The sequence below is a fragment of the Bos taurus genome, chromosome 29, assembly GCF_002263795.3.
Source record: "Bos taurus isolate L1 Dominette 01449 registration number 42190680 breed Hereford chromosome 29, ARS-UCD2.0, whole genome shotgun sequence".
Classification (NCBI taxonomy): Eukaryota; Metazoa; Chordata; class Mammalia; order Artiodactyla; family Bovidae; genus Bos; species Bos taurus.
The window spans coordinates 31,131,752-31,203,840 of NC_037356.1; positions in this window are offsets into that span (position 1 = coordinate 31,131,752).

Genomic DNA, 72,089 nt, shown 5'->3' on the forward strand with positions numbered 1-72,089 from the left:
TTCCATGTCCCACTCTCTGCGACCCCATGAACCGTAGCCCACCAGGCTCCTCTGTCCATGGAATTCTCCAGGCAAGAATACTGGAGTGGGTTGCCATGCCCTTCTCCAAGGGATATTGGAGGGATCTCCAAGGGATCTTCTTGACCCAGGAACTGAACCCTCATCTCTTTTTCTTCTACATTGCCGAAGCGCTACCTGGGAAGCCCCTGCTTGTCAGAATGCCTATAGTTAATTCTGAAATATTTAAGCATAAAAAATAAAATAATTAAAATGATTTGAAAGCTGATGTTTTTTCTCTAGGGAATTGTTTTCTACATTTGCATTGACTAACATCATCCCATCCTAGAATTTCAAACACTTCTTATTCTTCCCGCTCTGTCTTTTCCTCCCCGCCTCTGTTCCTCCTATTCTCTTGAATTCTTTTTAGACTTTGAAGATCTTACATGGAGCCCACTATATCTCTTAAATTTTATTTCATAATTGCCATCTTCTTTTTACTTTGAGATCTCAAAAACTACTTTCTGAAGTTTTTTTTTTCTTTCAGTTTCAAACCTTTTACTGACTTTTTTTGTTTTTAATTTAAATGATCATAGTTTACATTTTAAACACTTTGTTATTTTTCATCAATGTTCCTTTTACATAGTAGCCTTTTCTTGTTTTATGGGAACCGTAAATTTCTGTAAATATCTCTGAAGTATATAGATAAATATATATATTTGCCTAAGATAGGTTCTGCTCCGGACTTCATTGCTCCATGAATGTGAGCAGACTGTTCACTAGTGTGTTTGAGCTTGCGGGTGGATAAAAATAGATTTTGTCCCACCTCCACTTCAAACACCAATATAAGGAGAGTTTTATTCTGCATTGCTAACTTTTATATAGGAATTATTTTTCATTGAATTTACCGTTGTTATTATTATTATAAATAATATACATTTTCTCTGTAAAAAAAAATTGAAAATTACAAATTCATATAAGGTATAAATTAAATTTATTTTTCTCTAACATTTATCAACCTCATTTCATAGACATCATCATTGTTTTATACTGTATTATATGTCAATTCAAGCTTTCCTAGTGGCTCAGTCAGTAAAGAATCTGCCTGCCATGCAAGAGACCTGGGTTCAATCTCTGGGTCAGGAAGATCTCCTGGAGAAGGAAATGGCAACCCACTCCTGAATTCTTGCCTGGGAAATCCCATGGACAGAGGAGCCTGGCAGGCTACAGTCCACAAGGTCACAAAGAGTCAGACAGTACTTAGTGACTAAACCACCATATGTCAATTCTGGCATTTTCTATTCAGATACCCATATCATGTATCTCAACAAAAAACTGAATATTGTTTCTGACTTGCTTTTAAGAATTTGATAATACTATGAAGCTTCCTCTTAGCACTACCATTTCTGAATCCCACAGGTTTTAGGTTGCCATGTTTTCATTTTCATTTGTCTCTATGCATATTTTGATTTCCTTTTTTATTTCTTCTATGATTTCTTGGTTATTCAGAAGCATGTTGTTTAGCCTCCATATGTTTGTATTTTTAATAGTTTTTTTTTTTTTTTTCCTGTAGTTGATGTCTAATCTTACCACATTGTGATCAGAAAAGATGCTTGAAATGATTTCAATTTTTTTTTTTTTTTTTTTTTAGTTTACCAAGGCTATATTTATGGCCCAGGATGTGATCTATCCTGGAGAATGTTCTGTGTGCACTTGAGAAAAAGGTGAAATTCATTGTTTGGGGGTGAACTATCCTATAGATATCAATTAGGTCTAACTGGTCCATTGTATCATTTAAAGCTTGTGTTTCCTTGCTAATTTTCTATTTGGTTGATCTATCCATAGATGTGAGTGGGGTTAAAGTCTCCCACTATTATTGTGTTACTGCTAATTTCCCCTTTCATACTTGTTAGCATTTGCCTTATGTATTGAGGTACAAAGTTAGTAGAAGGAAAGAAATAATAAAAATCAAGCAAAAATAAATGAAAAAGAAACAAAGGAGACTATAGCAAAAAATCAACAAAACTAAAAGCTGGTTCTTTGACAAGATAAATACAATAGACAAACCATTAGCCAGACTGATCAAGTAAAAAGGAAGAAGAATCAAATCAACAAAATTAAAAATGAAAATGGAGAAATCACAGTAGACAACACAAAAATACAAAGGATCATAAGAGAATACTATCAGTAACTATATGCCTATCAAATGGACAACTTGGAAGAAATGGACGAATTCTTAGAAAAGTATAACCTTCCAAGATTGAACCAGAAAGAAATAGAAAATCTTAACAGATGCATCACAAGTATGGAAATTAAAACTGTAATAAAAAATCTTCCAACAAACAGAAGCCCAGGACCAGATGGCTTCACAGGTGAATTTTACCAAAAATTTAGAGAAGCGCAAACACCTATTCTACTCAAACTCTTCCAGAAAATTGCTGAGGAAGGTTAACTCCCAAACTCATTCTATATGAGGCCACCATCACCCTAATACTGAAACCAGACAAAGATGCCACAAAAAAAGAAAACTACAGGCCAATATCACTGATGAACATACATGCAAAAATCCTCAACAAAATTCTAGCAAACAGAATCCAACAACATATTAAAAAGATCATACATCATGACCAAGTGGGGTTTATACTAGGGATGCAAGGATTCTTCAGTATTCACAAATCAATCAATGCGTTACACCACATTAAGAAATTGAAAGATAAAAACCATGTGATTATCTCAATAGATGCAGAGAAAGCCTTTGACAAAATTCAACACCCATTTATGAAAAAGCTCTCCATGAAGCAGGCATAGAAAGAACATACCTCAACATAATAAAAGCCATATATGATAAACCCACAACAAACATTATACTCAATGGCAAATAATTGATAATATTTCCCCTAAAGTCAGGAATAAGACAAGGTTGCCCACTCTCACCACTACTATTCAACATGGTTTTAGAAGTTTTAGCCACAGCAATCAGAGAAGATAAAGAAATAAAAGGAATCCAGGTTGTAAAAGAAGATGTAAGTAAAACTTTCACTGTTTGCAGATGACATGATCCTCTACATGGAAAACCATAAAGACACCACCAGAAAATTACTAGAGCTAATCAATGAATATAGTAAAGCTGCAGGATATAAAATTAATACATAGAAATCCCTTGTATTCCTATATACTAGCAATGAGAAAACAGAGAAATTAAGGAAACAATCCCATTCACCATTGCAATGAAAAGAATAAAATACTTAGGAATAAATTTACCTAAAGAAACAAAAGACCTATATATAGAAAACTATAAAACACTAATGAAAGAAATCAAAGATGACACAAACATATGGAGAAATATACCATGTTCATGGATTGGAAGAATCAATATAGTGAAAATGAGTATACTATCCAAAGCAATGTATAGATTCAAAGCAATCCCTATCAAGCTACCAATGGTATTTTTCACAGAACTAGAACAAATAATTTCACAGTTTGTATGGAAACACAAAACATCTCGAATAGCCAAAGCAATCTTGAGAAAGAAGAATGGAACTGGAGGAATCAACCTGCCTTACTGCAGACTATACTACAAAGCTGCAGTCATCAAGATAGTATGGTACTGGCACAAGGACCTAAATATAGATCAGTGGAACAAAATAGAAAACCCAAAGATAAATCCACACACTTATGGACAGCTTTTCTTTGACAAAGGAAGCAAAAATATACAATGGAGAAAAGACAATCTCTTTAACAAGTATTGCTGGGAAAACCGGTCAACCACTTGTAAAAGAATGAAACTAGAACACTTTTTAACACCATGTGAGTGAGTGAGTGAAAGTTGTTCAGTTGTGTCCAACTATTTGCAACCCCGTGGACTATACAGTCCATGGAATTCTCCAGGCCAGAATACTGGAGTGTTTAACACCATGCTCAAAAATAAATTCAAAATGGATTAAAGATCTAATTGTGAGACCAAAAACTATAAAACTTCCAGAGGAAAACATAGACAGAACACCCTCTCACATAAAATACAGCAAGATCCTATATGACCCACCTTCCAGAGTAATGGGAATAAAAGCAAAAATAAATGAACGGGACCTAATTAAACTTAAAAGCTTTTGCACAATGAAGGAAACTATAAGCAAGGTGAAAACACAGCCTTCAGAATGGGAGAAAATAATAGAAAATGAAGCAACTGACAAAGAATTAATCTCAAAAATATACAAGCAGCTCATGCAGCTCAATACGAGAAAAATAAACAACCCAATCAAAAAATGGGCCAAAGAACTAAACAGGCATCTCTTCAAAGAAGCCATACAGATGGCTTACAAACACATTAAAAGATGCTCAACATCACTCATTATCAGAGACATGCAAATCAAAACCACAATGAGGTACCATTCTGATGCTGGTCAGAATGGCTGCTATCAAAAAGTCTACAAACAATAAATGCTGGAGAGGGTGCAGAGAAAAGGGACCCCTCTTACACTGTTGGTGGGAATGCAAGCTAGTACAGTCACTATGGAGAACAGTGTGGAGATTCCTTTAAAAACTGGAAATAGAACTGCCATACAACCCAGCAATCCCACTACTGGGGATACACTCCAAGGAAACCAGAATTGAAAGAGACACATGCACCACGATGTTCATCACAGCACTGTTTACAGTAGCTGGGACATGGAAGCAACCTAGATGTCCATCGGCAGACAAATGGATAAGAAAACTGTGGCACATATGCACAATGGAATATTATTCAGCTATTAAAAAGAACACATTTGAGTCAGTTCTAATGAAGTGGATGAAACTGGAGCCTATTATACAGAGCGAAGTAAGTCAGAAAGAAAAATACCAATACAGTATATTAACATGTATTTATGGAATTTAGAAAGATGGTAACAATGACCCTATATGCAAAAGAGACAAAGATATAAAGAACAGTCTTTTGGATTCTATGGGAGAAGGCGAGGGTGGGATGATTTGAGAGAATAGCATTGAAACGTGTATATTACCATATGTGAAATAGATGACCAGTCCAAATTCAATGCATGAAACAGAGCACTCAAAGCCAGTACACTGGGACAACCCAGAGGGATGGGATGGGGAGGGAGGTTAGAGAGGATTTCAGGACAGGGGACACATGTACACCCATGGCTGATCCATGTCAATGTATGGCAAAAACCACCACAATATTGTAAAGTAATTAGCCTCCAATTAAAATAAATTAATTAATTTAGAAAATTTAATACTACCCTTTCAATATTTTTGTTTCTGTGTTAGACTATACAGATGTGTACCATTTTTACTTAATTTTTGCCTTTCTATTTTAAAATTGAAAAATTAATTTCAAGCTCTTATAAAAGTTGTGAGAATGGAACAAAGATTGCCTATATACTCTCTATATATTATGAGTCTGAAAGTGCTGCTATAACAAATTATCACAAATGGCTGGCAAAACATTAGAAACTTGTTTTCTCATAGTTGTAGAGATGAAAATTTAAGATCAAGGTGTCAGTAGGTTTGATTTCTTCTGAATCTTTTCTCCTTGGTTTGAAGATTTCCACCTTCCAACGATGTCCTTACATAATCTTTCCTCTATCAAATACCACCCTGGTGAATTTTTATAATTTCCTCTTCTTATAAGAACACCAGTCAAATTTGATAAGGACCCACCCATATGACCTTGTGTAATCTTAATCGCTTTTTTAAAGGACCTGTCTCCATATAGCTGTCACATTCTGAGGTACCGGAGCTTCCGATTTCAACATTTCCTTTTCAGAGGTGCACAGCTCCGTCTTTAATACCCAGGTTCACCAGTGTTAATATGTCAGCATTTGTTTTATTACTTTATTTATTTTTACATATTTCTATTATGTCTGACCATTTGAGAACAAGTTACAGACATGAGTTCTCATTATCTCTCAGTACTTTAGTGTTTATTCCTAAAACTCTGCTCAATATTCTCTAATAATCTAAATGGGAAAAGAAACTTGAAAAATAATAGATACGTATATATGTATAACCACTTAGCTGTACATTGAAACTAACACATTGTTAATCAACTGTACTCCCATATAAAATAAACATTTTAAAAGAAAAAAAAAAAGGATACACCTCTAGAAAGCCACAATATAACTTTCAAAATCAGAACATCAACACTGAGATAATATTACCTTCTAAATCAAAGGCCCATTCAAAGTTCATTGCTTATTCCCAAAATATTCTTTATAGATTGATGATTCCTTCTAAAATCCCATGTAGCATTTAGTCATCAAAGGTCTTGAATACACTTCAACTTAGAAAATACTTTGTCTTTTCCTTTTTTCAATGACCTTGCTATTGAAAAATATAGAGAAGTTATTTGGCAGAACATCTCTCAGTTAAACTTGTGAGGTTCCCCATGACCAGCTTCTGGGTATAGAACTTTGGCAGGACTACCACAACAGCGATGCTGGTTCCTCTCATCGGAAGATGCTTAACGACTACTCATTTTGGTACTGGTGACACTATGTCTTATCAAATGTTCAAGATGGTGTCTGCAAGGGTTTTATGCTCTAATGTTAATTAGTATTTACATTTACCAACTGACATTACTTGACACTTTACACTGTGGTAGGCTTTTCCTTTCTCATTTATTTATTTGTTTATTTGTATCAGTATGGGCTCACGGGTTCCTAACAATCTGTTTCAGTAATGATTTATTTTGATGCTCAACTTATCCTGTATTTGGCTTTTTAATAAGTCCCCACATGCTTTTGATATATCTGCTTTATTCTTCAGGGCAAGTGGATTGTTGTTTATCTCACTGCATGAACAGAAATTATACAAGAAGGAGAAGAGAAGACATGTGGCCCAAATATTTCATATAGTGGAATCTTTATAATTAATCTTTTTCTGACCCAGAGCCCAGTCATGCTCCCCACACCTGCCATGTAGATGTTGGAGCATTCCTGGAACTCTGCTTGGAAGAATAGCTTTCACCTCTGTAGCCATCTGTTTTTATTTACTGCTGAAATTCCTTCCCTCCACTCTGATTTTGTCCTTCAGTGAGAATCTTTTTATCTTTATCTTTCAAAAATATTCCTGGTTTTCTCCTGAAGATGTTTTCTACCCTGCTTTTCATTGAAAGTAAAAATAAGTTACTTTGGGGATATAGTTCTCATTAGGATTGGTATACAATAAATATTGCATCATGACTTTTTATTTTCATAGCATGTTGCACAGTTGATAAGGGGAAATGTTTTAATTTGTCTATATTCTGAAGAAGGAAGGATAAGAATCAATGCCACTAGTTTTTCTAAATGAATATTTTTTATATTAAATGGATGTATGATATTTCCTAGTTATAAAATAATCAAATGATACAGCTGGTGGTAAAAACCCATAAGCTCTCCAGGCTTTGGTTTATTTGTTGGAAGGTAAGGTTGGGAAATGCACTCATCTCACATGCTAGTAAAATAATGCTCAAAATTCTCCAAGCCAGGCTTCAGCAATATGTGAACTGTGAACTGCCTGATGTTCAAGCTGGTTTTAGAAACGGCAGAGGAACCAGAGATCAAATTGCCAACATCCGCTGGATCATGGAAAAAGCAAGAGAGTTCCAGAAAAACATCTATTTCTGCTTTATTGACTATGCCAAAGCCTTTGACTGTGCAGATCACAATAAACTGTGGAAAATTCTGAAAGAGATGGGAATACCAGACCACCTGACCTGCCTCTTGAGAAATCTGTATGCAGGTCAGGAAGCAACAGTTAGAACTGTGCACGGAACAACAGACTGGTTCCAAATAGGAAAAGGAGTACATCAAGGCTGTATATTATCACCCTGCTTATTTAACTTCTATGCAGAGTACATCATGAGAAACGCTGGACTGGAAGAAACACAAGCTGGAATCAAGATTGCCGGGACAAATATCATAACCTCAGATATGCAGATGACACCACCCTTATGGCAGAAAGTAAAGAGGAACTAAAAAGCCTTTTGATGAAAGTGAGTGAAAAAGTTGTCTTAAAGCTCAACATTCAGAAGATGAATATCATGGCATCCAGTCCCATCACTTCATGGGAAATAGATGGGGAAACAGTGGAAACAGTGTCAGACTTTATTTTTTTGGGCTCCAAAATCACTGCAGATGGTGACTGCGGCCATGAAATTAAAAGATGCTTACTCCTTGGAAGGAAAGTTATGACCAACCTAGATAGCATATTCAAAAGCAGAGACATTACTTTGCCAACAAAGGTCCGTCTAGTCAAAGCTATGGTTTTTCCTATGGTCATGTATGGATGCGAGAGTTGGACTGTGAAGAAGGCTGAGCACCAAAGAATTGATGCTTTTGAACTGTGGTGTTGGAGAAGACTCTTGAGAGTCCCTTGGACTGCAAGGAGATCCAACCAGTCCATTCTGAAGGAGATCAGCCCTGGGATTTCTTTGGAGGGAATGATGCTAAAGCTGAAACTCCAGTACTTTGGCCACCTCATGCGAAGAGTTGACTCATTGGAAAAGACTCTGATGCTGGGAGGGATTGGGGGCAAGAGGAGAAGGGGACGACAGAGGATGAGATGGCTGGATGGCATCACTGACTCGATGGATGTGAGTCTGAGTGAACTCCAGGAGTTGGTGATGAACAGGGAGGCCTGGCATGCTGCGATTCATGGGGTCACGAAGAGTCGGACACGACTGAGTAACTGAACTGAACTGAACTGAACTGAACTGAAGTTTGGGAAGACCTCCTGGACAAGGGAGTGGCTACCCACTCCAGTATTTTTTCCTGGAGAATATCATGGACAGAGGAGCCTGGTGGGCTATAGTTCGTGGGGTCTCAAAGGGTCAGACATGACTTAGCAACTAACACATCACTTTACTTCAAAGTTACTGTATGATCCCCACTAGGAAATTTTATGTGAATGAGTTCTTACAGTTTTCACCCACGTTAGGCATTCTTACCCTCATTTTTTCATAAAGAAGCTCAAGATTATTAAATGTCCTTGCTAAGACATATAAATTATCATCCAAATATCGTATGCTTAGTGTGGAATGATGCCATTTCACTACTCTGAATGTGAAACTTCAAATCAAGATATTTGTAAGGATAAAACGATCCATGGTCAGTGATCTTTTTTTTTGTCATTTTCTGTATAGGAGAAAAGATGATAGAAATACCTGTGTACCTTCTGAGAATGGCCTTGACATTCACTAATATTTGTAAAGTGCTTCAAAGAAACAAAGGGCTGACTTAATGGTAGGGAAGATTGGGTAAATATGAAAAGTATTCTACTGTATAGCAATATTCTCCTAAATGACACATCAGAGAAGAGTTGTATATCCTAGCTCGATTATTAAAGAACCAAATGGCCCCATGTTCAAACGTTTGCAGCCACAATCAATGGCGATGGGAGTTTAGTCTGAACCAGTTGAGATCAGCTAGATGGTTCACAAACATGTATTACTATAACACAAGCAGAATGCAATCAAGTTTTTGTTTTTTGTTTTTTTAAAAACATTGAAAACAATTTTACCAAATAGAGAAAAGCAGCCCTGGTGTGGCTGGACTTTGGGTGTTAAAAATATTGTCCAAGTTTAAATGATGATGTTTATTATCAATGATGATGCCACTGGTGCATTTGGGGAGGGGAAGATGAAAGTGGTTTTTATCTCATTAGCATGTCTTCACTGGTAACTGTTTGTAACATTAGTTCCCTTTGATCTTCCTTTTTGATTATAGTGTGCAAAGCTGATATAATCTGCTATTATTTCCATTAATAACTAAGTATCTCTTGTGGTTGACAAGGCAATTTGTCATTATCAGGCTGCCTTTGTGCAGAGCCAAGAGGTTTACACCCGCTCCCCCACCCAGTCTGTGTAAAACAACAGGCATTTATCTGTCCTCAGCAGCCTGGAAATGCTACCCTCTTTGAAGGGGCTCGGTGAGCATGGCCCAGCAAAGACAGGAAGCACCGTGGCAGTGAGATGGAGAATCTGGGATGGAGATCTTAATCTGGACACAATTTCTACCTTGAAGGCTTCAGCAAATTGGACAATCTAACCCCAAGCACATTCTGCTGACCCTGCTTTGTTTTCTGGAGGATTAAGTTGAACAAGGGAAGAGGTGGGGGGTTAAGGATGTGAAGGAGACAGTGCTGGTGAAGCTGATTTTCTTTTGCAGCCAGAAGTGTGTTCTCATTGTCATGGCCTCAGTATTTCAGGCTTCCAAAATTTGAGTTTTGGCAGATTAGGAAGGTGAAAGATTTGCAACTCAAGAGGCTTTATTGTCAGGTTTCTATATTTGTCTTGAATTAATGGGTGTCTGCCATCCTCATTCCCAGAGACTCTGAGATACTTGACAAACTTTGACACATACAAGGATAAATTTCCTCCCCTTCCCAAATGACTCCACCTCCAAGAATAATACAGGGATTGATTCATTAAGGGAGAAAAGACAGAGTGGAGTTGAGTTCAAGATATGACTTCATATCTTTTAAGTAGAAAAGGAAGATTGCAAAACACAAACTTCTTCTGAAAATGGATGGAATTGACACCTTGACTCTGACATCTACTAGCAGAAATTTCTTTCTTTTTTTAAATTTTCTACATCTACTGGTTTACAGGGCAGATTACATTCTTGGAAGCCTCACCTATCCTACGACTTCAACCAAACTGCCTCTATCAACAGCGCAAAGAAGGTGGAGAGCTATTTAAAGTGGCAAAGTCAGTTGGAGCAGTCATTGACATCTATGGCATTCCCCAAGGCAAGGTCTCCTCTTTGGGTTTATGTTCTACTGCATAAATAGACACTGAAGATATTCGCATATGGTCATGAACAGCCACATGTCACTATGCATTTGGATCTGTGAGAAAGAATAGCAAGGAGAGAATGAATTAGGTAAAGCAGAGCGTCCTGTCAGATCCTTTTGGGCCAGTGTCTCCTGGGGAGATAGTTAAGGTGTTTTTAGATGCTCTTGATTTACTGAGTTCATGGTAGGGCCCCTCCCCCACTCAGTGGACACAATGATAAATGCAGTTTCAGCAAGTCAACCCCACAAATGCCAGCTCTTTAAAATGATTCATCCAGTTGGTAGTGGATCTGCTGGGCTGGGTTAAAGCAAGCTAAATTCCCTTCCTGCTAAGGAATGGCACTGTGATAGCCCCTTTTAAGAATGGTTGGTTGTTTAGATGGTTCCTGGCTGTGCGGAGGGTCACTCAGTGCATCTTAGTAAATAACCAAGGTGTAGAAAGCATCTAGGAACTTTCCTGGTGGTCTGGTGGCCTGGTGGCTAAGACTCTGCGTTCCCAAGACAAGGGGCCAGGTTTGGATCCCTGGTCAGAGAACTAGACCCGAGGTGCTGCAATTAATGCCCAGTGAAGTCAAATAAATATTGGCTTCCCAGGTGGATCAGTGGTAAAGAACCTGCCTGCCAGTGCAGGAGACACAGGAGATATGCATTCAGTCCCTAGGTAGGGAAGATCCCTGGGAGTAGAAAATGGCAACCCACTCCAATATTCTTGCCTGGAGAATCCCATGGACAGAGGAGCCTAGTGGGCTACAGTCCATGGAGTTGCAAAGAGTCAGGCATGACTAAGCCACTGAGCATGCAGTAAGCATCTAACTTTCCCTTAATGTACAATTATGGACTTTCATTGAGCTAGGAACTTCACACATGTCTTCTGTTCTCAGTGTATGCTATGATTTGAGAGGAGTCTTGTATGCTTGCTATTTTAAAATAAGCAAGACAGGCATTTCAGGACTCAGAATCAAGACAAGCCAAAGTCTTTTTCTTGGGGTCCTGTGTTATCTACACAAAATAGGATTAAATAATATTTAGATTTTACCCACACTGATTTCAACCACTCTGCTTGTGAGATTTGTTCTTTTTCAAATATGTAAGCAGTTCCAGACCACCCTTTGAGATGAAGGGGGTGTGGCACAGAAATTTGTCCACACCAGATGACTGAGACAGACTGACTTCTATTATTCTCTGCCTGGACACAGAAATGACTGGTGGTCTTGAGGAGTCCATCCTGACCCCTTTAGAGTCAGACACGACTGAGTGACTTCACTTTCACTTTTCACTTTCATGCATTGGAGAAGGCTATGGCAACCCACTCCAGTGTTCTTGCCTGGAGAATCCCAGGGACGGGGGAGCCTGGTGGGCTGCCGTCTTTGGGGTCGCACAGAGTCGGACATGACTGAAGTGACTTAGCAGCAGCAGCAGCAGCAGCAGGGAAGTCAGTCAGCAGACTCCCTGGTTGCTAAGTAGCAACATTGAACACTAAGGAGGGACTGCATATTCCAATTGTTACAGAGTGTGGAATTTATCTTCCAGGAAAAGCTGCACACAGTCCTTGGTGCGACTCACTTTAATATAATAGAAATCAGTCACGATTTGTTAATTTCATTTGTCCCTTCACAAGAAGGGAAAAATTGTTAATTGTGTGATGTTGGCAGAGGGTTTTCAGTCCATAAATGGTTTAACCAGTGCTGTTCCAGAATCCAGCCCTAGGAATTAGATGCCATCATTCACACTAACTTTAAAAATAAAGGAACCATGATCAGAGAAATTGAGTAACTTCCTCAAAATTAAACCATTTCTGAAGGTAGGAACACCTTTGGAAACCAAAGCTTCTTCACACTAGCATATAATTTTCCCCTATTAATTTCTTTCTTGAAAGAGAAGGAGAAGAAAAAGCTATAAAACTTGGAGTGAGCCTACTCAGGGTGATTTTAGAAGTAATGGGCTTTTTGACATGAAATATCTGACTTTTATTGGGTTGAATCATAGCCTCTGTAGGAGGCATCAGAGAGACTGAGCAAGACTGAGGCTAATTATTAAATGCAATTTTGTTGAGCTTCTATTATTATAACTACATGTTAGAGCACAGTATTTAAAATCTGTTGTAGTATATAATTTATATAAACTGATTGATATGACTTTGTTTATCCATATGAAAACACTCATTTTTAGTTTTGAGAAATCACACTTTCAGCTTCAGAAACCTGAAGGATATAGGCTCTTAGAAACCACCTCCTCTTGGAAATGTTTGCATTGGAGCACCCCAGCCTCGTTTTATCATTACTGTTCATGGACACTTTGAGGAGCAGCCTGACTGCTCTTGAAATGTACTACGTACCACCTGGCCTGAGCGCATTGGACTTGAAGTCAGATATAGGTTTAAAAACATGACCTTGGACAATTCACACCCCCTCTCAAAAGTTCCAGTTTCCTCAGCAACCAAACCTCAAAGGAATATTAGAAGGATTAAATGGCATATGTATGTGAAAGAGTCTAACATTTCCCATAAATAGTAGAGACCCGTAATTATTAGTTGAAACTAAATCTATTTACAAAACAAAATTGGGTTATGGGAATACTTTCTCTCTCTTTCCTTTTTTTTGGGAGGGAGGGGGTTAACTGATTAGGAAAGCTTTTTTTTTTTTTTGGCTTTTCTTTACTCAGCAGCCAGATAACATTGGTTAGAGTGCAACTGCCTTGAGGTTTAAGAAAAGCACAAAAGCTTCATGCATTTATGTGACAACCCAGTTCCTAAAGGACAGATGTGAAACTGTAAAACACTGAAGAATAATGTATTCTGGCTAAGCTAGACCTATATAGCTTTCCAGGAGCTCCTGTTATTAGCCAAGCTTGTCAAGAACTAATCACTAGCTTTCAAGTTTTGTAAAGCTACTCTGAAGGTTTACTTTAACCTTACCATACACAAAAATGTTTGTATTGCTACCCACTGATAAGAAAACTATTAGCATTCATTAAGTACAGCCATAAATCTCTCCCTCTTGGAAGAGCAATAATGCAGCCTTCCAGCTGCCATAATGAATGCAGTGTTTAATCTCTCCTTGGGAGAGTGTCCTAACTTCAGACCTCGGCTATAGTTAGACACTCTGGGAAGAGCGTGGCATTCTGGGAATGAGACTGATGACAAAGGATTTATACTCTTGCTTGATTTTAAATCCAGAGAGTCTCCAAGTTATAATTAAAGCAGAAGTTTTCATTTTAAAAAGAAAAGGGAAAGAAAAGTGACTTATCCAGGAAGGCAAAGAGTTAACAGTTACTTAGAACCTACTGCCAATGGCACAGTCTGTAGAAGGGCCTTTTTTATCAATAGCTCATTTTCTTCATGTAACTACTGCCCAATTTTTGCTCTACAAATGTTACAAAGGAGAAGAGAGACACTCGTATGTGATTTAGCAGCCCAAGAGCAGAGATGGAATATAGCATGAGCATGGTGGAATTTGAATTTTGTTATCTCTGTCCCTAAAGCCAAGAACATATATGCTGCCAGTTACTGTTCCTAAGTGCATCCATGCTAAATTGCATCTGACTCTTTGGGACCCTATGGACTGTAGCCCCCAAGGTTCCTTGACAGAAATTCTGAAATACTGCAGTGGGTTGCTCTGACCTCCTCCAGGTTATCTTCCTGACCCAGGTATCGAACTCACGTCCCTTATATCTCCTGCACTGGCAGGCAGATTCTTTACCACTAGTGCCACCTAAGAGCAGTACTTTACTTTATTTCTTTTAGGAAATCAGACTTGTTTGAGGGGGAAATGTATGGCCTCCATGGTAGAATATGTAAGGCTGGGACCTCAGTTCTATTTGAGCAGACATTTGTAGCATTTAATATGAAGCCATCACTTTGCTCAGCATTGTCTTGGGGCTTTCATGGAGAAACAGCATCCCAGGGTTTCATCTTTCTCTGTGAGCTCTGCCTTCTATGTCCAAATCCATGAGTGGGAGGCATCTGGCGTCCCAGGTGATCTGTTACAGCTGCACAGCTGAACTAGGAGCATCAGCACCAATGCCCCAAGGACAAGGAAAACGGTATCTTTCTTTCTCTATGGACAATAAAAAAAGAGGCCCTCTGACGCTAAACTATGGCAGGTGAACTGGCTCCTTGTCTTTCCCCTCCATAAGTTTCTTCTTTGGGAATCTAGATTTCCAACATTTTAAAACCCCTGAGTTTCTTGAGCAGCTGGCAATGAATGATCTTCATTACCGAGGGGACCTGAAAGAAAAGAAAAGGAAAGAAATAACTCGCCCAACTCTGAAAACATAACCTTCCCATAAGCTGGCGTGTAGGGACCACCCTCATGATGACCTTCTACAAGTCTTCACCCATGGACAAAGAGGACATAGAAAGGTTAATATACTAGAATTGTTGAATATCACAGAATGCTGCTTTGTTTCTTCTGAAAAATTGAAGGTCACCTTAAACATAAGCTGCAGAGCCTAGAACAGCATAGGGTACAAAGAAAAAAGGGGAACATTTTCCTTTTTGTTCAATAAAAGGGAAGTACAAACAAAATAAAAATAATCAAATAAAATGGTTTGATATTTCAGAGACTGCCATTGAAATTCAATTCAATTGAGTTGCTCAGTCGTGTCCAAGTCTTTGCGACCCCATGGACTACAGCACACCAGGCTTCCCTGTCCAACATCAATTCCTGGAACCTACTCAAATTCATGTCCATCTCATCATTGATGCCATCCAACCATCTCCTCCTCTGTCATTCTCTTCTCCTCCTACCTTCAATCTTTCCCAGCATCGGGGTATTTTCTAATGAATCGATTCTTTGCATCAGGTGGCCACAGTATTGGAGTTTCAGCTTCAGCATCAATCCTTCCAATGAATATTCAGAACTGATTTCCTTTAGGATAGATTGGTTTGATCTCCTTGGAGTCCAAAGGACTCTCAAGAGTCTTCTCCAACACCACAGTTCAAAAGCATCAATTCTTCAGCCATCAGCCTGCTTTATCGCCCAAATCTCATATCCATACACAACTACTAGAGAAACCATAGCTTTGGCTAGAAGGACCTCTGTCTGTAAAGTAATGTCTCTGCTTTTTAATGTGCTGTCTAGATTGGTCATAGCTTTTCTTCCAAAGAGCAAGCCTCTTGTAATTTCATGGCTGCAGTAGCTATCTGCAGTGATGTGGGAGCCCCCAAAAATAAAGTCTCTCACTGTTTCTGTTGTTGCCCCATCTATTTGCCATGATATGATGGGACCAGATACCATGATCTTTGTTTTCTGAATGTTGAGTTTTAAGCCAACTTTTTCACTCTCCTCATTCCACTTTCATCAAGAGTCTCTTTAGTTCTTCGCTTTCTGCCATAAGGGTGGTGTCATCTGCATATATGAAGTTATCGGTATTTTCTCCTGGCAATCTTGATTCCAGCTTGTGCTTCATCCAGCCTGGCATTTCACTTGATGTTCTCTACATATAAGTTAAATAAGCAGGGTGACCATATATAGCCTTGACTTACTTCTTTCCCAATTTGGAACCAGTCTGTTGTTCCATGTCCAGTTCTAACTGTTGCTTCTTGACCTGCATACAGATTTCTCAGGAGGCAAGTCAGGTGGTTTGATATTCCCATATCTTTAAGAATTTTCCACAGTTTTTTGTGATCCACACAGTCAAAGGTTTTGGTGTAGTCAATAAAGCCAAAGTAAATGGAACTCTCTTTTCTGAAACTCTCTTGCTTTTTTGATGATCTAACGGATGTTGGCAATTTGATCTCTGGTTCCTCTGCCATTTCTAAACCCAGCTTGAACATCTGGAAGTTCATGGTTCACATACTGTTGAAGCCTGCCTTGGAGAATTTTGAGCATTATTTTGCTAGCGTGTGAGATGAGTGCAATTGTGCGGTAGTTTGAGCATTCTTTGGCATTGCCTTTCTTTGGCATTGGAATGAAAACTGACCTTTTCCAGTCCTGTGGCCACTGCTGAGTTTTCCAAATTTGTTGGCATATTGAGTGCAGCACTTTCACAATATCATCTATTAAGATTTGAAATAGCTCAACTGGAATTCCATCACCTCCACTAGCTTTGTTTGTAGTGATGCTTCCTAAGGTCCACTTGACTTCACATTCCACGATGTCTGGCTCTAGGTGAGTGATCACACCATCATGATTATCTGGGTCATGAAGATCTTTTTTGTATAGTTCTTCCATGTATTCTTGCCACCTCTTCTTAATATCTTCTGCTTCTATTAGGTCCATACCACTTCTGTCCTTTATTGTGCTCATCTTTGCATGAAATGTTCCTTTGGTATCTCTAATTATCTTGAAGAGACCTCTAGTCTTTCCCATTCTGTTGTTTTCCTCTATTTCTTTGCACTGATTGCTGAGGAAGGCTTTCTTATCTCTTCTTGCTATTCTTTGGAACTCTGCATTCAAATGGGTATATCTTTCCTTTTCCCCTTTAGCCTCTCTTCTTTTCTCAAGTACTTGTAAGACCTCATCAGACAACCATTTTGCCTTTTTGCATTTCTTTTTCTTGAGGATGGTCTTGATCATTGCCTCCCATACAATGTCATGAACCTCCGTCCATAGTTCTTCAGGCACCCTGTCTATCAGATCTAATCCCTGAAATTGGCACCTGCTAAACTTACAGATAAATCACATTAGAAAATGGAGGTTGTCTCTAAGGTAGAGAGGTGGTGGTGCATGTTTGGGGCCGTCTTCCAAGCTCAATGACATTTCCGTACATGGTGAAGCACATTCCACCAGCACAATTTTGTTGCACTGGCTGTTCATTTCCATCTGAATCAATTTGTAAATGTTATACTGAAATATTAGCTTTAAACAAGTTTCATTTGTGATCACTAGACTTGTTTTATCACTTTATTTAAGCTTTACATGTTTAGCTTAAATTCACTTTCATGAGCCTTGTATTCTGTAAGGGGCAGCCCAGTTGAAAGAAACTGTTCTTATAACTATTTCATTATCTTCATTTTATATGTCTCTAACTTGGCTGTGAGTCATAGTTTTACTATTTCACTCCCCTAAGAAATAAATAATAGGGATATTTGTGCATTAGAAAGGAAAAATGTGGGAGTGGGGTGGGGTTAGACTCTCTTCAAAGGAATTGAGAGTAAAATCTGTATGATATTATCATACTTAAAAAACTATGGAAATGGTATTTTAGCCTCAGTAGGAGTTTAACCATTTGCAAGTATTTTCAGTTTCCCTAAGACACTAAAAAAACCAAATAAAAAAAAGAAGATTATTAGTTTTCCTTCTAGGAGAGAACCGGTCAGATTCCACATTTTCAGGATGAAAGATCTCTGAAAGATCAGTGACTGAAAAGGGGCCAGAAAGAGGCTTAAGTTACTTTTTAGGTCTGATGCCCAGTTCAGGGAGGGGCTTTCTATTCTGTGAATTGTATTCCTGCTTCTTTATTAATATGAAGCATGTAGAAGAAAAAAAAAAAAAGGCACCTCCTGTGTCCTGCATTCTTCACCCTTGGAAGTGACCATGTTTCCATAAACCTGGACAAAAATACATTCTCCCTACTAACTTCTATTATACAAATAGAGGTTTTTGTTGAGATTTTGAGGGTTGAAAGAGTATAAGAATGTTGACAACAGAGAAAGATTTTTCCAATCGACCGAGTCCACCCAAGGTGTGAAGTACTGTGGATTAGAGCAGTGAGCCCCATGAAGTGCTAGGAGGTACTCCAAATAGAATGAGGCTACAAGTTGATATTCATAAAGTATTCATAACAGCAGTCCTCTGATACGGTATACTTAGACCTCAAAATGCCTCTAATTTGGTGTTTATTTTTATTTTATCCATCCAATTCATTATAAATTCTGAATATAATCTTTTTGGTGAATTTACACATAGAGCAAAGGAAGCGTGTATAGTCAAACACTGATTTGTTTGGGTTCACTCACAATAGTGTCTAAATTTACTGATGTGTTATTCTCAAATCAACCAGCTAGATTTTCCTTATTTATTCTAAGTTAATCTAATGAATAAATGATATGGAAGTTGAAAGAAAAACTTGTCCCTTGAGTATTTTTTCACATTTTCTGTGTAATTAAATGTGGAAAATGAGATCAATGAATCAGTGTGGTGGCTTGATAATGGAAACAAGAAAAATGTGGGATTAGAAGCAAGTTCCATTTTTCCCCAGCATCCCTTTACTCTGCCCCCAAATTTTACTGAACAGCTTAAAATTAGTATTAAAGGTTATTAAAAAGACCATTAAAGATGATAAAAAATTATGTGCCATGGTCTCTGTTTCTTTGTATCAGTCATAAAACTGATACTTCAATTTATGGCCATTCAGAGATACTTATTCAGTTGCCTGAGTCTACTTGGTACAAAATATTCCCAGCCTGAAATCCTAATAAACCCATATATTTATGATTGTTGTTTTCCTTTTTCTTTTAAAGCAACTTTATTGGGCTTCCCTGGTGGTTCATTAAGTAAAGAATCTGCCCGCATTGCAGGAGACCTGGGTTCAATCCCTGGATTAGGAGTATCCTCTGGAGGAGGGCATGGCAACCCACTCTAGTATTCTTGCCTAGAGAATACCCACAGACAGAGGAGCCTGGCAGGCTGCAGTCCAACTCTTCGCAACCTGTTATTTCAATGTGCTGTGTACTTAGTCATTCAGTTGTGTCCGACTCTGCGACGGATGACTGACCTCAAAGAGTTGGACATGACTGAGCAACTAAACACACAGCACATTGAAATATAATTGATACGTAAAAAATATTCAGGCTTAAATTGTACAGTTTGATAAGTTGGAGCAAACATATACAAACTCCCTTGAAACCATCATCATTTTCAAGATAAGGAGATACTCATCATCCCTTGAGGTTTCCTTGACTCCCTCTGTAATCTTTCTTTCCTGTCCTTCCTCGTAACTCCACATCTCCAGACAGTGACTAATCTGCTTTCTGTGACTATAGATTTGTTTGTTGTGGTGGCGGTTTAGTCACTAAATCACGTATGACTCTTTGTGACCCCATGGTCTGTAGCCCACCAGGTTCCTCTGTCCATGGGATTCTCCAGGCAAGAATCGACAGAGGATGAGATGGTTGGATGGCATCACTGACTCAATGGACATGAGTTTTAGTAAACTCCAGGAGTTGGTGATGGACAGGGAGGCCTGGTGTGATGCAGTCCATAGGGTCACAAAGAGTCGGACATGACTGAGCAACTGAACTGATTGACTGACTGAGGCAAGAATACTAGAGTGGGTTACCATTTCCTTTTCCAGGATCTTCTCAACCCAGGGACTAAACCTGGCTCTCCTGCCTTGCAGCTGGATTCTTTACTATTGAGACACCAGGGAAGCCCTTATAAGTTTGTTTACATTTTCTATTATTTTACATGAATGAAATTACCCATTGTGTACTCTTCCTGTTCATTTTTTAAGTCTGTTATAACTTTAATGTCTAAACAGTGACCAGGCTAAGACAATATAATTTGCAAATATATTGGTTAACATTATAATTTTTAATATTCTGGGAATAATTTTTTGTCTTATTTAACATTGCTCCAGTGAGTTATTAGCTTTTTTCCTTAATTTTTTTCTTTTCTAAATTATCAAAGATTATAATTGTACAATATTGAGAAACATATGACAAAATACAATTATTGGAGGACAGTTGCTCTACAATATTGTGTTGTGGTACATATATACAATGGAATATTACTCAGGTGAAAAAGAACACATTTGAGTCAGTCCTAATGAGGAGGATGAACCTAGAGCCTATTACACAAAATGAAGTAAGTTAGAGAGAGAAAGACAGAAACTATATTAACACATGTGTATGGAATCTAGATAAAAGGTACTGATAAACATACTTGCAGGGCATCAACGGAGATGCAGACATAGAGAACAGACTTACGGACACAGTTGGGGAAGAAGAGAGTGGGACAAATTGAGAGAATAGCAGGGAAGCATATACATTACATTATCCCTGGGATCTTCTCCATCCAGCAATAGATCTGGTCACCCACATAGCAGGCAGATTCTTTACCATCTTATCCACAGGGAAAGCCCTGAGTATATTTACACATACTAATTTATAATCTACATATCTTCTGTAATGTGTCTCTTCAAATACTCTGCTATTTGTATTGAGTATTCTCATTATTGAATTTTAAGAAATAGTTACATAATTTGGATCAATGCATTTATTGTTTGTACGAATGCAAATATTTTCTTCCAAGCTGTAGTTTTTCTCTTTTTATTCTCATATCCTTTGTGATTCAAAGAGAAGAATTCTTAATTTTGACAAAATCCAATGTATAAATTCCTTTATGAACTATACTTTTGATATTTATGTAAGAATTCTTTGGCTACCTTAAAGTCATAATGATTTTCTTCTTTTTTTCGAGAAGCTTAAGAGTTGTAGGCTTTGCATTTAGATCTATAATCTGTTTTGAGTTAATTTTTATAGATGGTGTGAGATATGAATCAAACCTCATAATCTGCATATGGATATATAATTACCCTAGCACCTTCTGTTGAAAAGGCTGCTCTTTCTTATCTGAATTAAGTTTGCATCTTGTCAAAGATTAATTGATTGTATATGTGTGGGTCTATTTCTGAGCATTGAATTCTATGCTGTTGATACACCAGTATCATGGTATCTTGAAGTCAGGTAGTGTAAGTTCTCCAACTTTGTTATTTTTCAAAGTTGTTTCTTTTTTTTTCTGGTGTTTATACCTTTTTTTTTTTTTTTTGCTTTATTGCATTATCCAAGATAATACTTAATAGAAGTATGGAAGCATACTTGCTGTTTTTCTTCTTAATCTTAGCTAGAAATTATTTAATCATTCACCACTAATGTACAATATTAGCTAAAAGCTTATCAGAGTAATTCTCAGTCTGAGAATGTTCTTTCCCATTCTTTGCTGAAAGTTCACGTAGGTGTTGAATTTTATCAAGTGACTTTTCATCATCTATCAATATGATTATTTAATTTCTCTTTTTGTTATGTTAATATAGTGAACTAGATTTATTTTTGATGTTCTCCATTCCTAGAATAAACTTCTCTTCAGAAAGTTTCCAAGTTATCAGTGAGCCACCCTGAAAGCCCCAGTCATGTCACTTGCTACAAATTTTGTTTTCTGCTCCCTCACCTCTTAAGAGCAGAATGATTCATTCCAGCTCACTTTGCTATTGTTTCAAAACAGCTTAAGTAGAATCATTGTAAACATGAGGCTCAACTCATGAATTTCATTTTTCTCAAGGATTATATTTATTTGTGTTGTCAAATAAGCTTTGTGCTGTCAAATAATTTTAAATAGTCCTCATATATTTTGTCCAGTTTATAATTTTATATTTGTTTACAATAGGGAAACCAACTTTGTGCCAACCAATTTTTACTCCACCATATCAAGCACAGAAATTCATCTTTTACTACTGAAAGATATTCTTCCTTGATGTAGACTTGTAGGTCAACCATTATTAGCTTTTCATACTGCCAGTATATGTTTATGACTTATTTCTGGTCAAATGGTAACTATGGTCCTATATGTTTTATCTGTCTTTGGTATTTGTCAACCTAACAACAAAATGCCTAGGTGTGGTTTTATTTGTAGTTTTTTTTTGTATATGAAATCTATAGAGTTCCTTAAAATAGGTTTTTATTCTTTTATAAGTTTTGGAAAATTGTCAGTCACCATTTCTTCAAATATTGTATCTTTTTGCCTTTTGGTGTTTCAATTACATACATGTTAAACTTTTGTGTCTCATATCTTCATCTGCCTCATGTGCTTTTGTCCAAATATTTTCTATTAATCCTTTATATCTTCCACTTTAACAGTGTTCTTTTTTATATTGTCTAACATACTGGTTTATTCATCTATTAAAGTATTATTTTAGTAACTATATTTTTGTTTCTAATTTGAATTTCATTATACCATTCTATAAATGGTTCCCTGGAGGAATTCTGTATCTTTTCATTAGTTTGAATATTTTAAAAGTAGTTACTTTAAACTCTGTGTCAAATATATCCTGTGATCAAGAATTCTGATGATTCTCTTCAAATATTACTTTTTTTCTATTTCTACTTCTTATCAGTTGCTTATTTCTGTATCCTAGAATTCCTGATAATTTTTATTTGAATAATGAAAATTATGTATGGAAAACTGTATAGTCTTTGTGTGATTTGTCTTCCTCCCGGGAAAATTTTGTTTTCTTCTAACCAGCAGTTTGAGAAGGAACACATCAAGTTTATTTACCAAGGGACTGAGATGATAAAATGATGAATTTCAGACTTTTGATGGTGGACTTATTTATAATTTGCTTTTAATTCTGAGCATTAATTTTAATGCTTCACACTTCTAAAATCAAAGCTAGAGATATTTCCAAAGACCATCTTCCCTTCAAAGGATCCTGAATGACAAGTTTAGATTGCTTGCTCTGTTACATTGCCAGAACCTCTGTTAGCTGTTATATTCTTGGTAACCACTTTCTTTTTAGTTTTCTCTTGATCCTGTGTAACACAGGATACAGCAAAGTTTTGAGAACAAGTCAGGTAGAATGTTTATCTCACATCTTTCTTGTGTCCTTTTTGGCATGTTCTTGGCCTCCCAAACCTTGGCTAATTTGTTGGCCATAATCCTTAACAGTTTGTTTTTTCTCTCCCATGCTGTTTCCAAAAGGCTTTGTCTACCGTGTCCTATTTTCCCTCTATGTCCCATGCTATGCATTGGAAAACCCCAAGTAGGAGTGAAGAATTTTTTTCTTAGTACCATGTCCCTCTCTCTAGTCCTTCAAATCCAACTTTTAAAACATTGTTCTCTACTGAAGGGTTTACCTGATACAACTATTCCACCATACCCCAAAGGAGAAATGTGTTGTCTTTTCTTTGTATTATTTGCTCTTCTCAGCTTTTCTGGAAAAAAAAAAAAAGTATTATCTGGTTTTTATTTGATTGATGTGATGAGTTATGCCAGGACCTTGAACTTCTGACTCTAGATTCAGCTTATTGCTTTGGGACCTAAAGATGATACATTCAGAAACAAGCTGTTCCCAAACCGCAAAACCTCTGGCCTCATAAGTTCAAGGCATGTCTGAGTAGTCTTATAAAAACCCGCTTTTCCCTATTCCTCATCCTGATTGTTCCTTGACTTTCTCAGCAGAGAGAGATCTACCCAAGATACGGGCACTTAAAAAAAAAATCAGCTGCAAGGAATTAGAGAGATTAATCAGAAAGGGTGCTGCTGCTGCTGCTACTGCTAAGTCACTTCAGTCGTGTCCGACTCTGTGCGACCCCATAGATGGAAGCCCTCCAGGCTCCCCTGTCCCTGGGATTCTCCAGGCAAGAACACTGGAGTGGGTTGCCATTTCCTTCTCCAGTGCATGCAAGTGAAAAGTGAAAGGGAAGTCGCTCAGTCGTGTCCGACTCATAGCGACCCCACAGACTGCAGCCTACCAGGCTCCTCTGTCCATGGGATTTTCCAGGCAAGAGTACTGGAGTGGGGTGCCATTGCCTTCTCTGCAGAAAGGGTGACTCATTGGTAAAGAATCTGCCTGCAATACAAGAGATGCAGGAGATGCAGGTTTGATCCCTGGCTTGGGAAGATACCTTGGAAGAGGGCATGGCAATGCACTCCAGTATTTTTGCCTGGAGAATCCCATGGACAGAGGAGCCTGGGGTCACAAAGGGTCAAACATGACTGAAGTGACTGAGCGCACGCACACACACAAGGGTTCTAATAAAGAGAAAACAATAGGAACACATGTAATTCTCATTTTTTAATTTTAAAGCCATTAAGCTTTTAATCACATGGAATTTCTCCAGTGGATTAAACTAAAAAGTGCCTTGAATTACATGACTATCAGAAATTTTCTTCTCCTGCCCCCTATTCCTTTGCTTTCTTTCTTATACTATCATTGAATTCTCTTTATTAGGAATCCAAATGCATGTGGCTGTCTAAATATAATACAGGATAACATTCCTACTCTTTGGTAGCATGCGATCTGAAAGAAAATGTGAGATTGTGGATAAGGACTAATTCACATGTACAGGAAATGAAACAATTAGAGAGAAGATGCAACAGCAAGATCCAAGCTTGTGATTAAATGAAATAATTCATTGTACTGGTAATAAGTTCAGTGCTCTGGCTTCTTGCTGAGACAGTGAGTAGGGACTAGATGGGGAAGTAAATTTTCTCACTGGGGAAGGCATCCTACTGCTCAAGACATAGGCGTGAGTCAGCCTTGAACATGTTTTTCAAGACTCAGATGGTATCTTCACAATTCTCTCTATTGTCAATCCATCAGTAGAGCCCTCTGCTTGTCTCCATTTTAAACCACAAACATTCTCCCCATTGTATAATTATGTTATTAAGTGTAAAGAACCATTTAATATTAGAACAGGAAGAAAGCATATATATCATATCATCCAGGATGAAAGCTGGGTTTTATCTCACACACCAGTGCCAATCAATCAAATACGATTATATGGAAACTTGAGCTGAGAAGGTTGCAATCTTATGTTCAAAGTCAGTAGAAGAGTGGATAATGATTTATAGCAAGAACATAGACTAAATTAGCATCATGTTTGCTGTGCAACTGTCTTCCCAGATTTAATCCAGCTCTCTCATTTCAAATTAGAACAATGGAGCTCAAAGGGTCAAGTGCCTTCCCCAAGTCATACAGTTCTGAATGGTAATGTTAAACTCAAATCCACGTCCTCTTTATCTCGGTTTCTTGGTGCAATGCTTGTTCTCCTCTGATTTACCTCCTGTTAAAATACTAGAATAAAAGTAGTAAACTGGTTTTTCAAAAGTCTGTCCTTTTGTGTGTAGAGTGTTGGTCCTTAAAACCAATGGAAATCTGACTATTCAAGACTCAGTTCCAGATCTGACACCTTCTTAAGTAAAAATAACAGAATTTTTTAATGTATAAACAAAGCTTATTGTATGAATAAAATCTGAAGTACTTGCACCAACACCTGTAGAGGGTGCTCAGAAATATTTAGCCACGATTATTAGTTTTGGTCAAAGCTATGGTTTTTCCAGTAGTCATGTACAGATGTGAGAGCTGAACCATAAAGAAAGCTAAGTGCCAAAGAATTGGTGCTTTTGAATTGTGATGCTGGAGAAGACTCTTGAGAGTCCCTTGGACTGCAAGGAGATCAAATCAGTCAATCCTAAAGGAAAGCAATCTTGAATATTCACTGGAAGGACTGATGCTAAAGATGAAGCTCCAGTACTTTGGTCACCTGATGTGAAGAGCTGACTTATTCGAAAAGACCTTATTTTGGGGAAAGATTGAAAGCAACAGGAGAAGGGGACAGCAGAGGATGAGAAGATGGACAGCATCACTGATTCAATGGACAGGAATCTGAGCAAACTACGGGAGAGAGTGAAAGACAGAGGAGCCTGGTGCACTGCAGTTCATGGGATGCAAAGAGTTGGATGAGACCTAGCGACGGAACAGCAACAACAATTAGTTTTGTGCCTGCAATAGTGTATTTAATCAAAGTTATCTTTTCAAAGTGAATTGAGTCCAAAATCAATTGCAATATCAGCTATTCTTCCTTTGTGTGTTGCATGCCAAGTCACTTCCGTTGTGTCCAGCTCTTTGCAATTATATGGTCCGTAGACCTCTAGGCTCCTTTGTCCATGGTATTCTCCAGACAAGAATACTGGAGTGGGTTGCCATGCCCTCCTCCAGGGGATCTTCTCAACCCAGAGATTGAACCCGGGTCTCTTAAGTCTCCTGCACTGGCAGGAGGGTTCTTTACCTCTAAGGCCACATGGGAAGCCCATTCTTCCCTAACAGAGGGCCTTTAATCTATATACCCTCACAGAAAAAAACAAACCCATTAGGCTCACTAAAATTGTAACAGGAAAATGGTATCAATAATAGCATGGAAACGAGAGAAAGTGTCCAAATCTAGCTTATAGTTGAATTTATTCAGTTGTTTTACCCACTCTGAGTACATGCTGTCCCTGGGAGCCTTGTGTACTTTACTTTCAAAGAAAAGACTTCTCATTAACTAGAAATTTTTAGCTCTATTAATTTTTCATAACTTGTTCTTACACAGTTCAGGGGAACTTAACACGAAAGAGAAAATATACATGTATATATCAGAATCACAGAGTCCGTTCATAAGATAGCCAAAGCTTCAGACCAGGAGTGGTGCATGACAATTTCACTTTCAAATATTAATAGTATGAGAATTCTTTTGCTGCCAGAATTATGGAAGCTTCTAGAAGATCCTCCAGGCCGTTGGTTGTTTTCAAGGGCACTCAAACCTGTGCAAGTTGTTGACGTGGGCCCTCTCTGAATCCCACCTCTCCTATTGAGATACTCTGTGCTGTAGGGAGCACAGCTGCTGTAGAGAGACCTGCAATGTCAAAGCAGAGGAAACACAGGACCCCACCTGGAGAGGACTTTGCTTCACTGATGTCTCAGTGCCAGGAATGCTGAGCACTGTCGGCCACTATCATTGGAACTCTGCCTGTGTATTTTTTGAAGAGGAAGTCCCATCTGGGGATGGGCAAACTGCAAGTATTTGCCAGGGCTTTGAAAACAGAAATCCCAGACATTCAATGTAAGATAACATTGCCATACTGTGGCAATTGCTTTAAATTTGTTAAAAAAAAAAAAAGAGAGAGAGAGAGAGAGAAAGGTTGAACTGTCTCATTGGGGATGATATGAAGTCATATCATCTACTTAACATCCTCAATACTTATTTCTAAATTAAATGCAACACCCTAAGCATTGCGGCTTATTGTGTTACAGACCTATCATACATCTTTATTCTGAATATTGAATAATTTATTGATGTTGCATGTTTAATAATCATGTGAATTTCATGACTTCATAGAGTACAATTTCTAAGCAAGATCTTCTTGAAGTTGTTTAAGAGATATAGAAGAAGGTGGTCCATTTTCCTTGATTACAAGCATCTTTATCTGGTGCTCTTAAAAATTTAATCAGTATCTGTGACATATGTATTAATTACAGAGCAGTGATTCTCAAAATTGTGTATTCCAAGAGTCATTTTAAAGATAGTTATTTTTCACAAACCTCAAGAATACAGCCACAGATTTCAGTGTGAGAAACATGGACTTAAAAAAATAAAAACTTACACTTTGAAAATGTCTTTTGATAGAAAATTAACATTGCAAAGTAGTTTTGTTGGGTAAAAGTAAATTTTTCAAATTCTATAAAAGTAAATTTTTCAAGATTATTATTGAAATAAACAAAATTCAGAGTGGGTCCTTGAATGTGTGCCCATGAACCTCAGTTTGAGAAATCTTGTTCTGGTGTTTTAAGTTTTGCTAAGAATATATCATCTCATTTTATTTTTGTATCAATCCTGTGTAACATGTAATACTGTTTTACCAGATCACCTGCATGATCACTGGTAGTGCTGGCATTTTAGCTCTGATCTTAAAACTTCAAGCAGGGGCTGGACGGCATCATGAACTCAATGGACACAAGTTTGCACAAACCTTTGCTTCCCTGGTGGCTCAGACGGTAAAACGTCTGCCTGCAATGTGGGAGACCCGGGTTCGATTCCTGGGTCAGGGAGATCCCCTTGAGAAGGAAATGGCAATCCACTCCAGCACTCTTGCCTGGAAAAGCTCATGGACGGAGGAGCCTGATAGGCTACAGTCCATGGGGTCGCAGAGTCGGACACGACTGAGCGACTTCACTTTCACTTTCAGGAGATAGTAAAGGACAGGGAAGCCTGGCGTGCCTCAGTCCTTGGGATGGTAAAGAGTCGGACATGACTTAGCAACTGAACACCAAAAAGACTAATATCATATTACCTTTCTAAGAATAAGTAATATTCTCTTGTTTAAAAATGGATAAATCTCTTTTATATAATCCATTACATGTGGACTTAATAACAATCTCCAAGATAATAGGCTGAATATTATTTCTATGAGCAAAGTAATGGTAGGGTTTATGTTGTCTTTTTTTTCTTTTCTAGACCTAGTGCCTCATTTCATTAGGAAGAATATCTTTTACACTGTCATTCATTTTCAGCTATTTAATTTTTATTTTTTAACAAGGTGCAGTATCATTCTAAATAAATAAATCAGCAGATGTTTAGTAAGTCCTATCATATGTTAGATTCTGAATAATACTCAGTGATATAAAATACTATTTTCTAGAGTAAAATCTCAGAAAATTAGTCATTCTGCCTTGCAGAGAGAGAGATAGAGAAAGAAGCTGGTTTGAAACAAAACTATACACACTACTATATATAAAATAGACAACTGAAAGGACCTGCCTTATAACACAGGAAACTACTCAATGTTCTGTAATGACGTATATGGGAAAATAATCTACAAAAGAGTGGATATATGTATATATATAACCGACTCACTTTGCTGTACACCTAAAACTAACAGAACATTGGAAATCAACTTTGTGCTGTCCTGTGCTTAGTCACTCAGTCCTGCCCAACTCTTTGTGACCTCATGGACTGCCGCCCGCCAGGTTCCTCTGTCCATGGGGACTCTGCAGGCAAGAATACGGGAATGGGTTGCCATCCCTCCTCCAGGATATCTTCCCAACCCAGGGATAGAGCCCAGGTCTCCCTCATTGCAGGTGGATTCTTTACCAACTACCCACCCAGAATACTGGAGTGGGTAGTCTACCCCTTCTCCAAGGGATCTTCTTGACCCAGGAGTTGAACTGGGGTCTCCTGCATTGCAGACAGATTCCCTACCATCTTAGCTACCAGAGAAGCCCAAAATCAACTACCCTCCAATAAATATTAATTTTTTTTCAAAAAAGAAAAGAATAAAGTTAATTGTCAACTTTTTGAAGATTCACAATACTACCTGAAAAGCTATGAGAAGTTCTGCAGTATAAGTCTGTTTATCTTACCCAGTATTTCTTAAACTTATTTACTCCCTTGTGTGTGTGTATATATATTTTCAGTCTAGAAGTATATGTCATTTCTCTGGAGCTCATGACTGATTTATAATAACTGAAGGACACTCTACGTGAAAGTTGGTGCTACCTCATATTTCAGAGCATCTTTCTACAGACTCACACAGCCCAAACTCTTCCATTATCTGAGATGTGTCTCTTCCCAATTTCAGTGTCTCTCATTCACTGAGGCTGAGAAACTGAAATGTCTCACAGTGATCTTTCTTCCAATAAGGGCAACCTAGACAAAATGTGTGTTCCTCCATTTAATGCAACATAGCATCATCATGTGTATTCACCTCATTAAAGGGCAAAGTCAGTGCTATTCCATAGAGAATATAACAACCAGATATTTTGAGCAAACCAATGGACCATCCAACACTGCAGAACATTGCAGGAGAGGCTTAAACACCATAAGTGCTAAACAGATCTTATCCATTGTTATTATTATTATCTATATTATTATAGTTGTTGTTGTTATTCGGTAAAGATAGAATTTTATGCAATGCAGGAGTTTTGTATGTTTGAATGCATATTATGTGTTCACAAATGAAATACGTTTAAAGACTGTAGTTGGATGCCTAAAGCAATCATGGCTAATACTTTTACAAAATTAGAATTGATTATTATTTTCAGTATGACTATGCTATAATCCCACACTAGTTAAATATATATTTTCCTGTTTACTTTGGGTAGTATGGAAAACAGGGGTATAACAGGATTATGACAGGGTATCCTGTCATAATGTGTATGAAAAAGAATCAGTGGATAGGGATTTTTATCAGAGTCCAGTGGCTAAGACGGAGAAGGCAATGGCACCCCACTCCCGTACTCTTGCCTGGAAAATCCTATGGAAGGAGGAGCCTGGTAGGCTGCAGTCCATGGAGTCGCGAAGAGTCGGAAACGACTGAGCGACTTCACTTTCACTTTTCACTTTCCTGCATTGGAGAAGGAAATGGCAACCCACTCCAGTGTTCTTGCCTGGAGAATCCCAGGGACGGCGGAGCCTGGTGGGCTACCGTCTATGGGGTCGCACAGAGTCGGACATGACTGAAGTGACTTAGCAGTGGCTAAGACTTCATTTTGTAACGCAAAGAATGCAAGTTTGATCCCTGGTTGGGGAGCTGAGATACCACATGCCTCGTGGCCCAAAAAAAAAAACAAACAAAATAAATAAATAAAACAACCAATATTGAATTTGTTACAATATTGCTTTAGGAAATTCTTCCTGAAATTCTATAGCATGTTTTATTATTGGGACATTTATTCAGAGAAATATGCTCAACGTCATATGGTCTGAATATCCATTCTCTGGGCTTTGCAAAGGTTTTTACATGCTTGTTATACACCGATGACATTTTCATCCTGGAAATGTATTGTCTCCATAACTGAACACCTGCCACAAGGCACAGCATTAGACTCAGAACATGCATTCAAATATAGGATCAATACATTAGAAGTTACCAGAACATATTGCTCAAAAACAGAAAAATTAATCAAAATGTCCAATTTTAGCTTTGCTAGCAACAGCAGGGCACAACAGACTGAAGCACTGATTGGTTACTTATTAAATAACAACAATGGTGACAGAGTTTTTAAAACGTCAAATGAGCCTAACAGAGCTCCCAGCACATGGAGAAACCTAACCACGAGTTGGGCTATAGACACAGCAGGGAGTTGTCTATGAAATGTGGTGATGACAAAGGTTCTTGCTGATAATGTTGCTCTTGTAAAACTTTACATTCCTGGCCTTGAAGAGTTACTCTGATAGGTTATACTTTCTGTGATCTTCTTTCTTGGACAAATTTTCCCACTTGCTCTGGGATGATACCAGGGAAATCAAGGACACTCAAGGCCTGGTCATAAATATATTTCCCCATCTGGCACAGACTTGGATATCAAACCTGACCATGAGCAGCATCACCACATGATATTTGTAGCCTATTTATACTGAATAAGTAAATGAAAGTTTTAAATAAAAGTGATCACACATCCTATTGATGTCAAACATATGCCACTACTCACCAGGACTGGAAAAGGTCAGTTTTAATTCCATTCCCAAAGAAAGGCAATGCCAAAGAATGTTCAAACTACAGCACAATTGCACCCATCTCACACGGTAGCAAAGTAATGCTCAAAATTCTCCAAGGCAGGCTTCAGCAATATGTGAACTGTGAATTTCCAGATGTTCAAGCTGGATTTAGAAAAGGCAGAGAAACCAGAGATCAAATTGCCAGCATACGTTGGATCATCACAAAAGCAAGAGAGTTCCAGAAAAACATCTCCTGCTTTACTGATTACGCCAAAGCCTTTGACTGTGTGGATCACAGCAAATTGTGGAAAATTCTTCAAGAGATGGGAATACCAAACCACCTGACCTGCCTCCTGAGAAACCTGTATGCAGGTCAAGAGGCAACAGTTAGAACTGGACATGGAACAACAGACTGGTTCTAAACTGGGAAGGGAGTACGTCAAGGCTGCATAGTATCACCTGTTTATTTAACTTATATGCAGAGTACATCATGTGAAATGCCAGGCTGGATGAAACACAAGCTGGAATCAAGATTGCTGGGAGAAATATCAATAACCTCAGATACACAGATGACACCACCCTTATGGCAGAAAGTGAAGAAGAACTAAAGAGCCTCTTGATGAAGGTGAAAGTGGAGAGTGAAAAAGTTGGCTTAAAGCTCAACATTCAGAAAACAAAGATCATGGCATCTGGTCCCATCACTTCATGGCAAATAGATAGGGGAAACAATGGAAACAGTGAGAGGCTTTATTTCTGGGGCTCCCAAATCACTACAGATGGTGACTGCAGCCATGAAATTATAAGACACTTGCTCCTTGGAAGAAAAGCTATGACCAGCCTAGACAGCACATTAAAAAGCAAACACATTACTCTACCAGCAAAAGTCCATCTAGTCAAAGCTATGGTTTTTCCAGTGGTCATGTATGATTGTGAGAGTTGGACTATAAAGAAAGCTGAGCGCTGAAGATTTGATGCTTTTGAAATGTGGTGTTGGAGAAGACTCTTGAAAGTCCTTTGGACTGCAAGGAGATCCAACTAGTCAATCCTAAAGGAAATCGGTTCTGGGTGTTCATTGGAAGGACTGATGCTGAAGCTGAAACCCCCATACTTTGGCCACCTGATGTGACAAACTGACTGGTTGGAAAAGACCCTGAGGCTGGGAAATATTGAAGGCAGGAGAAGAGGATGACAGAGGAGGAGATGGTTGGATGGCATCATCGACTGGATGGACATGAGTTTGAGCAAGTTTGGGAGCTGGTTATGGACAGGGAGGCCTGGCGTGCTGCAGTCCATGGTGTCACAAAGGTAAGACACAACTGAGTGGCTGAACTGAAATGAACTCACCACTAATGGAAACTAGCCATCTGACAAAGTGGATCAAAGTTTCCAAAAGTTAGATCGCATGAACTACGGATCTGTGCAGCTAGCTGCCTTCTGTGAGACGAGAATTCACATATGTGGGACGTTGCCTGTGAACTCTGGAATGTTGTTGTTTAATCGCTCAGTCAAGTCTGACTCTTTGTGACCCCATGTACTGTATAGCCCACCAGTCTCCTCTGTCCATGGGATTTCTCAGGGAAGAATACCGGAATGGGTTGCCATTTCCTCCATCAAGGAATCTTCCTTGGAGATCGAACACAGATGGAACCGGGATCAAACACAGATCACTTGCACTGGTGGCAGATTCTTTGCTGTGAAGCCACCAGGGAAGCCTGAATTCTGGATACCGGTGTCCAGTTTTAAAAAGCAATTGTTGAAGTAGTAGTGTGCACAACTTCCTCCAGAACTTATCATCATTCCAGTGTTGGGGCTAAATATATTCTAACTGTTTCATGCCTTTCCTTTTATCATGCACGGCTTCCTTTTGGAGCACTAGGGAAAATTAACACCTGTCTTTTGCCACCAAGTTGAATCTGACAAAGCAAGTAAAGGGGGAAAAAAAAATCCCAGCAGCAAAAGAGTTAAAGAGAGAGTGTCACACCCCTATGTTCCCTCTATGTTGATAATTCCTCTATATGACACCTCAGTTCATGAAGACCTCATTGCCAGTTTCCCTCATGCCCTTGAAGAGGGTAGATATCTTTCCAAAGCCTTTCACCTACGTAAGGTGTTCATTATGAATCTGGGTCCGGTAAATGAAGGCTGTTTATATCTCAAATTACCTCCTAGTCAAGCTCTTCTCCACAACTAATTGGCATGACCTTGGGTGTATCTCCTCCTGAATATCCTTGACACCCATCTGCTATGAAGATGAATTAGTTCTTCAGGTAGCAATCAGCTTTCCTGGTTTAGCCAAAGTGCATCCATTTCTCTCCAGGCCTATGAAGCTGGGAATGAATGTTCAAGCTAATGTATAGTGCAGTCACTACCACTTTGGAGATGTCAGACAACTAAATATTGTGTATTCACTAACAAAAAAATAAATTAATAAAAAGAAAACTTCATTCTAAAATAGAGAAATAGAAAGAAGAAAGGTGGAGGGATGAAGAGGGGAAAGTCAATAAAAGCTTAGAGATTCAATTAAGAGTTTAGGTATCTGTCAACTTTTATTAGCTCCAACTTTGACTTATACGGCTGAGGTCAGCAAGTGGTCAGTGTGGAGGGATGGAGGGCGGGCAGAGGAATTGCATCAGGGTCTTGGGTATAGCGAGCACCGACTCTCCTAGATGGGTAACAAGAGATGATTTGCTCTAATGACTAGAAAACATAGTTTATTCCAGGGGAAGAATAAATTTCTCTGCAGCCTTCTAGCCAGCATGAGGGCCTCTCTCATTGCTTCGTGGCATATTATCAGTAAAATCTTTATGAATGATGACTGCTTCTCCTCATCTGCACATATACTCAGTCCTCAAAGAGAGAAAAAGTTTGCTGTCCATGTCTGACTTAAACAAAATCTCAAGTATTTGGAATTTGTATTTAGTAGTATCAAATTTTTGAATGAAATCTTCCATTCATTAGGAAAGGAAAAAGTATTTTAAGACTCAATATTAGACTCAGAAGTACATTCAAATATCTGAGGGTTATGTTAGAAGTTATCAGAACATATTGCTCAAATGGAATTTGGCAATTCATTAAATTTGTATGCATTCACAAATTCCAATTAGGCACCAGAATTTGTATATATTCAGTGACATAGTTTATTTCAGAATGTCCACAGAAGAACAATTACATTCAAAAATTTTGACACTATTTCATACTTCAAATGGTGAATATCTTTGGGCAAATATCACAGTCATTGCTTTAGAGGTAAAAAAAAAAAAAAATGAGGCTACGTGGGATGGGTACCTTGCTTGAAGTAACCCAGCTGTTTTTACTCTATATCCAAGTCTCCTGGTTTTACAGTGTACTCCTGGCACTACATAGCCATACACAAAAAAAATGGACATTTATTGAGCACCCACCATATGGCTCAGCTGTTAAAGAGTCCTCCTGAAATGCTGGAGACCTGGGTTCGATCCCTGGATTGGGAAGATCTCCTGGAGAAGGGAAAGGCTACCCACTCCAGTATTCTGGCCTGGAGAATTCCATGGACTGTGTAGTCCATGGGGTCGCAAAGAGTCAGACAGGACTGAGCAACTTTCACTTTCACTACTGTATGGCAGTCAATGTTCTTGATCAGGGGATCCAATAGTGAATAAAACAAATGTCTGTGATTCCTCAGATCTAACATTCTACAGCGTTTCTCGTGTCCTGCTCATTTTTCTTCTTAAGACTTGAGGACAGTATTTATGGTGACATTTACTGGTTTGCTAGGTTGTTTTTTCATTACATCAAAATTTCTTCTTGATTAATTTGGGTCACATTATGCTCAAGAGAGTCATGCTGATTTAGCTTCATCCAGTTATTAATTTTAAAATATCTGTTATGTGTTAGTGACTAGACCAGGCACTGAAGATCCATAAATAAAACTATGACCATGAGAGGTGGGAAGAGGATGCCTCACAGAGATTTTAGGAAAATTATAGGGGTTCTGATTTAACCTAGAGGATTGAACAAGTGTTTGCCGTATCTCCTCTTAAAACATCATTATTGGAACTTCCCTGGTGATCCAGTGGTTAAGACTTTGTGCTTCCAATGCAGAGGCCACAGATCCTTAGTCAGGGAACGAGATTCCAGAAGCTGCATGGCATACCAAGAAAAAAAATATGAAAAATATTTACAGTTTTTTAAAGATGTTTTATAAAAAGTGTAAAGTCGCAAGAACAAAGTTACTAAGATAGAAAGGAATAGAAGGCAAAAACAGGATTGTGCTGTGCTTAGTCGCGTCCAACTCCTTGCGACCACATGGACTGTAGCCCGCCAGGCTCCTCTGTCCATGGGGATTCTCCAGGCAAGAATATTGGAGTGGGTTGCCATGTCCTCCTCTAGGGGATCTTCTCAACCTGGATCGAACCCAGGTCTCCTACATTGCTGGCAGCTCTTTACAATTTGAGCCACCAGGGAAGCCCAAGATAAATAACAATAGAAAGCAAAGAATGGGATTACATGTATGCAAATATAAAGCAGTTGGATGAAAGAAAACTGACATATCTTATACAGGAAATCTGAATAGGTAATAGGCAGGCCATCTTGTGTTTCAGAACCCTGGAAAGACCCAAGAGTTGAAGGATGAAGCAAACTAGACGTTAGGATCACTGTTGAAACAATGAACAGGAGGCTTTTTTGGAAATCTGTATAAGATGCATTTTACCCCTACATCTCATGCTACACCCTGCACAGCCAATGACACCACAGTCCTGACCTCTGCAGAATATGGGTATTTCACTCTCTGAAAAAGGAGTTGAATTAGAGATACTGTTTGGGGGGCAGGTTGAATTCATATGAATTAAGTAACAGTCTCCCTGCACTGTTCCATTCCCTCATTAGCTAGATCCTGCAGCAGGCAGCTTTGGTGTAGCATACAATATTCCCCTTGCCAGTGCCCAAGCCCCCGTGGGTCCCTCCCTCCCTTGTATGCATGTTTCCAGCCAGCGTTCTTGGCCCCCTTAATCAACAGAAATTGATATAAAGCCAGACAAGAGATTCGGAAAAGGCTTCATTGGGACTCCTGCTGCAGCAGAAGGGAGCAAAAACAAGTAACAGGTTCACTCGTTTGCTCTCCAAGGTGGGGCTGCAGTTCAGTGCAGTGAAAGTCGCTCAGTCCTGTCTGACTCTTTATGACCCTATGGACTATAGCCTACCAGGCTCCTTTGTCCATGGAATTCTCCAGGCCAGAATATTGGAGTGGGTAGCCATTCCTGTCTCCAGTGGATCTTTCCAACCCAGATATTGAACCCAGGTCTCCCACATTGCGGGCAAATTCTTTACCATCTGAGCCACCAGAGAAAAGGGGACTAGCTGGTTCCTTATATAGGATGGGGTAGAGGTGAGTCCAGGCGATGGACTGGAGGAGTGGCTTACATGGTTTGCCCACCCCTTTGGTGGTGTTGAATGCAGGGGAGGCATGCACAGTATTCTGATTTTGGTCCTGGCTCCTCAGAAGTGGCAGTTGGGTTTTTGGTCTTTTTACATCTCATTGTTCATAATTTGCCAGAATTGCACATGTGAGCAGTCATTTTTAGTCCTCTATAGTGTCTGTATTTTGTGGCTGGAGTAGATGTTTGTCCGGGTGCAAGCACTGCAACAAAGGGTCCCAGAGCCTAGCCTGTCTCATGTGGGCTGGGCCTGGAGACTTACTTCTAATGAATAAAATATGGCTAAGTGATGAGAAGTCATTTCCATCATTATGTGACCAGAACTGTGACTGTGTCTTGCTGACTCTCCAGCAGACACTTTCTTGACTTCCTGTTCACTCAGTCTTTGAAGCAAGCTCCATGGAAAGGTCCACTTAGAAACTAAGGGAGTCCTCTGTCCAGCAGCTTGTGAGGGGCTGAATCCCACCAACAGCCATGTGAGTGAGCTAGAAGTAGAACCTCCCCAGTCATGCTGTAAAATGACCACAGACTCGTAAGGTGACCAGATGTCCTGGTTTCCCCAGGACTGAGGGGTTCCTGGGATTCAGGACTTTTACAGCTAAGACTTGGATAATGCTGGGCAAACCTGGATGACTGCTGATCCTACTTGTGAGGGATCTGGAGCCAGAAGTCCCAGCTCAATTGCACCCACATTCCTGACCACACAAACTATGAGATAATAAAAGGTTGTTAAGTCACAGATATGGTGGCTAATTGGTTATGCAGCAATAAATGATTAAAGTAGACTTCTAGAACACTGACACCCAGTTAGACCAGCAAGACAGGGCATCTGACTACTTCTCATGGTGAAATGATGACCATAAGAGAAAAAAAAAAAAAAAACATATCATTACTTACAGTCAGCCATTTTCCTAAGGAAATCCTAAGATTCCTACCTAAGCATTCCATGATGAAATCTACCTCTTGGCAAAAGACCTGCCTGTGCATACAGAACTTCCTAAAAAACATTTTAACATTTCCCTTTTAAGGGAATTAACAACCAAGATTAAGATAAAATTTTAAAGAAAGCCACTAATATAAAGGTCAGAAAGCAAAGAAAATTTTCAGGAGAAAAAAAAAAAAGAAATTATATGAAAGAGAGAGTCTAGAGAGGAAAAGAAAACTTCACTAGAATCACTAATGTACCCACTAATATACTCCAAAATGTAAAAAAGAGTGCAGTCATAAAGTCAGAACAAATGCTATAAAAGGAGCATTAATAGAATAAATAATCTTGAAACTGAAGAATATGAAGGATATTAAATCTTCATAGAAGTGTTAAAAGATAAAGGAAACGTTCTCAGACAACTGAATAAAAAGACTGAGTTGAAGTTATAAAAGAAGAAAGAAAATTAAATTAAAGCATCAGTCTCAGATTAATAGGAATTCCAGACAACGAGAGAATTAAGAAAACAGAGAGAATAAAATTATCCAATAATTTTAAAAAACCCAACTTGAAAAGAGCCACTAAGTGCCCAAAGCAATAAATTTAAAACAGATCCACATCATTAAAAAAAAAAAACTATAAAATTAAAACCTATATCCCCAAATATGAGGACACTTAGAATAAAGATAGTGACCTTTAAAAATGCAGAGAAAAACACTGTATACAACAGATCAAGAATCAGAATAGCATCAAATTTCTCAACAGCATCACTGGATTCCAGAACAAAATGGAAAAACCTTTTAACAATTCCCAAAGGAAATTATCAACAATTAGAATTTGGTCTCCAGAAAAACGAGACAGTCATTTGTTGGGAAGGAAACAGGTGGTAAAATACTGACCACTGAAGCAATTTGACTACGAAATGTAAGAGACACCTGTGCAGGATTGAGAAAGATGTGTGTTTATGAAAGGTCATTCACCAATAATTTGAGACTGTCTCTCAGTCCAGCCTATGTCTTATTCCCCCAAATATAGACGTGGCTATGTGACTTCTTTGGTCATAAAATAAAAAAGAAGTGGCAAGTGACTTCTGTGCAGAATCATTTGGAATTCGTGCTGGGATCTTCAGACTCTCTTTGTCTGCAACATTAAACCCTGAAACCTTTTGTTAAAATGACAATGCTTCTGTCACACCCCATCTCTGAAAGAGGAGGATGAGCAGAGATTTTTAGGACATGCAGCATGGGTGCAAAGTCGTTCTTGTTTAAGACTTTAAAGGTTTTCAGTTTTGTTTTCATAGCATTATTTAGCCAACTTGATGCCTGTGGTGTGTTGTCTGTGGGCTTGTGTTTACTATAGAGATACATTTATATGTTTGTATGGTATAAAAATTTGGCCTTCAAGTAGGAAATGAAGCAGGTCAAAGGCTAACAGAATTTTACCAAGAGAACATGATAGCAAGCACCCTCCTCCAAGAACACAAGAGAAGACTGTACACATGGAATCACCAGATGGTCAACACTGAAATCAGATTGATTATATTCTTTTCAGCCAAATTTGGAGAAGCTCTATACAGTCAGCAGAAACAAGACCGGGAGCTGACTGTGGCTCAGATCAGGAACTCCTTATTACCAAATTCAGACTGAAATTGAAGAAAGTAGGGAAAACGACTAGACAATTCAGATATGACCTAAATCAAATTCCTTACAATTATATGATGGAAGTGACAAATATATTCAGGGATTAGATCTGCTAGACAGAGTGCCTGAAGAACTATGGATGGAGGTTTGTGATATTGTACAAGAGGCAGTGATCAAGACCATCCCCAAGGAAAAAAAATGTAAGAAGGCAAAATGGTTGTCTGAGGAGGTTTTATAAATAACTAAGAAAAAAGAGAAGCTAAAGGCAAAGGAAAAAAGGAAAAATATACCAATTTAAATGCAGAGTTCCAAAGAAAAGCAAGGATAAATAAGAAAGCCTTCCTCAGTGATTAGTGCAAAGAAATAGAGGAAAGCAATAGAATGGGAAAGACTAGAGATCTCTTCAAGAAAATCAGAGATACCAAGGGAACATTTCATGCAAAGATGGGCTCAATAAAGGACAGAAATGGTATGGACGTAACAGAAGCAGAAGATATTAAGAAGAGATGGCAAGAATACACAGAAAAACTGTACAAAAAAGATCTTCATGACCCAGATAACCACGATGGTGTGATCACTCACCTAGAGCCAGACATCTTGGAATGTGAAGTCAAGTGGGCCTTAGGAAATATCACTACAAACAAAATTAGTGGAGGTAATGGAATTCCAGTTCAGCTATTTCAAATCCTGATGATGCTGTGAAAGTGCTGCACTCAATATGCCAGCAAATTTGGAAAAGTCAGCAGTGGCCACAGAACTGGAAAAGGTCAGGTTTCATTCCAATCCCAAAGAAAGGCAATGCCAAAGAATGTTCAAACTACCGCACAATTGCACTCGTCTCACACGCTAGCAAAGTAATGCTCAAAATTCTCCAAGCCAGGCTTCAACAATATGTGAACTGTGAACTTCCAGATGTTCAAGCTGGATTTAGAGAAGGCAGAGGAACCAGACATCAAATTGCCAACATCTTGCCAAAAGCAAGAGAGCTCCAGAAAAACATCTGCCTTATTGACTATGCCAAAGCCTTTGACTGTGTGGATCACAACAAACTGTGGAAAATTCTTAAAGAGATGGGAATAGCAGACCACCTGACCTGCCTCCTGAGAAACCTATATGCAGGTCAGGAAGCAACAGTTAAAACTGGACATGGAACAACAGACTGGTTCCAAATCGGGAAAGGTGTACTTCAAGGCTGTATATTGTCACCTTGTTTATTTAACTTACATGCAGAGTACATCATAGGAAATGTCAGGCTGGATGAAGCACAAGCAGGAATCAAAATTGTTGGGAGAAATATCAGTAACCTCACCTATGCAGATGACACCACTCTTATGGCAGAAAGCGAAGAAGAACTAAAGTCTCTTGATTAAAGTGAAAGAGGAGAGTGAGGAAGGTGGCTTAAAACTCAACATTGAGAAAACTGATCATGGCATGCACTCCCATCACTTCCTGGCAAATAGATGGGGAAACAACTGAAACAGTGAGGGACTTCATTTTCTTGGACTCCAAACTCACTTCAGATGGCGACTGCAGCCGTGAAATTAAAAGACGCTTGCTCCTTGGAAGACAAGCTATGACCAACCTAGACAGCATATTGAAAAGCAGAGACATTACTTTGCCGACAGAGGTCTATCTAGTTAAAGCTGTGGTTTTTCCAGTAGTCATGTATAGATGTGAGAGTTGGACTATAAAAAAAAAACCTGATCGCTGAAGAATTGATGCTTTTGAACTGTGTTGTTAGAGAAGACTCTTGAGAGTCTCTTGGGCTGCAAGGAGATTCAACCAGTCAATCCTATAGGAAATCAGTCCTGAATATTCATTGGAATGACTGATGCTGAAGCTGAAACTCCAATTCTTTGTCCACCTGATGTGACAAACTGACTCATTGGAAAAGACTCTGATGCTGGGAAATATTGAAGGTGGGAGGAGAAGGGGACGACAGAGGATGAGATGGTTGGATGGCATCACTGACTCAATGGACGTGAGTGAACAAAATCCAGGAGTTGGTGATGGACAGGGAAGCCTCGTGTGCTGCAGTCCATGGAGTCCCAAAGAGTCATACACGACTGAATGGCTGACCTGAACTGAATGATAGAAAAAAGCAACCACAGAAGCAAAGATAAAACATCCCAGGCAGAAAGACAAACAATAGAGATTCAGAAGAGAGAAAGAGGGATCTGGAGGATCTCAGATTAATGGAAGATTTAACCTTTAGCAGGAAAAGAAATACCTCATCCTTTGATACAGAAGAGCAGCAGCTAAAATGGACTATGACTACATTTATGGTAATCAATAGGGCTTCCCAGGTAGCTCAGCTGGTAAAGAATCTGCCTGTAATATAGGAGACCCCAGTTCAATTCCTGGGTCGGGAACATCCCCTGGAGAATGGTTAGGCTACACACTCCAGTATTCTTGGGCTTCCCTGGTGGCTCAGATGGTAATGGTAAAGAATCTGCCTGCAATGAGGGAGGCCAGGGTTCGATCCCTGTGTTGGGAAGATACCCTGGAGGTGGGCATGGCAACCTACTCCAGTATTCTTGATGGAGAATCCACATGGACAGAGGAGCCTGGCAGGCTAGTGACTATGGGATCACAAAGAGTGGGACACTACTGAATGACTAAGATGGACTATGAATGCATTTATGGTTATGAATATGTCACAAAGTGTTCCATAGAGGCTCTGTTTCTTTTCTGAGAAGTGGGAAATGAGACTCCTTGTTGTGAATTTTTGAAGTTGTTGGGAGGAAGGGAGAGGGAATGCTGGGATGATAATGTATCAGTTAGGTCCAGTTGGGAAACAAAAGCTCTTTTATTCATTCTCAGAATGAAGGATTTTCCTTCAGGAAGATTAGTGGTTTATGCAAATGTTGGAAATGCTGAGAGAATGGAGATCAAGTAGCCAACAGGAAAAATCTCAGCCATCAGCTGCAAAACAAAAGTTCCAAGAGCAAGCATGGAAACTGCTAGATGTCAAAAACATTTTGAGAAGAGCTGACTAAATATCTTGGTCTGCTCGAGGACAGTGAGCGATTATGCTGCTGCTTCAGTTGTGTCTGACTCTGTGCGACGCCATAGACGGCAGCCCACCAGGCTCCCTTGTCCCTGGAATTCTCCAGGCAAGAACACTGGAGTGGAGTTCCATTGCCTTCTCCAATACATGAAAGTGAAAAGTGAAAGTGAAGTCACTCAGTTGTGTCCAACTTGTAGTGACCCCATGGACTGCAGCCCACCAGCTCCTCCGTCCATAGGATTTTTCCAGGCAAGAGTACTGGAGTGGGTTGCCACTGCCTTCTCTGGAGTGATTATGAAATTGCTGCAAATCCTATGTCAAAAGCACATCTCACAGCAACCACCTCCAGGGAACAATGGCTTCTCCTTCCTCTCAACTACACCCATACAAGCGCCTCTCACTAGCAGGTGCTAAGTGGACAGATCATCAGGGAGTTCTTGGAAATGTAATTCACTGTCTAAAATTCACTGGACATCTGTGAAGGAGGTGGTGATGGTGGCGTATTGCCTACAAGACGATCAGTAGAGCAAGATATTTTGGATTTGTATCCTTTATGGCAATCTTTCATGTTTTGAAGGCTTTTCCTGAATTTTGATAGTGTCTCATAACATAAATCTGCTTTAGCAATGTAGAACTCCCATCCAAAGCTACATCTCCCAGCTTCCTTAGTGATTAGAGTCTGGACCTGTTTTGGGTGTTTAAGTCAGATGTACTATGAAATGTGATTTGAACAGAGTTATGTGGGGAAAGCAACAGGACAAACAGATCTGGTATCCCCCGAGAGTTTACAGCTGAAGAAACCCTATTCTGAGCTCAGCCGAGATTATTATGTTTATGATTTGAAAGCTCCCCAATCAGAGAGGAGGCAGCAGCTCCTTTGGTGAACCAGGTCCACGAGGGAATTTTTCCTGGAACCCTAGGCTAGAATCTGTTCTTCATCCTCCTCATGATTCCATGGACTATTTTTAGACTCAACAGCTGATTTGTCTGCTTAAATCAGGCAGTGTTTTCTGTTGCCTTCAAGTAAGAACACTGACCAGTGCTTTGTGATTAGAGTTTGTGTAAAGACTTAGAGAAGTTGCTCTCTGGAAGAAGAAAGGAGACGGTGTTGTGTTGAGTTGTTCTGTTGAAAATGACCCCAGTCTAAGTTATTTTTCTTTAGCTGTTCTTAGCAACTCAAGTTATGAAGTGGAGGAAGTAGTTGTTTGGATTAACCCATATTTTTCCTGATTTTACAGTGGAAAGAATTGAAGATGAACTGAAAAGCTGACCCCTAGTCCCAGGCAAAGAAGTAACAGAAATGGGAATTGAACCTATGTTCTTTAAGGTTCATATGTAGCAATAAGACTCTGGAGATGACATTTTCTCTCTTATAAGCTCCCTCCCTCACTTGAAAAAAAAAATCTACAGAAGGGAACTCTTTGTCTCAAAGATCAGTTAACCCTCATGGACAAATGTGGTCCTGTACATGTAAAAATATTAAGATATTTAATGGGGCTTACATTTACTTGTTGTTTAAATGTTCAATTCTTTGTTACCTATATTGGAATAATTGCAGGAATCTCTGATTCTTCTACCCAGGCAACCTCAGTGAAAACATGTATCATTGTTTAGAAAGTTGCTAATGAGACATACCACTAGGCTGCTAGGTGAAGAAACCCAGGAACTGATAACGTCCACAGAGGAGATCAAACAAACAAAATACAGACTGTCATATCACTTTATCACTTCCTACATGTTTGAACTTTAATATATTCAGGAAGAGATTTAAAAAGAGGAAATATGAAAGTTAAAGAATTATTTCCAAAATATGATATTTTTACATTCTTCCCATTGTCCCATTCTTGATTCCTCTGGATCTCCTACATTTATATGTCCATAAATACTATTTTTTAGATGTTTCTATGTGATAGAGAGGTAGTGGTAAACAAAACAGATAAGGCACCCATCCCACCGAAATTTGCAGTTTTGTTGGAGAAACTGACATTTAACAAATGATCAAATACATAAAGTATCCTGAATTTCTATTAAAGTACTGAAGGAAAATAAAAATTAGTACAAAAGAACATATAAGGAGCATTATACTTTAGATCAGAGAATTAAGAAAAATCTCTCTGAGAAATGTATCAGATCAGATCAGATCAGTCGCTCAGTCATGTCCGACTCTTTGCGACCCCATGAATCGCAGCATGCCAGGCCTCCCTGTCCATCACCAACTCCTGGAGTTCACTCAGACTCATGTCTGTCGAGTCAGTGATGCCATCCAGCCATCTCATCCTCTGTCGTCCCCTTCTCCTCCTGCCCCCAATCCCTCCCAGCATCAGAGTCTTTTCCAATAAGTCAACTCTTCACATGAGGTGGCCAAAGTACTGGAGTTTCAGCTTTAGCATCATTCCTTCCAAAGAAGTCCCAGGGCTGATCTCCTTCAGAATGGACTGGTTGGATCTCCTTGCAGTCCAAGGGACTCTCAAGAGTCTTCTCCAGCACCACAGTTCAAAAGCATCAATTCTTCAGTGCTCAGCCTTCTTCACAGTCCAACTCTCACATCCATACATGACCACAGGAAAAACCATAGCCTTGACTAGATGAACCTTTGTTGGCAAAGTAATGTCTCTGCTTTTGAATATGCTATCTAGGTTGGTCATAAAAGCTTTGCTAAAACCTGAGTAATGGGTGGGGATTAGCCATCTAAAGAGTGATTTTCATTTCATTTTAGATAGGAGGAGCGTATCTGCTAAGGTCCTGAAGTAAGAAATAATAATTTAGTCCTTAAACTGAAATAATAACTTGAGAAAAATTTATAAAATTATTAATATATAAAACATGTAATCAATTTTGAGGATGAGACAGTTAGATAGCATCACTGACTCAATGGACATGAATTTGAGCAAACTCCAAGAGAGAGTGGAGGACAGAGGATCCTGGTGTGCTACAGTCCATAGGGTTGCAAAGAGTAGGACATGACTGAGCAACTGAACAACGATACCAATTTTGATAGATGGGAAGCCAAATTCCTGTAATTGCTATAATATAAAAATACACTTGCATGCATGTACATATACATATATACCCACACTCACACACAGCCCATAGGCATCCATGAACGTGTGCAAGTACTTACATATACACACTCTTGTGCTTGTCTTGTTATGACTTCTAAAAACTCTTGCGCTTGAATAGCCAGATTTCCAAATCTACATTTCAGATGCAAGAATAACTATTTTTAAAGCTTTAACCAATTAGAGTTAGAAAATCTAGGCTTGCTCTGGCTCTGAGTAAACTGGATTTGCCAACAGTTCATTCTGAATGCACTCTCCTCTTTCGTGGCCACCTGGTGGTTAAACCTTCGTGTTTCTGTTGCCTTGGTGTGCACGGTCCGTATGCTTATTTCAGTTCATTTCAAATCTTCCTGGCCTTGGATTAACCTTCTTTCTTGAGCCCCAGGTCTTCTAAACGGGCAATGTTACCTCAAATGACTAAAAGGGATTTGAGAGCTTTCTAAGCCTTGCTTAAGAAAAGTACATTCGGAATACTCTTCAAATCTGCAGTCCTGAATTAATTTGTCAGGGAAACTACATTGGGCTTTCCGTGCATAAGCAGAAGAAATAAATCACCCACATATCACACACACACACACACACACACACACACACACAAATACCAGTGCCCATTTAAACAAATAAGGAGGCCTGTGGCATCTGCTGGTGAATTATAATTGATGACCAAGGAAAGAAAGTGCAAAAAACCATCAAGCACATTTCCAAAGCAGGGCTGACAGGAGAGGAGTGGATGGGGTGTTGAAAAAAAGCACTGAAAAATAAACTGTGCTCGGCTCAGAGAACAGGCTAGAGGTGAGCCGTTCATTTTATTTATGTCTTTGAAGAATGGTAGTAGAAATGCTAATTTTGCCATTTTTAGATTTACTTAAAGCTGAAATCAATGGAGCAAAAACAAAAACCCACAAGGCCAGCCCAGCCTTATGTTTTGGATAATGCCCATTCTGTGGTTCATTAACTGTGTGTCTCATTTATCATCTGTCCTTGTCCCCTGAGAGTTTCCCAGGAGTGGGGCTAGAGGCGTCCTGTGATGAGTGCTAAGGAACTGGAATATGAAGCTCAGGGAGTGCGTAGACTCTAAACCCCATACAACCCAACACATCCCCCCACTTTTTAGTTTTTAAAGAAACTAAGTTTAATGAATTCAATTTTAACTTTTTTATTTTTTTGGTTGTGCCCTGTGGCATGTAGGACCTTAGTTCCCTGACCAGGGAATGGAATCTGTGTCGCCTGCAGTGAAAGTGCTGAGTCCTAACCATTGGACTGCCAGAGAATTCCCCAACACACACTTTTTATCACAGATGCTTTGTAAGACCCCTTTATACTTGTGAAATGCAGCCATTTAAGTGCAGGGAGGCAGACTTTATCATAGTTCCCAGCATAGATGGAGCAGAAACTTTTCAGAAAGAAGCAGTGGTAGAGAACAACACCTGATAGTCTTAGAAATGACATAAAACAGAAATAAAAGAAAATCAATATATAAGAATGTAGAAACTATGATATAGAATAAAAAATAAAATAATCTTAGAACAAAGCAATAAATATTGTAATTGATAAATACTCAAGTAAAGCCATATTAGTGACTTAAATAGAGATGCTTACTTCTATATCTCAAATCAGTCTAAAAGCAATTGCTCCAAGTACAAAAGAATTGCTGTTGTTCAGTCAGTCATGTCTGACTCTCTGCGACCCCATGGACTGCGGCACACCAGGTCCTTCACTGTCCTCACTCTCTCCCACAGTTTGCCCAAACGCATGCCATTGAGTCGGTGATACCATCCAACCAACTCATCCTCTTTCACCCCCTTCTTCTGCCCTCAGTCATTTCCAGCATCAGGGTCTTTTCCAATGAGTTGGTTCTTTGCATCAGGATGCCAAAGTATTGGAGCTTCAGCTTAGTATCAGTCTTTCCAGTAAATATTCAGGGTTGATTGCCTTTAGGATTGACTGGTTTGATCTCCTTGCAGCCTTGTGTATGGCCCAATCTCACAAGTACTAAAGGATACAGGAACTTTGTAGGCGATTCAATTATTTCAGGCATCATGACTGTCAGCAGTATAACTTTCCAAAATGGCGAATAATTATTTTTAAAACTTTTTAACAAAACTGTCTTTAATATTTCTTTGATTTACATAAGAGCTGCATTCCAGGGAAATTCAATATATATAAACACTGTACACAAAATACATTTATTTTTATGTAAATTTGAATTTGAGTCTAATCTCAGTAAATTATAAGTAGTTTTCTCTCATACACACCATAATTACAAACCTTCATGATAGAAATATGAGTATGTAGGCAAGAATCTATGTCTATTTCTGGCCTGGACCCCTGCTCTAATCTCAGTACCCATATGTCCAAATTTCTCCTCAAATATGTTTACTTGAAAGTCTAAAAGCATTTCAGACATAGCACATAAAATGTCCTTTCCTCCTTCACTTTTTTATTCATCTCAATAAATGTCACCTCTTTGGCCAAAACGTCAGACTCTGATTCCACAATTTCTGTGCACCCTACATTCAATCCACTAGAAAATCCTGTAGGTTCTATTTTCAAAACTATCCAGAATCCAACATTTTTTCTATTGCAACTACCACCCTGGTTCAAATGCTGGCATTCATGTGCATTGTTTCTACATTCTCCTAATAAAATATTTGCAAACAACTCATACAGCTTAATATAAAAAAATCAACAACCCATTCAAAAATTAGGCAGAAGACCTAAATAATTGTCGTTCAGTTGCTAAGTCATGTCCAACTCTTTGCACCCCTATGAACTGAAGCATACCAGGCTTCCCTGTCCTTCACTATCTCTAGGAGTTTACTCAAACTCTTGTCCACTGAGTCAGTGATGCCATCCAAACATCTAACCCTCTGCCTCCCCTTCTCCTCCTACCATCATTTTTTCCCAGCGTCAGGGTCTTCTCCAATTCCCTCCAAAGAAGGCAGACAGATGGACAGCACACACATAAAAAGATTTCCTATATTGCTAATTATCAGAGAAATGCAAATCAAAACTGCAATGAAATATCACCTCACACCAATCAAAATGCCCATCATTTTAAAAATCTACAAATAATAAACACTGGAAAGGGTGTGCAAAATATACCCTTATGTGGTTGATGGGAATGTAAATTGATGCACCAATATGTGGAACAGTATAGAGTCTCCTTAAAAAAAAAAAATTAGAGTTACCATATGATTCTGCAGTCCCACTTCTGGGCATACATCCAGGAAAAAACCCTAATTAGAAAAGATACATGCACCTCTATGTTGAGAGAAGCACTATTTACAATAGTCAGGACATGGAAGCAACGTAAATGTTCATTGACAGATGAATAGATAAGGAAGATATGGTGTATGTATACACTAAAATATTACTCAGCCATAAACAAGAATGAAATATTGCCATTTGCAGCACCATGGATAGCCTTAGACATTAGCATACTGTATCATACTTAGTGAAATGAGTTGAACAGAGAAAGACAAATTTCATATGACATCACTTACATGTAGAATCTAGAAAATGATACAAATGAATTTATTTACAAAACAGAAATAGACTCACAGATATGGAAATAAAGTCATGATTATCAAAGGAGATGGCTGAGGGTAGAAAGATAAATTAGGAGTTTGTGACTATCATATCCACACACTATGAAAGGCTTCTCTCATAGCTCAGTTGGTAAACAATCTGCCTGCAATCCAGGAGACCCAGGTTCAATTCCTGGGTCAAGAAGATCCCCTGGAAGAGGAAATGGCAACCACCCCAGTATTCTTGCCTGGAGAATCCCATGGACAGAGAAGCCTGGAGGCTACAGTCTATAGGGTTGCAAAAGTCCAGACATGACTTAGTGACTAAAACACCACCACCACCATATATAAACTGGGTAAGCAAGAAGGGTCTATTGTGTAGTACAATAAACTGTATGTATTCAGTATCTTGTAATAACCTACAATGGAAAAAAGTCTTAAAAAGAATATGTTTACATACACACACACACACACACACACACATACAATTTTGCTGCACACCTGAGACTGGCACAGCATTGTGGATTAACTATACTTCAATTTTAAAAGTTGGCTTAAAACTCAACATTCAGGAAACTAAGATCATGGCATCCAGTCCCATCACTTCATGGCAAATAGATGGGGAAACAGTGGAAACAGTGCCAGACTTTATTTTGGGGGGCTCCAAAATCACTGCAGATGGTGACTGCAGCCATGAAATTAAAAGACACTTGCTCCTTGGAAGAAAAACTATGACCAATCTAGACAGCATATTAAAAAGCAGAGACATTACTTTGCCCACAAAGGTCTGTCTAGTCAAAGCTATGGTTTTTCCAGTAGTCATGTATGGATATGAGATTTGGACTACAAAGAAAACTGAGCACCAAAGTAGTCATGCTTTTGACCTGTGGTGCTGGAGAAGACTCTTGAGAGTCCCTTGGACTTCAAGGAGATAGATCAGTCAATCCTAAAGGAAATCAGCCCTGAATGTTCATTGGAAAGACTGATGTTGAAACTGAAACGCCAATAATTTGGCCATCTGGTGCGAAGAACTGACTCATTGGAAAAGACCCTGATGCTGGGAAAGATTGAAGGCAGGAGGAGAAGGGGATGACAGAGGATGAGATGGTTGAATGGCATCACCGACTGGATGGGCATGAGTTTGAGCAAGCTCTGGGAGTTGGTGATGGACATGGTGCAGTCCATGGGGTCACAAAGAGTCAGACATGACTGAGTGACTGAACTGAACTGAACTGAATTAAAAAAAAAAAATTCTCCTAACCTGCCCTCCTCTTTTACCCTGTCCCTGTACAGTCTATCATAACACAACAGCCAGAAAAGTGAAAGTGAAGTCGTTCAGTTGCGTCCGACTCTTTGCAACCCCGTGGACTGTAGCCTGCCAGGCTCCTCCACCCATGGGATTTCCCAGGCAAGAATACTGGAGTAGGTTGCCATTTCCTGTTCCAGGGGATCTTCCTGACCCAGGGATCGAACCCTGGTCTTCCACGCAGCAGGCAGACTCTTTACCGTATGAGCCACAAGGGAAGCGCACAACAGCAAGCAATCCTTTCAAAACTGAAGTCTGATCACATTTCTGTCTATTGAAAGCCCCTAAACTCCTTCAGTTGCTCCCATGTCACCAAATCTAAGCTCTCACCATCAACTCACTGCCTCTTCCCAAGCCTCTCTCATCTAATTTTTCAATCTCCTTTCCCCATGATGCTCCTGCCGTCGCAGCCGCTTGGTTGGCCCTCAAACACACTGGAAGCACACTCCCACCACAGGGCTTTCGCAGTTACCCTCCACTCTGCCTGGACTGCTTTTTTTCCCCCAGGAATCTCTCTGCAGGGCTCACTCCCCCATCCCTTTCAGTTTTCTACTCAAAGGATACTTCTCATTACATCATGCAGGGCTGCAGAGGAGGCACAAGTAAGGCATCAAAGTAAACCTAAAACCTTCAAAATGGTAGAGAAACCATGAGGGGTAAGTTTGACTGCAGTTTAAGGGGTAGGAGGATAAATAATTCTGGATAGTTACTATGGTTACTATGGGAGATTTTGAAGGATATTGAATGTTGGTTAAGGAAACGTTTTAGACTTGCATCCTGTAGTTAATGGGAAGTTGCAGAAGCTTTTTGAGCAGGGAATGAAATCATTCAAAAAGGTTCATCTGGATAAATAGAGTGGGCTGGGTCGCTGGGGAGAGAGACGGATATTCAACAGCTAAGCCACAGTGCTTTTGCAGGTGTACAAGTACAAAGTCACACAGCACTAATACAGGGAATTTATCTTGGATTGGAGAGATTATCCACAGAAAGATTAACCATAAAAATGTCAGTTGGACTGATTTGGAAGGTAAATGGTATTTGCTCAGATAACACCTTTTTAGTGAGGCTTTCGTCAAACATCATGTTTATTCATTTAGCATAGATTATATTATGTTGTTAAGTTACTTTATGTTATATATTAGCAATTTCCCCATATCATTTTTCCCTTTCTCTGCTTTATTCACTCCATTGCATTTGCAGCCAACTGAAATAATATTCTGTACCACAGGTCAATAAACTTTTTCTGTACAGGACTAGATAGTAAATATTTGAAGCTTGCAGGCTAGTTTCTATTGCAACTCTCCAACTCTGCTATTGTGGCTTGAATTCAGCCATAGACAATGTTTAAACAAATGACAGTGGCCATTTATTTCCAAAATAAGTAGCAATCTGGATGTGTTATAAATGGCTAACCCATGCTCTCTATGATGCTTCTCTCTTTTCTTTTCTGTTTTTGTTTGTTTGTTTGTTTGTTTCTATACTGCCTTTTAGCTCCTTCTAGAATATAAGTTTTAGTCATTCAGTTGTGTCCTACCCATTGTGACACATGGACTTGTAGCCCTCCAGGATCCTCTGTCCATGGAATTCTCTAGACATGAATACTGCAGTGAGTTGCCATTCCTTTCTCTAGGGTATCTTGCTGAGCCAGGGATAGAACTTGGGTCTCCTGTATTGCAGGAAGATTCTTTACCATCTAAGCCACCAGGGAAGCCTGAGCCATGGAAATAGATATTTTTGTCTGTTTTGTTCATCACTGTATCCCTAGTATTAAAAGTAGTGTGGGTACATAGTACAAAGTGTGATATTGTATGCTTCTAGTCACGTGATATTAGGTGAGATCAAAAGAGGAAACCCTCCACCCTCTTCCTGTACACAACTTCCTAGCTATAAATATTTGCTAAAATAGATATATGCCAAACTCTTACTTTAAAAGAAATACTGACTCTACATTGCCTCTGAAGAAATCTGTGTGCAGGGCAGGAAGCAACAGTTAGAACTGGACATGGAACAACAGACTGGTTCCAAATAGGAAAAGGAGTACATCAAGGTTGTATATTGTCACCCTGTTTATTTAACTTATATGCAGAGTACATCATGAGAAACGCTAGGCTGAATGAAGCACAAGCTGGAATCAAGATTGCCAGGAGAAATATCAATAACTTCAGATACGCAGATGACACCACCCTTATGGCAAAAGTGAAGAACAACTAAAGAGCCTCTTGATGAAAGTGAAAGAGGAGAGTGAAAAAGTTGGCTTAAAGCTCAACATTCAGAAAACAAAGATCATGGCATCCAGTCCATCACTTCATGACAAATATATGGAAAAAAGTGGAAACAGTGAGAGACTTTATTTTCTTGGGCTCCAAAATCACTGCAGATGGTGACTGTAGCCATGAAATTAAAAGACGCTTACTCCTTGGAAGAAAAGTTATGACCAACCTAGACAGCATATTAAAAAGCAGAGACATTACTTTGCCAACAAAGACCCATCTAGTAAAGGCTATAGTTTTTCCAGTAGTCATGTATGGATATGAGTTGGACTATAAAGAAAGCTAAGTGCCGAGGAATTGATGCTTTTGAACTGTGGTATTGGATAAAACTCTTGAGAGTCTCTTGGACTGCAAGGAGATCCAACCAGTCCATCCTAAAGGAAATCAATCCTGAATATTCATTGGAAGGACTGATGCTAACGCTGAAACTCCAATACTTTGGCCACCTGATGTAAAGAGCTGACTCATTTGAAGAGACCATGATGCTGGGAAAGATTGAAGGCGGGAGAAGAAGGGGACAACAGAGGATGAGATGGTTGGATGGTATCGCTGACTGAATGGGCGTGAGTTTGAGTAAACTCCAGGAGTTGATGATGGACAGGGAGGCCTAGTGTGCTGCAGTCCATGGAGTAGCAAAGAGTCAGATATGACTGAGCGACAGAACTTAACTGAACTGAACTTATTGCTGACAGTTTAAATTTGAAGTTCTTAGCATGGCACATAAATTGTTCAGGAGAAGATACTGATGAGCTGGTATAAAGTAACCAAGAGAAAGGTCGTTTCTTCATGTTTTTAAGGATTTTATTGTTTAATCACTAAGTTGTGTCTGATTCTTTTACGACTCGATGGACTATAGCCCACCAGGCTCCTCTGTCCATGGGATTTCCCAGGAAAGCATACCAGAGTGGGTTGCCATTTCCTTCACCAGAAGATCTTCTCAACCTAGGGTTCAAACCCCCTTTCTTGCATTGACAGATAGATTCGGTATCACTGAGCCACCAAGGAAGCCCCTTTAAACTTTAGTAGGGCAATTATGTGTACAACAAAAATAAGACTGATTCATGTTAACTCCACTTGATATGGACCAATGAATAAACTAGAATTAGTTCAGTTCAGTTCAGTCGCTCAGTCATGTCCGACTCTTTGCAACCCCATGAATCGCAGCAAGCCAGGCCTCCTTGTCCATCACCAATTTCCGGAGTTTACCCAAATTCATGTCCATCGAGTCAGTGATGCCATCCAGCCATCTCATCCTCTGTCGTCCCCTTCTTCTCCTGCCCACAATCCCTCCCAGCATAGAGTCTTTTCCAATGAGTCAACTCTTCACATGAGGTGGCCAAAGTACTGGAGTTTCTACTGCAACGTCAGTCCTTCCAATGAACAGCCAGGACTGATCTCTTTTTGGATGGACTGGTTGGATCTCCCTGCAGTCCAAGGGAGTCTCAAGAGTCTTCTCCAACACCACAGTTCAAAAGCATCAATTCTTCGGTGCTCAGCTTTCTTCACAGTCCAACTCTCACATCCATACATGACCACTGGAAAAACCATAGCCTTGACTAGACAGATGTTTATTGGCAAAGTAATGTCTCTGCTTTTCAACATGATGTCTAGGTTGGTCATAACTTTCCTTCCAAGGAGTAAGCATCTTTTAATTTCATGGCTGCCATCACCATCTGCAGTGATTTTGATGCCCCAAAAAATAAAGGCAGCCACTGTTTCCCCATCTATTTCCCATGAAGTGATGGGACCAGATACCATGATCCTAGTTTTCTGAATGTTGAGCTTTAAGCCAACTTTTTCACTCTCCTCTTTCACTTTCATCAAGAGGCTCTTTAGTTCCTCTTCACTTTCTGCCATAATGGTGGTGTCATCTGCATATCTGAGGTTATTGATATTTCTCCTGGCAATCTTGATTCCAGCCTGTGCTTCTTCCAGCCCAGCATTTCTCATGATGTACTCTGCATATAAGTTAAATAAACAGGGTGATAATATACAGTCTTGACGTACTCCTTTTCCTATTTGGAACCAGTCTGTTGTTCCATGTCCAGTTCTAACTGTTGCTTCCTGACCTGCATATAGGTTTCTCAAGAGGCAGTTCAGGTGGTCTGATATTCCCATCTCTTTCAAAATTTTCCACAGTTTGTTGTGATCCACACAGTCAAAGGCTTTGGCATAGTCAATAAAGCAGAAATCGATGTTTTCCTGGAGCTCTCTTGCTTTTTTGATGATCCAACAGATGTTGGCAATTTGATCTCTTGTTCCTCTGCCTTTTCTAAAACCAGCTTGAATATCTGGAAGTTCACGGTTCACGTATTGCTGAAGAATTTTGGCTTGGAGAATTTTGAGCATTACTTTACTAGCGTGTGAGATGAGTGCAATTGTGCAATAGTTTGAGCATTCTTTGGGTTGCCTTTCTTTGGGATTGGAATGAAACCTGACCTTTTCCAGTCCTGTGGCCACTGCTGACTTTTCCAAATTTGCTGGCATATTGAGTGCAGCACTTTCACAGCGTCATCTTTCAGGATTTGAAATAGCTCAACTGGAATTATTAAACTAGAATACTACTATATTAATTTATATGAGAAATAAATCTGTTAGATGCCTTATTTTGTGCACAAATGCATTTCAGACACCTGGAACAGAATCTGACTGTTTTCTGCTTAGAATCACCTCCTTGCAATCAAAGTTATATGGAAAAATCATAATTAGAAAGTTTCACTGTGATCTCGGAATTACAACAAAGAATTGTAGCTTCTTACAAAATTAATTATATCATTATTATATGTATAAAAGGAAACTGAGTTCTGTAGAATCTAGATCCTCCAAGACAAGAATTCTCTAACAATTTCTAACCCTCTAAACAATTCTACTTTTCTCTGTATTGTATATTGAATTTATGCATAAAATTTCACTGGGGAAAAAGAAGATTTTCTGTGAAAAATGCACCTCACTGAATTTCTTAGTTTGATGATTGTACGAGTAGTGTCATCATTTTTGAACATCCTGATGAATGTTTTGGAGTCAAACATTTCATTGATTATAGAACATAGCCATTTGCCTCTGTGATACTTCTTGCTGAATAGTTCTGTTGCTGAAAAAAAATATTTGAATTGACTTTTAAAAGTTAGTGTCTTCAATCAGATTCCAGTCAAGTCTTAACCTTGGAAAGAATGTGTCTTTAAAATGGTTCTACAACCTCACCTATAACCCATGTATTTCATATTTTAACATTCAGAGGTTAATGTTATCTGGCTATTTCTAAATCCTCATTGTTCTCTCAGTTTTTGTCCATGAGACTTTTCATCTCACCTTCAGTGTCTCTCTTAATGTAACTTACATTTGAACTGCACCAAAATCCTCACTCTTGCTCAACACAAAAACCTCATATACTGGTATCTTTACATTCTATTTTTCCATTGTTGGCAGACACAATGCCTCTCACACCCTTTTATTACTATATTTAGAGCTTGAATTCTGAAGCCTGGCAGAATGAATGGGAAGCTACTCTCTCACTGAGTGAGGGTAGGGAATTTACCTAACTTGCATTTACCTTAGTTTCTCTTCTACAAATAAGGACACTAGTAGCACTAATTTGCAAGTTGCTGTGAAGAGTTAAATATAGTAAATGCTCAATAAAACACAGCTCTAGCTCTTGGTGTTTTAACTTGTGCTTCAAGTTCTCCAGTGAATGCCATCTTCTGTGTGAAGCCTGTACCAGGAATAAAGAAGGCATGGTTTAATAGTTGCATTACTATTGTGATATAAAAAGCACATTAAGAGATGTCAGGAAAGCTCAGGGCAACTGCTAACAGATACTGAGATGAAATTAAAGGAAAATAAGGTCAATTTGGGCTTAATCTGAATCTTCTAAATAGTCATCTACTCTGTGCTCCTTTCATGCCTGTAAGCAGCCTTTGCTATGATAAAATACAAAAACTGGGACAAAAATGTGATTAAAAAAATTTTTATGTTAGTAAGTTGGTTGAAGAAGGATGCTGCTCCCTGTGGGGAAAAAAGGCATGTGTCAGATCCATGGAAGAAAGAGAATATCACATGGCACAGGAATTCATGCAAAATAAACTATAGGCAGAAATTTCAGGATTTGAGAAAAGTAAATAATCACCAGAAGGAAAATGTATTCAGCTAGACATTATGTAAGCTAGCTGAAGCTGCCTCTTTACCGCGTCAGGGCTTTTGACGATGCTAGCATCAGTCATAACTTTGCATCTGTGCTCAGACTTGCCTCCCAGGGTTTCAGCTGAAAATAGAGCTGCCAAGAGGCTAAGAGAGAGTAATCCAACTTCGCACGTGCTGTTGCAACAGTCCCTGACCCTCTGGCCATTCTCCATCCTGAAGTCTGTCAGGCAGCCTTGGCCGTCCAAAGATAGTCAAAGATCTTAACCACATATTCTCTACTTTTTAATTTTATATGAAGCCTAGGGTTAGTTGAAAGAAAAATCTGTTATAAAAGGGTAATAGCTCTCTCAGCTGTCTATTACAAAATGGTAAAGAAATCAATGACTCAGTGATTGAGTGTCTATATTCCAGAGACACCTTTCCACTGCCCTTTAATGGAAAAGATAAGTTATTTTATTTAGTTTTAAAATTATCACATTTATCAAACAATAAATACATATTGAGCACTTACTGCATGCCAAGTCCATGGTAAACACTGGGAATACAGAAGAGATGTGACGAAGTCCCTGTTCTTCTGAACCTTACTTTCTACTGTGGGGACACAGACATCAGATGAGCCAGCAAATAAATAAAGCTAAACAAAAATTGTTTAAATTAACTATGTTAATACAGTAAGTGATAGCCCTAGGAGCTTTATAGGTTCTTACCTTTGTGAGTTGGACTTCAGGTGTTATTAGATAGCCATTTCCATCTTAGCCATCTCTTCAAGGCTGCGTGTGGACTGACATTCAACAGCAAGATAAATTCTTTTAAGTAAGATAGGAAATGCAATCTTGCAAACAACCCACACAACCTGACGTGTATCCTTCAAATGTACCTTCTGTAATAATTCGAAACTGCATCTTTGCTCAGGTCATTTCCCTATACCTGGACCTCCTTTTCTGTTTCTCTTTGTCAAGCTAAGATGAAACTAATCTCCTCCATGAAAAACTTCAGCTTATATAGTCTATGACCACACTCTAATCTTCTGGATTTCTGTAATGCTAGCAGCCTATCCTCAAGTAAAGAGAAAAAAACTCATCACTAGCTCCTGGAAAATGATTCTTTTCACTTTTTTATTTGCTAGAATTTTCTAGCAAATAATATATCTATCTCTTCGATACTTTTACAGTACTTTTCTTGTCTGACTCTGTATTAACGTAATTTGTGACATGACGAGCGACTTCACTTCCACTTTTCACTTTCATGCATTGGAGAAGGAAATGGCAACCCACTCCAGTGTTCTTGCCTGGAGAATCCCAGGGACGGGGGAGCCTGGTGGGCTGCCATCTCTGGGGTCGCACAGAGTGGGACACGACTGAAGCGGCGTAGCAGCAGCAGCAGCAGCAGCAGCAGTGACTATAAAAGTAGTGCATGTTTATCATGGAATATCTGAAAATGCAATAAGAATTGTACAGATAGTTTAAAAATATTTTATAACCTCATGGTGCAGATGGAGAAAAATTGTTTTTACTTCCAAAAAACACAAATAAGTTGAAAGTTAAAGGATTAAAAAATATATTTCATGCAAAGAGTAATCAAAATATAGTGTGTGGCTATTCTAAGACAAAATAGACTTTAAGTTAAAAACTGTTACAAGAGACACATAAGAACATTTAATATTGATAAATGTGTCAATTCACCAAGCATATATAATAATTATAAACATATATGCAACAATAACAGAACACCAATATGTATGAAGCAAATACTGATAGAAACAAAGGAAGAAATATGCTTGGCCATAAAACAGCTCCCAATAAATTTTAAAAGATTAAAATCATTCTAAGAGACTGCACTGACCACAATCGAATGAAGCTAGATGTCAATAAAGGGAATTGGAAAATTTACAAATATGTGGAAATTAAAAAATAATACTTTTAATCAACCAGTGATTAAAAGAAGACATCATGAGAATAATTAGAAAATATTTAGAGGTAAATGAAAATGAGAACTGAGCCTACTAAAACTTAACAAGATACAAAGTAAGCAATGCTTGGATGGAAACTGATAGCTGTAAACACCTACATTAAAGAGGAAGAAAGATCTCAAACCAATATCCTAACTTAATATTTTGAGAAGCTAAAAAAGGAAGAGAAAACTAAATCCAGAGATACCAGAAGGAACTGATAAAGTTTAGAGCAGAGACAAATGAAATAGAGCATATAAAAACAATAGAAACAATACAATGAAAACAAAAGTTGGTTCTTGGAAAGGTCAACAAAGTCAGCAAACCTTTAGCTAAACTAATAAGAAAAAAAGAGAGAGAAGACACAAATAAATCAGAAATGATAAAGGGGACATTATCATGAATCTTACAGAAATAAAAAGGATTATAAGCTAATACCATGGACAATTATATGTCAATAAATTAGATAACTTAGATGAAAAGCATACATTCCTAGAAACACACAAATTACCAAAACTGACTCAAGAAAAAAAATAGGAAATATGACTATATCTCTAAAAAGTAAGGGAATTGCGTCAGTAACAAAAATCTTGCCGATAAAAAAACTCCAGGACAAGATGACTTCACTGGCAAATTCTGACAATAATTTGAAATATGCATGCATGCTAAGTTGCTTCAGTCCTGTCTGACTCTTTGCATGGTTAGCACCAATTCCTCTCAAACTCTACCCAAAAAAACAGAAGAGGAAAAACAGCATGAGGCCAATATTATCCTGATATGAAAATGAGATAAAAACATCACGAAGAAAGAGAATTAGAGAAAAATACTTCTCCTGAATAAAGATCCAAAAATACTTAAAAATGTGAGCGAAACAAATACAACAGCCTGTTAACAATATTACACTCCACAGCCACATGGGGTATATCCCATAAATAAAATGGTAACTCAGCATTTTTTAAAATTCTTTCTATATGTAATATACTAGTTTAGCTACTAAACAATAAGAACAACTGAAACATTACTAAGGTCCCACATTACAGGGGACTTCCTTGGTGATCCAGTGGTTAAGATTGCCTTCCAATGGAGGAGGTGCAGGTTTGATCCTTGGTAGGAGAACTAAGGTCTTTTGGGTTTTTTCCCACACATCATGAGTCCCTTAAGATCCATTCTGGTTGTTGCCTGTATCAAAATTCCTTCCTTCGTCCTGCTAAGCAGCAACCACTGTACAGATGTATCACTGTTTATATATTCACTAGTTGAAGGACCTCTGAGCTGATTCTACTATTCGGCTATTACAACTAAAGCTGCTATAAGCATTCATATACAAGTTTTTATATGAACATCATTTTCTTTCTTTAATATTTCTAAGTTAAATACCCATGACTGTGATTGCTGTTTAAGAAACTGTCAAATTGTTTTCCAAAGTGCCTGTTCCATTTTCATTCTTGGCAACAAGACATAATAGAGCCCATTGTACTATCCTTACCGGCCCTTGTATTATCAGTGTTTTTTATTTTAGTCTTTCTAAACATTGTGTATTTGTATCTCATCATAGGTTTAATTTACATTTCTCTAATGGTCAATGCGGTTTCCCTGATAGCTCAATTGGTAAAGAAACCGCCTGCAATGCAGAAGACCCCGGTTGGATTCCTGGGTCAGGAAGATCCGCTGGAGAAGGGATAGGCTACCCACTCCAGTATTCCTGGGCTTCCCTTGTGGCTCAGCTGGTAAAGAATCCGCCTGCAAATGTGGGAGACCTGGGTTAGATCCCTGGGTTGGGAAGATTCCCTGGCAAAGGGAAAAGCTACCCTCTCTAGTATTCTAACCTGGAGAATTCCATGGACAAACATGGGGTCGCAAAGAGTCAGACACAACTGAACAACTTTCACTTCACAATGGTCCATGATGTTAAGCATATTTTCATGTGTGCCATTTATATATTCTCCCTATTTAAATGTCTGTTCAATATTTTCCCCAATTATTAACTGTTTTGATTGTTCTCTTACTATTGATAGATAGAAGTAATGTGTTCAATATGTGATTTAAACCTTTTTTTTTTTAACTGTGGCTTATCTTTATATTTTCTTGACGATGCCTTTGCATATTAAGCATTTTAAATTTTGATGAAACTACCACTGTATCAATTTGGTTTTTTATGGATGGTGCTTTTGGTATCAATTCTAAGAACTATGCCTACCCCTGGATCAAATATTCCTTCATGCTTTCTTCATAAAGTTTTTTGATTCTTAAAAGGTTTAGATCTATGATCAATCCACTATGAGTTAATTTTTGTATAATATGTAAAATTTAAGTTGAGGTTGAAGTTTCCTTTTCTTCTCCCTTTGGTATATAGAGTGCAATATGTTCCAACACCATTTGTTAAAGAGATCTTACTTTCTCCATTGAGTAACTTTTCTTCCTTTGCAGATGCCTGTCAGTGCTATTTGTGTGGGTCTGTTATTGCACTCTGTATTGAGTTCCATTGATCTGTGTGAATATTCTTCTGTCAATACCACACTATCTCTGTGATTTGCTAATATTTTTCTGAGAATTCTTATATATAAGTTCCTGAGGGTCTTAAGCGTTTTTTTTTTTTTTTTTTTTTCTTGTACTGTTTTCTTTGATTTGGGTATCAGGGTTATCCTGACCTCATAGGATGAGAGGGAAAGTGTTTCATCCTCTTCTATTTTCTCGAGGAGATTGTATAAAATTGGTGTTATTTTTTTTTCTTATCTTTTTAAAAGAATTTGCCCCTGAAACTACAGGGATCTATAATTTTCTTCTCAGGAATAACTGTGCCTACAACTTACATTTACTTAAAAGGTTTATTCCATTTGTTAATACATTCTGGTGGTCAACTTATTCTCATGTGAATTTTGACAGTTTATGTCTTTCCAAAACACTGATCTATTTCATCTAAGTTTTCAAATTTGGGAGTGTAATACTGTTTGCAGTATTACATTATTATCCTTTTCTTATACGTGGGGCTGTATGTGTATCTCCTCTTTTGTTCCACTGTGTTAATGTAGGTAATATGGGTTTTCTCTGTTTTGTTTTTGGTCAGTCTGAATGTTTACCAATTTTATTTATCTTTATGGAGAAAAAGCTTTGGTGTCATTGATATTCTCAATTGCTTTTTTGATTTTATTTTCTATTTTTGTTATTTCCTTTTCTGCTGGATTTGAGTTTGCTTTTTTTTACTTTGGCCAGGTAAAAGCTTAGATTATTTATTTGATAAATGAATACTTTCTATATGTAATATACTTTTTCTATTTATAATATACTTTTCTAATATAAGTATTTGCTACTGTAAGTTTTTCTTAGCATTACTTGAACAGCATCTCACAGATTTTTTATATTTTTTTATTTTCAATCAGTTCAGAATATATTCTCTCTCTCTCTCTTTTTTCCCCCACACAGCACAGCATGAAGGATCTTAGTTCCTTACCAGGAACAGAACCCATGCCCCCTGCAGTGGGACAGAGTCTTAACCACTGGATTACCAGAGGAGTCCTCGGAATATATTCTAATTTCTTTTGCAATTCTTAGTCTTCATCTTTGACCCACTGAATATTTAGTAGTGTGTCTTTTTAAAGATCTTTTAACCTTTAGCCTGCCTATATTATTATACTTATATACAATTTTTGGAAACATCATATAGTTGGGTCTTTTCTGAATCTAGTATGTTTTCAAGATTAACAGTTCTGAAATAAAATGACTTTTGGTGAGAAATCTGAAATCACTTGAATTATTGGTCCTTTATAATGTGTTATTTCTGTGTTATTACAACATTTCTTCCTTTAACTTTCAGCAGTATGGTTACAATGCATCTTTTTTTTTCTTTTTTCTATTTTTCTTTATAGATCATCTTCTTTAGGGTTTTGCTGAGGCTTTTTGAATTTGGAAACATATGACTTTAGCCAAATTTAGAAATTTTTCACCTATTATATATATTTTTTTTAAACTGAGCTCTTTTCTTTCTCTTCTCCTCCTGAGTCTCCAGTAAATAATAGGGATGCCAGGCCTTTTCCTATTCTCTCACAGGTCTCTGAGTCTCTGTTAATTTTATTTCAATATCATTTATCTCTATTATTTACATAGAATTTTTCTATTGCTCTCTCTTCACATTTACTGACTTAAAGCTTACAAGTTTCTCTGTCATTTTCATTCTTCTATTGAAACCATCCAGTGCTTTTTTTAATTTTATGTTATTGTACTTTTTTAATTCTAAAATTTCTGTTTTGTTTCTTTCATATTTCTGGGATGAAAATTTATAGCTTTTTATTCATTTAAAGATTGTTTTCTTTCACATCCTCGAAAAGTGATAGTCGCCCAATCCTGTCTGAATCTTTGCAACCTGTGGACTAGAGCCCACCAGGCTCTTCTGTCCATGGAATTCTCCAGGTAGGAATATTGGACTGGGTTGCTATTTCCCTCTTCAGGGGGTTTTCCCTACCCAGGGATCAAACCCGGATCTCCTGCATTTCAGGCAGATTCTTTACCTTCTGAGCCAACATGGAAGCCCATATCATGCAGCACAGTTGTGAAAACTGCTTTAAAGTCTTGTCTAAGAGTTCCAACATCTGATTCTATTTTTCTTGGAGAATCGGTCGCACTTTCCTGGTTCTTTTTAGGTCAAGAGGTATTTTATTTTTCCTTGACATTGCAAATAATGTGTCATATAAACTCTGGGTGCTGTTAGAATCAGCTGGAGCAGGAGTTGCCAGATATTTTTGTGCAGGGCCAGTTAGTAAATATGTTAGGTTGCGGACCACACTGTCCCTATAACAGTTCAGATCTTCTGACAGTTCGTATATGAATGGGCACAGCTGTGTTTCACACACAAAAAAAATTATTTACAAAAAAAGACAGTGGCCCAGATTTGACCTGCAGGCGTAGTTCATTATAAAGGATTTTGTTTTTGTTGTCATTTGTGTGAGAAGGCAGGCAGTCCCAGCAAGTCCAACTGCAAACTCTGTTTCCCCTTCTGGGGACCTTGGTTCAAATGTCAGTCCAGTTCTTAGTTCTTGTACTATGCTGGTTGATAGTCCTGTGGATTCAGATACAGAATCAAGGGAGACCATTCTCTCTTGTAGGATTCTCTTGTTCTCTTCAGTCCCTGACCTTTGTTTCTGCATATTTCCTCTGGCAAGATAGTCAGTGTTACTATTGAAGTTTACCCTATAACCACTGCCTTCAGGTCTGCAGCAAAAGTGCCCTAGCCTCAGGACAAAACTGCAAACAAAACAAAACAAACAGAAAACTCACTCCTGTGCTGTTGTTAAATTTTATTTTTACTTCATTCCACAATACTTTTTTCTTAATTTTTTTACTCTTTCAGTTCAGTTCAGTCGCTCAGTCATGTCTGACTCTTTGCGACCCCATGAATTGCAACACGCCAGGCCTCCCTGTCCATCACCAACTCCCGGAGTCCACCCAGACTCATGTCCATCGAGTCAGTGATGCCATCCAGCCATCTTATCCTCTGTCGTCCCCTTCTCCTCCTGCCCCTACCTTCCCAGCATCAGAGTCTTTTCCAATGAGTCAACTCTTCGCAAGAGGTAGCCAAAGTATTGGAGTTTCAGCTTTAGCATCATTCCTTCCAATGAACACCCAGAACTGATTTCCTTTAAGATGGACTGGTTGGATCTCCTTGCACTCCAAGGGACTCTCAAGAGTCTTCTCCAACACCACAGTTCAAAAACATCAATTCTTTGGTGTTCAGCTTTCTTCACAGTCCAACTCTCACATCCATACATGACCACTGGAAAAACCATAGCCTTGACTATACGAACCTTTGTTGGAAAAGTAATGTCTCTGCTTTTCAATATGCTGTCTAGTTTGGTCAAAACTTTCCTTCCAAGGAGTAAGCGTCTTTTAATTTCATGGCTGCAATCACCATCTGCAGTGATTTTGGAGCCCAGAAAAATAAAGTCTGACACTGTTTCCACTGTTTCCCCATCTATTTCCCATGAAGTGATGGAACCAGATGCCATGATCTTAGTTTTCTGAATGTTGAGCTTTAAGCCAACTTTTTCACTCTCCTCTTTCACTTTCATCAAGAGGCTCTTTAGTTCCTCTTCACTTTCTGCCATAAGGATGGTGTCATCTGCATATCTGAGGTTACTGATATTTCTCCAGCAATCTTGATTCCAGTTTGTGCTTCCTCCAGTCCAGCGTTTCTCATGATGTACTCTGCATAGCAGTTAAATAAGCAGGGTGACAATATACAGCCTTGACATATTCCTTTTCCTATTTGGAACCAGTCTGTTGTTCCATGTCCAGTTCTAACTGTTGCTTCCTGACCTGCATACAGAATCTCAAGAGGCAGGTCAGGTGGTCTGATATTCCCATCTCTTTCAGAATTTTCCACAGTTTGTTGTGATCCTCACAGTCAAACGCTTTGGCATAGTCAATAAAGCAGAAATAGATGTTTTTCTGGAGCTCTCTTGCTTTTTCGATGATCCAGTGGATGTTGACAATTTGATCTCTGGTTCCTCTGCCTTTTCTAAAACCAGCTTGAACATCTGGAAGTTCACGGTTCACGTATTGCTGAAGCCTGGCTTGGAGAATTTTGACCATCACTTTACTAGCATGTGAGATGAGTGCAATTGTGTGGTAGTTTGAGCATTCTTTGGCATTGCCTTTCTTTGGGATTGGAATGAAAATTGACCTTTCCCAGTCCTGTGGCCACTGCTGAGTTTTCCGAATTTGCTGGTGTATTGAGTTCAGCACTTTCACAGCGTCATCTTTCAGGATTTGAAATAGCTCAACTGGAATTCCATCACCTCCACTAGCTTTGTTTGTAGTAATGCTTTCTAAGGCCCACTTCAGAGAAGGCAATGGCACCCGACTCCAGTACTCTTGCCTGGAAAATCCCATGGATGGAGGAGCCTGGTAGGCTGCAGTCCATGGGGTCGCGAAGAGTCAGACACAACTGAGCGACTTCACTTTCCCTTTTCACTTTCATGCATTGGAGAAGGAAATGGCAACCCACTCCAGTGTTCTTGCCTGGAGAATCCCAGGGACGGGGGAGCCTGGTGGGCTGCTGTCTCTGGGGTTGCACAGAGCCAGACATGACTGAAGCGACTTAGCAGCAGCAGTAGCAGCAGCAAGGCCCACTTGACTTCACATTTCAGGATGTCTGGCTCTATGTGAGTAATCACACCATCGTGATTATCTTGGTCATGTTCTTGCCACCTCTTCTTAATATCTTCTGCTTCTGTTAGGTCCATACCATTTCTGTCCTTTATCGAGCCCATCTTTGCATGAAATGTGTCCTTGGTATCTCTAATTTTCTTGAAGAGATCTCTAGTCTTTCCCATTCTGTTGTTTTCCTCTATTTCTTTGCATTGATCACTGAGGAAGGCTTTCTTATCTCTTCCTGCTATTCTTTGGAACTCCATTCAGATGCTTGTATCTTTCCTTTTCTCCTTTGCTTTTCGCTTCTCTTCTTTTCACAGCTATTTGTAAGGCCTCCCCAGACAGCCATTTTGCTTTTTTGCATTTCTTTTCCATGGGGATGGTCTTGATCCCTGTCTCCTGTAAAATGTCACGAACCTCCATCCATAGTTCACCAGGCATTCTATCTATCAGATCTAGGCCCTTAAATCTATTTCTCACTTCCACTGTATAATCGTAAGGGATTTTGTTTAGGTCATACCTGAATGGTCTAGTGGTTTTCCCTATTTTCTTCAATTTAAGTCTCAATTTGGCAGTAAGGAGTTTATGATTTGAGCCACAGTCAGCTCCTGGTCTTGTTTTTGCTGACTGAATACAGCTTCTCCATCTTTGGCTGCAAAGAATATAATCAATCTGATTTCAGTGTTGACCATCTGGTGATGTCCATGTGTAGAGTTTTCTCTTGTATTGTTGGAAGAGGGTATTTGCTATGACCATTAATTCTACTGACGTGAAAGTCGCTCAGTCATGTCCTACTTTTTGTGACCCATGGACTTCTCCAGGCCAGAATACTGGAGTGGGTAGCCTTTCCCTTCTCCAGGGGATTTTTCCAACCCAGGGACTGAACCCAGGTCTCCTTCATTTCAGGCAGATTCTTTACCAGCTGAGCCACAAGGGACCCCTTTTACTCTTTAGCATCTCCAAACTCTTGTTCTCAGTTATTTTCTCCAGAGTTTTCAATGTGGTCATTGGGCAGGATGGACAACACTGAGCCTAAACCACTGAAGAGGAGCCAGACTATGTCAGCTCACTCTCCACATGGGGATTCATTCTTCCAACTAGGGTATAAGCCTCTGGAGGGCAGGGGCTTTGCTATTTGCATCGTTGTATTTCTCTTTCCTCTGAGGAAAAACACTTGAATTATTAGACTCTTGGAAAGACTGGTTAGTTAAAAAATGGACCCCTAAGAAACTTTTGGGTATTAGGCATTAATGTAAATATCCTCTGTGCATGCTCAATTGCTAAGTCATGTCTGACTCTTTGTGACCCCAGGGACGTAGCCCACCAGGCTCCCCTGTCCATGGGATTTCCCAGGCCAGAATACTGGATCAGGTGGCCACTTCCTTCTCCATAGGATCTTCCCAACCCAGAGATCAAACCCGCATGTCATGCATTGGCAGGTGGATTCTTTACCACTGCACCACCAGGGAAGCAAGATACCTATTATTGTTTGATAAAAAATACAAATACCATGAAAAATGTATTACCAAGTCTAGAATACAAGAGCTCTGTGTGTGTGAGATTTTGTGTTATAGAGTTGTTTTGTGTATAGTGTGTGTGGTGGGGGGGTGGGAGGACTGCAGTGGGGAGAGGTTCCAGAAGAAATTGATGATAGAAGCAGTCAACACTACTGTATTATATATTTTGAAGTTGCTAAGAGACTAGATTTTAAATGTCCTTATCACAAAAAAGAAATGATAATTATGTGACACGATGGAGGTGTTAGCTAACAATCTGGTGGTAATCATTTTGCCTTGTATAAATGCACCTAATCAACACACTGTGCACCTTAAACTTACAAAATATTACACATCAATTACATCTCAATTTTTAAAAGATCGGTGATGTTTCATGGTAGTATGGCAGAGCTGCTTATCAGTAACGACATTAAATTTCTTACAGTTGTAATGAGGACGAGCAACTGATTACACTTACCCAAGTATACAGATTATTTGGATGCTAGACAGAGGGAAGGCATAGAGAGAGAGCCATGGATCTAGCCTGAACTAATCTAGGCTCTAGAAATGACTCCACTGTTAGCACAAACCTCTTTGGGACACTGTTTATGAATCTGAGACATGAAGGAGTTATGGCCCTCATGTCCCTTAGCACCACTGTTCTAAGAATGGATGGAGGATGAGTGTAACCCAGAATTATGCATATTTTGGAGTGAAGTATAGTTGCTGTTCCGTTCAGTTCAGTCGCTCAGTCGTGTCCAACTCTTTGCAACCCCATGAATCGCAGCAAACCAGGGCTCCCTGTCCATCACCAAGTCCCGGAGTCCACCCAAACCCATGTCCATCGAGTCAATGATGCCATCCAGCCATCTCATCCTCTGTCGTCCACTTCTTTTCCTGCCCTCAGTCTTTCCCAGCATCAGGGTCTTTTTCAATGAGTCAGCTCTTCTCATCACGTGGCCAAAGTATTGGAGTTTCAGCTTCAACATCAGTCCGTCCAATGAACAGCCAGGACTAATCTCCTTTACGATGGACTGGTTGGATCTCCTTGCAGTCCAAGGGACTCTCAAGAGGCTTCTCCAACACCACAGTTCAAAAGCATCAATTCTTTGGCACTCAGCTTTCTTTATAGTCCAACTCTCACATCCATACATGACCACTGGAAAAACCATAGCCTTGACTAGATGGACCTTTGTTGGCAAAGTAATGTCTCTGCTTTTCAATATGCTGTCTAGGTTGATCAAACTTTCCTTCCAAGGAGTAAGCATCTTTTAGTTTCATGGCTGCAATCACCATCTGCAGTGATTTTGGAGCCCAGAAAAATAAAGTCTGATACTGTTTCCCCATCTATTTCCCATGAAGTGATGGGACCAGATGCCATGATCTTAGTTTTCTGAATGTTGAGCTTTAAGCCAACTTTTTCACTCTCCTCTTTCACTTTCATCAAGAGGCTCTTTAGTTCCTCTTCACTTTCTGCCATAAGGGTGGTATCATCTGCATATCTGAAGTTATTGATATTTACCCAGCAATCTTGATTCCAGCTTGTGTTTCCTCCAGTCCAGCGTTTCTCATGATGTACTCTGCATAGCAGTTAAATAAGCAGGGTGACAATATACAGCCTTGACGTACTCCTTTTCCTATTTGGAACCAGTCTGTTGTTCCATGTCCAGTTCTAACTGTTGCTTCCTGACCTGCATACAGATTTCTCAAGAGGCAGGTCAGGTGGTCTGATATTCCCATCTCTTTCAGAATTTTCCACAGTTTGTTGTGATCCACACAGTCAAAGGCTTTGGCATAGTCAATAAAGCAGAAATAGATGTTTTTCTGGAGCTCTCTTGCTTTTTTGATGATCCAGTGGATGTGGCAATTTGATCTCTGGTTCCTCTGCCTTTTCTAAAATCAGCTTGGACATCTGGAAGTTCATGGTTCACGTATTGCTGAAGCCTGGCTTGGAGAATTTTGACCATTGTTTTACTAGCATGTGAGATGAGTGCAATTGTGCGGTAGTTTGAGCATTCTTTGGCATTGCCTTTCTTTGGGATTGGAATGAAAACTGACCTTTCCCAGTCCTGTGGCCACTGCTGAGTTTTCCAAATGTGCTGGCGTATTGAGTGCAGCACTTTCACAGCGTCATCTTTCAGGATTTGAAATAGCTCCACTGGAATTCCATCACCTCCACTAGCTTTGTTTGTATTGATGCTTTCTAAGGCCCACTTGACTTCACATTCCAGGATGTCTGGCTGTATGTGAGTGATCACACCATCATGATTATCTTGGTCGTGAAGATCTTTTTGGTACAGTTCTGCTGTGTATTCTTGCCACCTCTTCTTAATATCTTCTGCTTCTGTTAGGTCCATACCATTTCTGTCCTTTATTGAGCCCATCTTTGCATAAAATGTTTCCTCTGTGTCTCTAATCTTCTTGAAGACATCTCTAGTCTTTCCCATTCTGTTGTTTTCCTCTATTTCTTTGCACTGATCACTGAGGAAGGCTTTCTCTTCTCTCCTTGCTATATGTGCATTAAATGTGTGTGTGTGCTCAGTCGTGTCCAACTCTTTGTGACTCCATGGACTGTAGCCCGCCAGGCTCCTCTGTCATGGGATTTCCCAAGCAAGAATACTGGAGTGGGTTGCCATTTCTTTCTCTAGGGGATCTTCCTGACCCAGGGATTGAACTCGCATCTCCTGCATTGGCAGGTGGATTCTTTACCACTGCACTATCTGTGAAGCCCCATATAAATTACAGGTGTAGAATATAGCAATTCACATTTTGTAAAGGTTGACGCCATGTATAGTTATTACAACATATTGGCTCTATTCCTCATGTTGTACAATACATTCTTGTAGCTTATTTTATGTCTGATAGTTTGTGCCTCTCGGGCTTCCCTGGTGGCTCACATGGTGAAGAATCTGCTTGCAATGCAGGAGACCTGGGTTTGACCTCTGGGTTGGGAAGATTCCCTGGAGAACAGAATGGCTACTCACTCCAGTATATTTGATTGGAGAATCCCGTGGACAAAGGAACCTGGTGGGCTACAGCCCATCGGGTGACAAAGAGTCAGACATGCCTGAGCGATTGACACTTTCACTTTCACTTCACTTGTACCTGTTACTCCCAACTCCCCTATTGCCCCTTCCAGTTCTGTCTCCCCACTGGTAACCACTAGTGTGTTCTCTGAGTATGTTTTATGCTTCTTTTTTTGTTTTATTCACTAGTTTGTTCTATTGTTTAAATTTATTTACTCTAATAGAATGCAAACTTCATGAGAGCAAGAAAGGTGTCTGTCGTCTTTACTCCTTTTAATCGTTTACAGGATAGTTTGAAAAGAGCTCAATTCCTAGTGGAAGCATAAATGAACGCATTTGACCTCCTTTAAAACAGTTTTACGCTTTTTTCATTCTTCTACCTCTTTCACAGCTCTTAAAACAGGGTCTGGTTCACACTAAATGTTCATTAGTTTTCTTTTGAACTCTAAATTTGACTTTAAGGGTCAAATTTAGATTTTATTGCTTTTATTTTAATTTATGAACTCTCATATTATCTGGTTCACTGGTCCTTAGATTTGCATGGATAATTAAGAAATGACTTGTAAGAAAAGCATTTTAACAGCTCAACCCTACTGCAAGAGTTTAGCTATCATAAAATATATCTAATCATCGTTCTTTACTTTTCACTGAAGTTACATCATTACTTACCTTGGAGTCACCAGTAGAGATTTTCAACATGGCTGCTCTTTAGTCACTGCTCCCACCCAGATGAATGAAATAAGTCTGTTTAGTAGTAAAGATCTGGAAGATTCCTGGAGAGGGAAATGACAACCCACTGCTGTATTCTTGCCTGGAAAATCCCATGGACAGAGGAGCCTGGCGGGCTATAGTTCATGAGGTTGCAAAGAATCAGACATGACTTAGGAACTAACCAGAAAGATAGGGTATGGATATGTTCTAAAAAAGATCTTCAGATTATAACAACCTTCAGTCAAAACTGAGAACTGTGGATATGTTACGACATGGGTCTGCCTTCAGTTTATTTTTTTCCTCTTCGGCTAGGACCTGGGCTATCTTATCCTTGTCTTCACATTGAATTGATTCTACAGCAAATGCAGTGACCAGCTTCATTAGCAAATTGAAAAGGGCAAGTGATGTGTGTTTGCAGCTTCAAACTGGTGTTGTCAAGATCCAGATGTTTGTTCTAAGCACTTGCTCTGACTCATTTAGTCAGTTAAGATCCAGAATCAAAGGATTCATTAATGGGATATGTATCACATGGAGGGGATGCACGGAAGCAGGAAGTCCTAGAAAGGCGCAGAATCTCCAGGAATCTGTAAATGCTTTGCTTTACCCTGTTTGGAGGACAGAGAACAAAGTACCACTAGATGACATTAACAGAATACTGATAATAGGAGAAACAAAAATTTTGTGTTTTGTACTCCCCTCCATCCTAGAAATATTGGGCTAGGATAGGTAAATGAACCCAGTGGTGTGGAAGATTTTTAAAGGATCTCATGATATCTTTCCAACT